The 72,089-nt window shown below is 41.3% G+C and overlaps 3 protein-coding genes across 3 annotated transcripts in view; all 3 read left to right on the top strand.

Moving 5' to 3' along the window:
* The window catches only part of LOC105031654 (olfactory receptor 1-like), a 9,297-nt gene extending 1,045 nt beyond the window's left edge, over positions 1 to 8,252 (top strand). The window contains exons 2-4 of the mRNA XM_013135682.3: positions 1 to 286; positions 5,911 to 6,016; positions 8,146 to 8,252. The exon at positions 1 to 286 is cut by the window's left edge and continues 690 nt beyond it. Coding sequence (XP_012991136.2) covers positions 1 to 286; positions 5,911 to 6,016; positions 8,146 to 8,252 — 499 coding nt within the window. The remainder of the gene's footprint in view (positions 287 to 5,910; positions 6,017 to 8,145) is intronic.
* A 4,681-nt stretch (positions 8,253 to 12,933) lies between these two features.
* On the top strand, positions 12,934 to 13,881 carry LOC105031655 (olfactory receptor 2AT4-like). The gene has a single exon (XM_010906212.2). The coding sequence runs from the start codon at positions 12,934 to 12,936 to the stop codon at positions 13,879 to 13,881; it is 948 nt and encodes a 315-aa protein (XP_010904514.2).
* A 4,420-nt stretch (positions 13,882 to 18,301) lies between these two features.
* Positions 18,302 to 43,173, top strand: LOC117594735 (putative olfactory receptor 10D3). The gene is made up of 5 exons (XM_034293366.1): positions 18,302 to 18,451; positions 18,495 to 18,632; positions 18,817 to 18,933; positions 19,084 to 19,150; positions 42,368 to 43,173. The coding sequence occupies exons 1-5, from the start codon at positions 18,302 to 18,304 to the stop codon at positions 43,171 to 43,173; spliced, it is 1,278 nt and encodes a 425-aa protein (XP_034149257.1).
* The last annotated feature ends 28,916 nt before the right edge of the window (positions 43,174 to 72,089 follow it).

Here is a 72,089-nt window from a genome sequence, read left to right as displayed (position 1 = left end):
AATTATCATTGCAGTGCTTAAGATTGCGAGCACCCAAGGCCGAATCAAAACCCTTTCTACCTGCAGTGGGCAGCTGATCATCATTGCCCTCTATTATATACCAAGATGTCTTTTTTATCTGTTCAGTAGTATAGGCATTACATTCAACACTGATTTACGTATTGTTATTATTATGTTATATAGCCTATTTCCTCCAATGATCAATCCTCTAATATACTGTCTAAGAAATGAGGAAATAAAACAGATATTGGTTAAGAAATATAGGCAAATACAAGTAAACATTCAATAAGAGAAGATGGCAACAAAATAATTGTTTGTCCACTCAAATTGTTTGTAAATGTGTTTTTTATGTTTTTTATCACTGTTCCCTCATTACATAAATCAGAGAGAAAAAGGCACTACTGCCATATTCTTTTTTTCTGGATCCAATTAATATGACCCAAAGCAGGCACCTAACTTCAGTTAGGCTTGATAATTACACTATTAATTAAACCAGGTGTTCCAGTTTATGGTTAATGCATCCAAAATGTGATGTCTGGTGAGGCCTGAGGGGAGATTTAGGAAATTGTTACATACTGTATGTTATTTTTTCTGTTTTGTCATGGTTTTTATATAAACATCATTCAAGTAGTTCCTTCCATTTTTTATTCTGTAATTTTTTTTAAAACGTTTTAATTCCATGTTCATGTGTGCATAATATTGATGTTGATGACTGGGATGAGGTGCACAGTAATGTTTTTCCCCTTCACTTGTAACCCTGATTCCAATTAAATACTTACTTAATCAGGTGTGTGTTCAGGCAAGAACAACATGGACCCATTTGAGGCACCGGTACCAAGACTGGTTTGTGATACTGTTGTCAGGGCTAAAAACACATGGTGACAAGACCTGATAACATGCTCAATAACACTGTTCATTGAATGACGCCCCTACATTAGCATTTGAATGTTGCTAGCATATTTTCAAAGGTGTGACCTATTATTTCATAAATCCAGAGGTGTCATACATCTATTCCCATATTAGTAAAATGCTTTTTACAACAATGCTATCATATTAAGATACAAAGTCCTCTTCCTATCCGGCGCTCCACCTTGCCGGTGTACTTACCACCAGCTGGAGAGTGATGGTAGCAGCGCACCCAGAAGACGTACCTGTTTTCACTCACTCATCAGTCGTGTATATATTGTGTCAATTTGCCATTGCACCTCACAGATTATTGTTTCTGCCACACTGAATGTGAGGTGCTTTTCTTGTAATGCTAAAAGACAAAGGATACATTTCAGGTTTTGAACTGTCATCTCTTGAGTTGGGCTGAACTCGGCTGACAATACTCTGCCCTCATTTAGGGTGGTTGCGGTTGGTAGGTGTCCCTTTAGTTGATGCTTGGCAATGTGGGTGGGTTGATTTCCTGCCTGTTGGGCCCTGTCCGGGCCTTCCCTAGATAGGGCCACAGTGTCACTGGACCCCCATGTCTCAGCCCCAAGGTCTTATGCTGCAATATTATCATGCAGGGGGAGAAGGGGTCAGTTCTCCTTCTCCATTATAAATCCTTGTAGATCTAAGGAATGCATTTTCTAAATTGTCCCTGTCTTCTGCCCTGTTTTAAACTTGAGGTCTTGGCCTACACCTCCGGAGTACCAGGCTTGAAGGGCTCGTTGCTGTCCCTGTCCAGGGTCCTCCTGGTTGTGGTTAGGGTTAGGGTTTGTAAAAGCACTTTGTGACAACTGCTGATGTAAAAAGGGCTTTATAAATACATTTGATTGAGTTTTTTTTTCTTCTCTTAGGACAGCGAGATGGAGCAGGTATGCGTAAGCAGTTCCATGTCGCTGGACGACTTCATTGCTTCAATCACCAAGCGATTGCTATTGATGGGACCAAAATCGCCTGCCGCACCGTTCCCATATCCTGCCCTCTTGGGTAGAGCCAGAGCAAGGGCCAATGGAGCTGTGAATCACCAGACTCCCCGCGAAGTAGAGAGAACGCCAAAGTCTTTTCCTAGACGCAGAGCAGAAAAGGGTTGAGTACGCAGACTAAGCAATTGGGCACAGTAGGTGCTCTGCATTTAAGCAACATTGCCAGCCCTTTCTGTTACCCAATTGTGCTGTCCGGTGGTTCTTTCTCTCACCCCACAACAGCCCTGATTGACTCCGGAGACGCTGGAAGATTCATAGACCGGTCCCTGGTTACTGTGCTACAGTTGCCGTTGTGCCGTTTGAGGACCTCGATGCCCATACAAGCACTGGACGGTCATACTGTGGGGTCCGGCTAGAAAACTCGGGTGATTCACCCTATCACTCTCACCATCAACGGCTGCCATCGAGAGAGACTGTCCACCATACACCCTGTCATCCAGGGCCTTCCGTGGCTCCAACAGCACAACCCCACCATTGCATGGAGCAAGCGGAAAGTTCTGGGATGGTCAACGAGGTGCCTGAAAGCCTGCCTGGCCAGCCCGTGTGGAGCCACATCGGTGGAGAGCCCAGAGGGCGCCCTCCCAGCAAACATCCCACCTGAGTAGGACTGAACTCCATCACAGGGAAATACCGGTACTCGAGTACCTGGTACTTGGGTACCACATTGCTCCAGAGGGCGTGTGGATGGAAGTGCTGAAGGTGGAGGCAGGGAGGTCATGGCCGGTCCAGAAGACTATCAAAGAACTACAGAGCTTCATCAGGTTTGCCAGCTTCTACCAATGGTTCATCCGAGACTTCAGCACAATCACCGTGGCGGAGATGGTGTTCCTCGACCTGAATGGTAGGTTCATAACGGCACCACTTCTAAAACATCCAGACCCCAGATCCAGAAGCCCTTCAAGGTCGAGGTGGATGCATCCGAGGTCGGGGTGAGGGTAGTCCTCTCCCAGCATGGGAACCCCCCCCCCCCTCCGGCTACACCTGCATGACCGGGGGCTGACCTACCCAGAGACATGCCCATCCTACCCTCTTCATGCATCATGGGTCCCGTCTCCTGGGACATTGACACAGACATTCAGAAGGCAGGGAGATGGGACCCAGCACCAGCAACATGCTCCCCGGACAAGACCCTCTATCCCCTGGAGAGCGTGGGGGCGGCTGGTGACCTGGGTGCACACCACCGCTGCTACAGGCCATACGGCCATCAGTCCGACCCTGGAAGTGCTCAGAGCGAAGCATTGGTGGCCTGGAATGGGGAGGACGGTGCAGCACTACGTCATGTTGTGCACCGTGTGCGCACAGTCTAAGGCGCTGCAGGGGCTGGGCGTCCTTCGGAAGGTAAACGATGTGTTGTACACCCTGCAGCACACCCTTCCCTATACCAACATCCACCATCCATGCCTCTCTCCTCAGGTTGGTGGTTCCTGGTCCACTGTGGGGATCCAGCACCGCAGGGGCTGGGGGTCCGGCGTATCAAGTGGAGTCGATCCTTGACTCATGGCTACGGTGGAGCCGTGTCTAGTACCTGGTGGACTGGGTCTGGTACGGCCCTGAGGAATGCAGCTGGGTTCGAGCAGCGGACATCTGTGACCCCTCCCTGACATCTTACTTCCACGCTTGCCGTCCAGATCGGCCTGCTCCTCGACCTTGGGGTCGCCCGGGGCGCAGGCAGGTGGAGGCGTCCGGAGCCGCGCCTAGGAGTGGGGGGTACTGTGACATCTGCTCTGTGTGGCACGGCAGCTACTCTTTCTATCCGGCACTCCACCTTGTCGGTGTACTAACCACCGGCTGGAGAGTGATGGCAGCACTCATTAGTTGTGTATATATTGTGTTCATTTACCATTGTGCCTCACATTAATGTTTCTGCCACACTGAACGTGAGGTGCGCTACTTGTATCGCTAAAAGACAAGAGGATATATGTATAAAGTTTTGAACCGTCATCTCTTGAGTTTTGTTTTTCTTTCCACTGCCACATTTTTACGCACGCTTGGCACTCGCACAGTCACAACAAAACGTGTGTAAAATATATATATATTTTTTTTCAGCGGAAAGCGGGTAGATCTTAGAATTACCTTTGTATAATATGGCTTTTAAAAAGCTGTTTTACCTGATTTCTCTTTATGCCAAGGGACTTTACCTGTTGGCGATAAGAAGTGGTAAGCTCTGGGCAGGTAATAGTTATTACCTGTTCTGGTGACTTTGGGTAGGTCACCATTTGCCATCTGTAGCTTTACCTCCGCAGGTAGTTTCAGAGAACACATGTGGCCTTCACACAGGCCCTGCAGTCATCTCTTTAGGGACATGCATGTAGTCACAGACCAGAAGGTCCCACAAAGCTTAGGGCAGAGATGGGACACTGCTTGCCACTGTGGACTATCCATCTTGTGTCTTTGTATCCAATTACACTGTATACGTCCCTGACACCAGAGGGGTGTACTACGAAGCGAGATAACTGGCTTACCGAGGTAACTTCTGGAGTAATTTGGTGACGTTGCGTGTACCTTCCCAATTAACCCACACTACAAAAGGTGAATACGTTTTACCCGAGGTATGCTGTCAAGGCAACTTACGGTGCATTTCTAAACTGCTCCGAGCAGGTTATCTTCATGGTGAACTTGATGTTACCCAACATTAGCACTGCCCTTCCTACCACAAAAAGGCAGGCACGTTTGGAAGACCCAATTGACATTGTCGCACGGACTGTGAGAGGCTCACTCCGCAGGGGGAGGGTGTTAAGAGGCTGTGTAACTCTAGCTTACCCCGATGATGTTCTCTAATAAAATATATTAATCCTCATCTGCCGGAATTCTGTATATTTGCCAGATTCTAGGGCCAGACGTCTCCAATGCCACTCGCTGAAGTAATGCGCTCATGTTGAACAGTGTGTTGTGCTTTCAAAGTACATGGTTTTGAATGTACATGAGGAACATTTCAATGTACACGCTAGTGGCCTACACATCTACATTGCCATAATGTGCGATCTGAATTATAAATGAATGAATCAGAGGCTATTTCTTTTTTTTTGTGGTCAATTTGAGATCCGTGGCTATAGCCGGACGCCCAGGCTTAACGACGCCAATGGTTATGCTGAACATTTGAGGAAGAATACTGTAGGCTATGCCGTGCAGTTCACTAGATGGTAGCTCTCACTTAACTGCTTGATGCATTTGTTGTGTTCCCTGGCCATTTAAGCGTTTTTAAGATCAAATATGCTTTTTATGCAATCGCAAAAAATTTGCATAGATTACTTTTGATATGCATAGGCTGGGCTAAATACAGAAAAAAAAAATCCCCACAGGATCCCCAAGGGTGATTGGTGCGATTGACTGTATGCATATCCTCCTTACAGCACCCCTGGGAGAACATGATAGGCCTATGTGAATAGGAAGTCATTTCACAGCATTAATGTTTAGGTATTTGATCATTAAATTCATACAGGTAGTCCTACAACTTAGGTGTTTTATGGAGCAGATCTTAAATAACAGTGAGTAATGTGTCAAGTTCAGAGATGTAGCCCATGTGTAGGCCATAACATAATTATCTTAATAGTGTATTTAGATACACTATTTTACTTGTCCTTACATTTCAATTATACTGCAAATAAGTCTGTAAGCCAAAATAGAGAACATACGACAAAAACACTACTCTCATGAATTTACTCTGTTGGCAATAGGCTGCCAACAAGTATTTTTATATAAAAATGTGTTTAAAAAAAATTATATATCCTTTTTATATAAACGTGCATTCCTCTGGGAAAGAAGATGGAGCAAGAGCCATTGTGCAAAAACTCAGCTTGCGTTGCCGAACGTGCCCCTTTTATGCGAACGTGCACAAACGCCAGTAAGTTAACACAAGTCAACTAACAAACATCTAAATCATCTTTGTAGTACCGTTTAACACCACTTTAGGCAGAGTTTGTCAACCCTGACTTTTCTTGAAACCCCAAGTTAAATCTGTGTTGGTTGAACTCCCTTCGTAGTATACCCCTCAGGTATCTCAAATATAACTCAAGTTAACCTTTCCAGCACAAGTTTCAAATGTCCAGTTGTGTCTTCTTCACCTTGGACATTTGGGGCTCGTATGCTGGAGCTGGTGCCGGAATGTGCTGCTTTTGATTCTTGCATATGTGTATGCTGGAGCTTAGTCACATGACTCAGTAATGTCTTATTTTGAGAGTGAGTGGTGGCTCTCTGTTTTCTTGACAACAGATCATACAGGTCACCCAATATTAGGCTATTTAATATGGTATTAATCTATTTAATTATTATTTTGGCATATTTCCCACTGGACATTTTGGCGGTTGATATTTTCATCCGGCAGAATTAACTTGATACCGAAAGCTTTTGCCGGTTAACGTAAACCCTGGTGCACAGTTTTGCTTAGCTGTAGGCCTAGTAATGAGGCCTTGGTGTGCATAATGATGGGAAGTCCTGGGCGATGTGATCAGGAACAGGTGTGCTTAATAGTGGAGTCCATGAATGCGGCACAGTGATAGCGGCTTGATCACCCGTAAATCAGAGGCGTCACTAGGATCACAATACATTCGTGGCTTAGCCCACCCACCCACAGGGTTTTGAATGTACATGTACATGTGGAAAATTTCGAAGTACACGCTAGCGGCCTACACGTCTATATTGTCATAATGCACTATCGGAATTATAGATGAATAGATCAAGGGCTATATTCTTTTGGTCAATTTGAGATCCGGGGCTATTCATATAAGATCCAGGGCTATAGCCTCGGACACCCAGGCCTAACGATGCCATTGCAGTAAATCATCCTTTCCTTTATTTATCAAGCAACTGTACTTTTAGGCATTTGTAAGGCTATTAATGCCGATATCCTTTGATCGTAACAAACTGGTTGACAGTGTCTCTTATTTTACCTTGTACATAATCAAAATGAGACGGAAATGGAAACTAAATTCTAATGGATTAATTTTTTTTATTTAAGTGTTGTGTAATTTTCATTTAGCCTAGTACATTTGTAGGGCCTAATAAACGAATGAAAATATTATTGCCTGTGTTTTTAAGAAATAATCCTTATATGTGGGCTATTCTTTTTTTGAGTGGGACATTTTGTTTGGCAAAGTGGGACAGTATATTATGATTTAAATGAACTAGATGAGAATGTATTAATAAATTCAGGTATACAGTAAATATAAAATCCGTTATTCAGATTGTAAACATGATTTTGAAATCAAAATATTGTCTATTAAAATAATTGTGATGTGGCTCAAATTATTTCGATCAAGAAGTGTAATAATTGCGGCAGCCAGGTGGCCAAAGAGTACCCAGGCAAACACAAATCACTATTAATGTGTGATACCCCCAGGTAAAGGATACCGCTCCCTGTGAATGAACTCAACAATGAGAATGAAGTGTAAAGTTGATGACATAGCTGATCACATGTAGAGCTACAAAATCTGTCTTTACCTCTAAACACAGATATTGCAATCTTATTAATTACATTCCTTTTTTTAGGAGATAAACAAAATATGAAACATATGTCTGAATAATACATTTTATTATTAAAAATAAAAAAAATTATAGAACCATGAAGATGATTGAATTCCTATGTAATTCATCAAAGGTATCACAGTAATTCATTTTTAGTGAAACAAAATGAAAACGATATCCTTGACCAGAGGCGTTGCTAGGATCACAATACATTCCGGGCTTAGCACCCGCCCAACCCCCAGGGAAGACTTCTTTGCCACACATTTTTCATGGATTTGTTGTGATGCTGTGTGTTGTTCTCCCCATCGTGCCGCCCTTGCTCATCCCGGGATGAGTGTAGCAAAAGAAAAAAGGATCAAAACGGAGTGAAAAAAGCACCTATGATAAACATTACAGACTTCTACATGCTTGTTCTCCCCACTGTACATCGGTCGCCAAGGGGGATCAGGTCTCCTGCTCTCCACCGGTCGGCGACACGTCTTTGGCTGTGGGCGCATGCCCGCCTCCGCTCCCTGACTGCGACTCACATTCCGGCCTGTCTGAATGTGGGCACGGACATGTCTCGGGGAGACCTTCATCACGAGTGGCGTCTCCACACAGACATCGTCTCCCTCATCTGGCAGAGGTGTGGGGAAGCCCGGGTGGACCTAGACAGATCACACACTGTCGCCTGTTGTTCTCTCTGTCCCAGACGGATCGCACCCCTCTGGGAGTGGACGCGTTCGCGCACCACACCTGGCCTCGGGGTGTCCTTTACACATTTCCCCTGCAGCGCTGCATAGCGCGTCTGCTGGCTCGGATCAGGGCTTCGGGTCATCCTGGTGGCACCCGATCACCGAGGTGCTGGGCGCTCTCTGTGAACCCCCATTCGAGCCCTAGCTACAGTGTTCTCTTAAGTTGCTCTCCCTGCTAAGCGAGTGAGTGATCTCTGCGCGCTCTCAATGTCTACGGGCTGCCTGGCTATCAGAGAGGTCTTAGGGTCCTGAGACCTAATCCATCCTTTGTACCCAAGGTTATCACCAGCTCTATTCGTGCATTTCTATTTCTGTCTCTGTCATCCCTTGTTCATTCAGTTCTCGGTTCTGCTGCCTGAGATTTCTGAATTTTGCTGGGGAATCTCGTGCTTTGCCTTGATTCTATATTTTCCCTAACAGTACAGAATCCTGTAGCTTGCTTGGTTCATGGGTATTGTCACTGCCTGCCAATACACTTGGTGCGGGTTTGCCTCCTTCTTGGGGCTTTCCTCATATTTCAATCAATCAATCAAATTTATTTATAAAGCCCTTTTTACAACAGCAGTTGTCACAAAGTGCTTTACAGAGACACCCTGCCTTAAACCCCAAGTAGCAAACAACAGTAGTGTTGGATTTCAGTGGCTAGGAAAAACTCCCTGAGAAGGCCAAATTTTAGGAAGAAACCTAGAGAGGACCCAGGCTCAGAGGGGTGTCCAGTCCTCTTCTGGCTGTGCGGGGTGAGATATTAAGAGTCCAATTGGAATAATAAATACATTTCTCTGGGCTAAATCCAGAGTCTATTTGATTCTAGACTAGGTCAAAAGTATGACCAGGTGGACAAGGACAGGGACAGCAATGGGCCCCCCAAACCAGGTACTCCGCAGGTGTGGAGCAGGACCTCATCTCCTCCTAAAATGTAAAACTGAGAAAAGTTAAAAGTGCATTCCTCATATCCCCCTGCACAATAATATAGCAGCGCAACACTTTGGACCTGAGACAGGGGGGTCCGGCAGTATCAAGCCTACTGGTCACCTTCACGCCCCCGGGCCAGGCTACACCTGATTATAAACTGTGCTGTAGAGATGAGTTTTTAATAGACACTTGAAAGTTTGCACTGAGTTTGCATTTCTAACCTTAATTGGCAGATCATTCCACAGTAGTGGAGCTCTATGAGAAAAGGCCCTGCCGCCAGCTGTTTGTTTAGAAAATGTCATGGTGCGGTGAGCAGCAGCGCCACCGTGCCATATTTTCACAAGTTCCCATATTCTCACAAACACATCCCGGACTGTCACATGTTTCCCATCTTCCACACCAGGTCCCAATCTAGCTCGTTTGTATGTGTATATATGTTTCCCCTCTGCTCCCCACATTGTGGATCATTGTTGCTGTCTGTATGCTGGTGAGTGTTGTTTGTGCTACTGTTTGTATGTTAGTTGTTAAGACGCATTGTTGCGCACTTTTATTTTCTTTCAGTAGAGTAGTTATTGTTTTCCGTTCGTGTTCGGTTTGTTGTTTGTTGTTTTAATAAACCAACGAACGTGATCTCTGCCTGCGCCTGGTTCCTCCAACACTACACTGCGACGAGTTGTTACAGAAAATCTAGGTACAATTAAAAGGCCTGCCTCTTGCGATCGTAGGTTACGTGTAGGTATGAATGGCTGGATCTTTTCAGCAAGGTAAGTAGGAGCAAGTCCATGTATTGATTTATAGGTTAAGAGTAAAACCTTAAAATCAGCCCTAACCCTAACAGGCAGCCAGTGTAAGGACGCTAGGACAGGAGTAATGTGTTCACATATTTTTGTTCTAGTTAGGATTCTAGCAGCCGTGTGCAGCACTAATTGAAGTTTATTTATTAATTTGTCTGGATAACCAGAGAGAAGAGCATTGCAGTAATCTAATCTAGATGTAACGAAAGCATGGATTCATTTTTCTGCGTCAGTTTTTGATAGAAAGGTTCTAATTATTTGCAATGTTTCGAAGATGAAAATAAGCAACTCTTGAGACATATTTTATATGTTCTTCAAAGGAGAGATCAGTGTCAAGGGTAACGCCAAGGTTTTTTACAGTTTTTTGGGATACGACCATGCAGCCGTTGAGGTTCACAGTGAGATCTGCTAATGCTCTTTGTTTCTTGGGTCCTAAAACGAGCATTTCTGTTTTCCTTGAGTTTAAGAGCAAGAAATTCTCTGTCATCCACATCCTAATATCTGAAACGCATGCTTCCAAGGTAGCTAATTTAGGGGCTTCTCCATGCTTCATTGAAATATATAACTGTGTGTCATCAGCGTAACAGTGAAAGTTTACATTGTGATTTCGGATTACATCGCCCAGAGGGAGCATATATAGTGAGAACAATAATAGGCCCAGAACCAAGCCTTGAGGAACACCAAAGCATACCTTTGACTTGTCATATAGAATTTTTTTTATCCTAAAGCACCCCTAGTGGGCGGAGCTCCACGACATACAACATTAGTTACGGGAATGTAACTCCAGTTATATGAGTGGAGCGGAGCCCCCTAGACCTGTTGCCCTGCTGTCCCACGGGTTATGCTGAATAAACTCGGGAGGGTGTTCTCTGGGCTCTCAGGTCCTATATAGGGGCAGGCGTGCCCTGATTGGCAGTCGAATCTTGCATAATGAGTTTTCAGTACGGCTGCTGACGAGGCAAGGATAAACCACTAGGAGCTAAAGCCCCTCTAGGGGGCTCCACTCCACTCATATAACCTGAGTTACATTCTCGTAACTAACAGTATTCCTTATTATAAATACTCTGCCTCAGGAATTCAGATCAGCAGCACAACAGTAAACAGAAAAACCTTAATATCAACCTTAGCTTTAAAAGGCCACCAGTGTAGAGAGGAGTAATATATTTTTTCAATGTAGTTAAGATTCGAACAGAGTTCAAGATGGATCTTCAACCTTGTCTATTCTAGGGACCCCCATTCATACCAAGAAGCAATCCAAGGACTCTCATAATATATTGGCGCATACAGTTCACTTGGCGCTGTCCTTTACACAATTTACTGTGGTCAGGGAGTAAAGGACAGGACTTGAATACACCAGTGTCAAGTGTGGTCGATATGTTTTTTCCTGCATTTACCATCAGGCGACCATTTACCAACAGACGACCACCAGGTGACCATCTTTTTTGACAATTTAAGAAACATGAATGGTATTACACTATATTACCAAATGTAAGTGGACACCCGACCATCACACCCATACAAGCTTGTTGGACATCCTATATCAAAACCATTGGACATTAGTATGGAGTTGTCCCCCCTTTCAGCTATTACAGCCGCCACTCTTCTGGGAGGATGGGCCTTCCCCAAACTGTTGCCACAAATTTATACGCACCCTAATGCCTAAAATGTCATTGTATGCTGTAACATTAAGATGACCCTTTACTGGAACTAAGGAGCCTAGCCCAAACCCTGAAACACAGCCCCCAGACCATAATCCCTCTTCCACTAAACTTTACAGCAGGTACTTTACAGTAGGCATTCTGGTAAGTTAGGTTCTTCTGGCATCTGCCACACCCAGATTCATCCATCAGACTGCTAGATAGTGACGTGTGATTCATCACTCCAGAGAACATGTATCCACGTTTCCAGAGTCAAGTGGTGGCCTGCTTTACGCCTCTCCGGTCGACACTTGGCATTGCCTGTGTTGATGTGAGGCTTGCATACAACTGCTTGGCCATGGAAACTGAGTGCTGAGGAGGTCTGATGTTGCTTCCAGAGACAGTTTGGAACTCTGTGGTGAGTGATGGAAAAGATGATTGGCATTTTTTACACATTACACACTTCAGCAACCTATGCGCTTCAGCAGTGGTCTACCACTTTGGGGCTGGGTTGTTTTTGCTCCTAGATGGCTCAACTTCACAATAGTACTAATAACTGACTGAGCCAGATATAATAGGGCAGAATTTCACAAGTTGACTTATGGCAAAGGTAGCATCCTATGACAGTGCCACATTTAAACTTACTGAGCTCTTCAGTGCGACCCATTTTAGGGAGAGTTCATGGCTGTCTGCTGGATTCTATGGACCTCTGAGCAACGGGTATGACTGAAACACCTGAACTCAATTATTAGTAAGGGTGTCCACATACTTTTGGCTATATAGTGTATCAAAGACTATTGAGGATATAAACACAAGTCATGTTTCTGAGCTTTGTGATGAGCTTCAAGGGCACCATTGTGTTGAACGCTGAACTGTAGTCAATGAACAGCATAATCACATATGGATTTCTCCTGTCAAGGTGTGCAAGAAAAACAGAATTTGCATCATCTGTTGATCATCTTTCGATGCTATGCAAATATTAACCTGTTTGTTCATTTATTTCCCTTGTGGATTTAGCTTCTGCAGAACCTGTCAATGTGATTGGTGATGATTTGGTCACTACATACATAAATTGAGAGCATACAAGTCATTAGAGGAGAGCTTCTCAAGAACTGTTTTCATACTTACACACATATACTACATCCATTTTAAATCAAGGTAAGGACACTTTTTTTAAGCTAACATTAGATTAGTGTCTTCTACAAATTGTAACACCATGAATAATTAGCGACAGTGATACTTAGTTAAACATCTCGTCCAACATCTTATTTTATATGACTGCTTTTAAACTGCCTTATGGTTTTGTTTTTTAACTCAAATTCTACACTGCACTATATGAACTATGTTAGGTTGTCTTTTATGTAACTAAAATCTAAAAATGTAAGACTACTGTAGTTTGTAATGGTGGATAATTTACAATAATCAAAATAATATGTACTTTCTTTAACAACTTTGTTGGTTCCGAAAAGAAGTCCACATCACCATGTCTGCGGGGAATGAGAGTTTTGTAACTGAGTTTTTCATCATTGGTTTTCCTGGACTTCAGCCAGATTTCTACAACCTTGTTTCAGCTGTGTTATTCATTGTTTATTGTTGCACTGTAGTGGGAAATTCCATTGTTCTTATCTTGTTTGCAATTCATAACATTCTTCATAAACCTATGTATTTTATATATTTGAATCTGGTTGTGTCTGACCTAATCCTCAGTACCACCACCTTACCAAAGATAATTGTCCGGTATTGGTTTCAGGCAGGATTAACTTATTTCTTTAGCTGTTTTTTGCAAATGTACTTAGTGCACTATTGTGCAACTGTAACTAGCTTTATTCTGTTAATAATGGCTTTGGACAGATATGTGGCAATCTGTTACCCACTCAGATATCCAATGATTATCAAAAACTCCACAGTTCACATATTTAATTGCACTGCATGGGTGCTTGCACACCCTCCCTGCATTTCTATTGTAATTAAGGCATATCCGCTTCCTTACTGTGCCTCAAACATAGTACTGCATTTGTATTGTGATCATATTGCTGTGACAACCCTTGCGTGCATTGAATGGATCCAATATAGTTTGCCTTTTTTTGTCTTTGCCATGGTGATATTTCTTGTACCTCTTGCCTTCATAGTATTCTCTTACTGTTCAATTATCGTTGCAGTTCTTAAGATTGCGACTACCCAAGGGCGCTTCAAAACCCTTTCTACCTGCAGTGGGCAGCTGATCATCATTGCCCTCTATTATATACCAAGATGTGTAATTTACCTGCTCATCAATATAGGTATTACATTCAACACTGATGTACATATCAGTATTACAATGTTGTATAGCCTGGTCCCTCCTATGATCAATCCTTTAATATACTGTCTAAGAACTAAGGAAATAAAACAAATATTGATTAAGCAATTCAAAAGAAAACAAGTGCATGTTTAATAATAGTGGATAGGAAAAATAAGGAATGTACTGTACCTGATGTTCTGAGGCATGTGTTCTGCTTAATTAAATGATTTGTGTGCATATGTAACATTTTAAATATGATGTTTTATATATCTAACAATAGGGGAAAATACAGCACAAAAAATTAAGAGACCACTGCACCTTTTTCTTTTTGAGTGAGGAACAGAAGCATTCAATTTGTCTCTTAATTTTAACCCTTCTTTTCCTCACTCAAAACCTTCCTCTTTAACTTTTTTGGGAAGGAAAGAATAAGGTGCAGTGGTCTCTTAATGTTTTCTGGAGCTGTAGATATTTACATATAAAAGGTGTTTAACTACTGAACTGCATATCTATCCTAGTAGATAGGGAAAAGCTGAAGGACTAAATCTACTGGTTTCTACTGCTATATATTAATTACAATTTCAATCCTTCATTTGTCAGGGACCATGCACACCAATAATTTTATAAAGTTAAGATAAGATGTACTTTATTGTCATTTTCCATGTGTTTCGGAAAATTTCAGTGGCTTTTTAATGCCTTCAGACAATGTGATGAATTGCAAAAGTAACTAAAACTTTTGCACAAACATTCCACTGACATTGCAGTTACCTTGTAAACCTGTTTACAGCATGTTGTTCACATTGTGTTTACGTTATACAGCATCAATAAAATTACTGAATATACATTATGTATTCATTAATATAAATAAAATAAATAATACATGGCAAATCTCAAATTTCCCTCATTATTATTTACAAACAAACAATACCCACAGATAGTATAACAATTCTTGACATTAATAAACAATCCTGTCTATGAGTCCAACTCATTAGTTATGTTAACACAAAAAAAAACCATACATTTTGGCAAATCAATTGACAATATTCACATAGAAAACAAAAATATGTGTGGATTCGGGTGAGTTCAATTCCATCAAATGTTTGGGAATTTTTATTATATTGAACAATGTGTTAACGCTTGTACTTCTGTTTGACACTAAGCACCAAGTTATAGCACCAACCAATGTTGGTTTGCCAATTCTAATTAATGCTATTGTGTGGGAAATCTGCATTGGATACTGTTTCTTGTTTATATTATCATCCCATCAATATGTGTTTTTGTTTCACTTTATGCACAAGTGGACTGCATTGGTTTACTCTTTGCTGTGGTTTACATGTTGCCGTGGACAACTGTTTCAGCCTAATTAACCATTACCTTTGGTTCACATCATCCTGCGTGAGATAGATTCTTTTTTTTGCGAGATTCTGTGATTGAGTGTGAGAATTAGCATTAGAAGTAGAAAAAGAGGGGGTGCAGAAATGATGCTAATAATGACAGTATTGACCATTGACTTGGTTGACATTAATGACTGATCTGCACAAATAAATAGTAGTATCGGCTGTTTTGGTGAACATAGCCATGTGCACGCACTACCACAGCATTTTGCTGCAACAAGTTTTGAGGAGCCTGCACAATGCGCATATTATTCTCGTTCAGTAGTGCAAGGCAGTTCTACATCGTGAAGCTTTGCCCATAGGGGCTTCGTTCCTATTGGTTTACCCCTCTGCCAATAGGCAGGCACTGAAAATTTAAATATGCAAATCTCACCTCTCATGGCCTTCTGCCCCATGGCTATAAAAGAGGTCGTCATACTCTGTTCTGTCTCCCTTCTTAAGTTTTTAGTATGCAATCGGTGATTTCTACAAAGCCAAAGATGGCTTCACCTACTTCAGCTGCTGGAGCGCCTTCTTCTAGCGCGGCACCCCGGCCGCCGACTTCAGTGTCGGCCTGCAGATGTAGCGAGCTGGACCCGACGATGGACACACACACACTATACTGTGCGTGTCTGGGACCGCTGCATGCTCGCGATGGTGCCATCGAGGAGCCTGTGTGCACCACCTGCGCCGTCCTCCCTTTGCAGGTGAGGATGGACAGGCTGGCGTAATTTGCCGAGGAGTTCCCCCTCGCCGACGTCCTCTCTCTCCTCTCTGATGAGGACTCCTTTCAGGAGTTGGGGTCTGAGGCTGAGGGGACCGGTCTGGTTTTGGCTCCGCCCCGCCTCGGGAATTGTTCTCCCCTGCTCGGCTGAGCGGATGCGGAGTTGTTCCAGCTCTTCCTCTTCGGAGGAGGAGGTCGTGCCCTCAAGTACAGGAGTGTTGACCCCCCCAGCAGTGAAGGAAGACTTCTTCGCTGCCATCTCCGCTGCTGCCCGGCGCCTGCGCATTTCTATGCCGGTGCCCGCGCCGAAGAAGGGGGAAGACCTCTTCGAGGCCGTCCATTGGACGCGGACCCACCGTCCGATGCCGATGGTGGCGCCGGAGTTCCCTCCCTGCAGAAGTACGCGGAGGAGGCGTGGGGGTCCCTTTCATGACCCGGGGGACAGTGAAGTCTCACATCCCCTTCACCACGGTTGGGGGCCGGTTGGAGACACTGAGCAGGGGCATCCCGCCCTTGGAAACTACTCTGGCGTCTTCCCTGGTTCCAGGCCTGAGGACTTGGACCGACAAGCGCCCAGCCCTGCCGTCTGTAAGGGGCCGTGTCTCTGCCAGCCTACGCGGAGAAGCAGTACGCCCTCTCCGTGCAGTCTCTCGCGGCCTGCAACAACGTGGGCCTTCTTGCAGCAGCTGTGGCCAGGATGACTGAGGGTCGCACCTCGTTGTCCCCGGCTGAGGTGAGCGAGGTGGCTTGAGCTTTGGCGGCCATCTTGAAGCTCACACAGGCCAACTCCCGCTCGGCTGGTCGGGTGATGGCGACGTCAGTCGTGCAGGATCGACACCTGTGGTTGGCGCTGACATCCCTGAAGGAGCCAGAGAAGGTTCCATTCCTGAACGCCCTCTTTGGCACTGCGGTCACTGAGGCCCTGGTGAGCCAAAAGAAGGACAGGGAGGAGTGGCTCCATTTGGGTCCCCTCTTGCCGGTCCCTTCCTCCTCCGCTGCGTCCGCTGCCCCTCCTGAAGTTTCGCGGAGGCCTGGAGGTTGGCTGGGTCGCCGGACGCAGCATCACCGTGCCAGGTCTGCAGGCGCGTATGAGCCGGACGCTGCACGTCCAGCACAGGGTGGGGTGAGGGAACGTTCAAGAAACGGCGTACCTGACTCTTTGGGGGGGAGTGTTCCTCGGACGCTTCCCCACGCTGTGTGCGTTTGGTGGGGAGCTCCTCTGTGTTGGTAAATAAAGTGTTTGTGTTCACCTTATTTACCTGTGAGTGAGCCTTCATTGCAGGTGGCTGTTGTAGGCTTAGGTATGGTTAGTGAGTTAGTGAGCTGTTGTAGACCTAGGTACCGGTGGTGCCTGACTCCATAAGTTTGTGGCTTCCCTCCCTGCCGCCTCTGAGGGGGCCAGGGCAGTTTTATGTTGGGCGGAGCAGAGTTTTCTGCCCGCCCCACTGAGGTGTCAGATGGGCTGTGCTCGGCTACGCCATCTGCTGTAACCGGTGGGGAGACGGACGGGTCGGCCCAGGTGGCGCATGCGTCTTCCTCTCCCTTTCGTGTTGGCCCTGCCTTGGACGGGTTGGCTGTTCGCGGACAGCCCCCTGCGCGGCGGTTGGGGCTGAGGACGTGTACAATCAGTGGCTGGCCACAGCTCCCCAGCTGCGTGCTCGCCCGCTCTCTCTGTTCTACTCAGAGTGGTGTCAGCTATGCACTCTGCCGGGATGGCTAGACAAAACACTGAGGAAGGGGTACGCGCTGCAGTTCCACTGCCAGCCTCCCCCATTCTCGGGGGTCGTAGAGACCATCATGGCGTCTCCTTTGAAGGTCGCTGCCTTGCAAGGGGAGATTGCGGACCTTCTGTAAAAGGAGGTGTCTCTAGTCCCGTTGGGGCAGAGGGAGAAGGGGCTGTACTCCCATTACTTCCTGGTGCCCAAGAAGACGGGGGGCATGAGGCCAATTCTAGACCTCCGCATTTTTAACAAATGTGTGTCAAAGAGGCCGTTTCGCATGCTCACACCCAAGGCATTTTTGCATCAGCATCGACTTAAAGGACGCCTACTTCCATGTTCCTATACTGCCACGCCACAGGAAGTTCCTGCAATTTGCATTTCAGGGCCGGACATATGAGTACACGCAGATCCGTTCGGGTACTGGTTGAACCCCCACACTTTCACCAAGTCTGGGGGTCAGGGTTCTGGCCTACCTGAACGACCTTTTGGTTCTGGGACACTCGGCGGAACAGGTTCCGGTTGGTGACTCAGCTAACTCGCCTGGGCTTTGCGGTGAACTGGAAGAAGAGTGCTCCTCAGCCCAGTCAACTGGTGGTATTTCTGGGACTCCAGCTATCCACAGTGTCTATGAGGGCTCGAGTGTCAGAGGTGCGGAGAGAGGCCACTCTGCAGGCCTTGGCCCATGTCCAGCCGTTACGCACGGTGTCGTACGTCCAGCCGTTACGCACGGTGTCGTGGTCCCGCTGGGCATGCTACACATGAGAGGCCTTCAACGCTGGTTCACCCGCCTCCGTCTGGATCCGGTGAGCCACCGGCGGCGGCTGGTCGAGGTCCCGAGCTCTCTGGAGTTGGACCTGGCGTTCTGGAGAGACCCGCGCACTCTGTTGTGTGGGATTCCCATGGGCAGGGTGTCGGTTTGAGTCCCTGTCTTTACGGACGCATCCCTGACAGGCTGGGGTGACGTGTCAGTCGCGTTCAGTCAGAGGTGTGCGTCCCCCTTCGGAGCGCCACATCAACTGGCTGGAGTTGGACACGATCAGACGCATGTTGCTGCACTTTGCACCGACCCTGAGGGATCGGGACGTGTTGGTGTGATCAGACTACCGCACAGCGGTCGCTTACGTGAACAGGCAAGGCGGGCTCAGGTCTCTGCCCCTCCACCTGTTGTGCAGATTTGGGAATGGGCGCACGTGCACCTCAGGTCTCTGAGGGCCCTTCACATTCCCAGAGAGCTCAATGTGGGCGCTTGCTGTCCACTTGCTGTCCCTGGGAGGTCCCCAGGATGACGAGTGGCGTCTTCATCCGACATTGTGGCGGAGGTCTGGAGACGCTTCGGGAAGGCACAGGTGGATCTGTTCGCATCCCGGGAGGTCGCGCACTGCCCCCTGTGGTATTCTCTTTGAGCGCAGGACAGGCCCCCGTTGGGTGTGGACGCGTTGGCTCAAGGGCATGTGCGATCTCAGCGTATCATGAGGGGTTCAATGGAGTGTCTGTGTTTAGTCATCCCTTGGTGAAACGGTTTCTGGCGGTGGCCCGGCAGACGTTGCCGCAGTGGGATTTGGCTTTGGTTCTGGAGGCGCTGTGTGATGCGCCGTTTGAACAGATTGGTCAGATAGCGTTGAAGATGCTGTCCTTTAAAACTGCACTTTTGTTGGCTCTGACCTCTGCTAAGAGGGTCAGTGACCTTTGTGCGCTGCCGACGCAGCCTGGCTGTCTCGCCATCAACGGCAATGGTAGCAGGGCTGTGTTGCTCCCTAACCCGGCCTTTCTTCCCAAGGTGATCAAGGTGTCATTTCGTTCCATGAAGATGGTGTTGTGGCGTTTTTGCATCATCTGTCTCACTGGTTGTGTGAGGCGATTGATCTGGCCTACAAGTCACGTGGCACTCCTGCACCTAGGGGGATTGGGGCCCACTCCACGCATGGGGTCGCGGCCTCGGCTGCTCTGTTTAGGGGCGTGGGGGTGGAGGACATGCTGCTGCTGTGTCTTGGGGGACGCCGTTGCCTTCTGTCCGGTTTTACTTGCGTGACATGGCTGCAGGCACGTTGGCTTACTCTGTGCTGAGTGTGGCTGAGTCAGGGGTTTAAGTTGGGTCCGTTGAGCTACTGAGACGGTGCATTTGACATGGGTCCGTCCGTTGCTCCGGTGTGCCTGTGCGGTTTTGTGTATGATGCTCGCATTGTATGTGTTTGAGCATCTACTTGTGCGCCAAGTCCGGGTCTCTGCGTGTTCTCTGGGCTGGCCTCGGACGCTCCGATTCAGTCAAGGATGATTGAGGAGGTACCGGTTGGGTTGGTGCCATGAGTTAATTCGTTTGGGGCTGTTGTCAGTGCGCAAACATATGTGCTTGGTGTACCAGCGAAACTACCAGCGAAACATTGCAGCAAAAATTATGGTAGGATACTCCTGGCAACACTCCATATTGAGTGTTGCCACGTGGGATGTGTTACTTAATTGGGCAAGATTTTATGGGCTTGGGCGGGTCGATTTTTCTCTGGAGTCTGTGGCGGAACAGTTTACGGTCAATGAAATCTGGCAATCTTGCATACCAGACCACATGGGTCCAGACACGAGTGAAGTTGGAAAAACAAGTGGATCCTAGTTTTCTTTTACACTCAAGCATGTAAAAATATTCCATTTAAATGTAATAACCTCAAACTACATCTAATTTGCTACATCTTCTTTTTACTTTTCAGGTGACTTCTAGTAGCTTAGAATTACAGATTTGTTTTTAAAGAGAGATCGCGAGACAAACGAAGATGACTGGTGAAAAGACAGTAAGATTAGCGTATGTACTATCACCAAAATCATCAGGCTATATATGCAATATATATAGTAAAAAAATATATATAATTAACATATTTATGTCACTAACAATGTAAAATATATGAATGTGAAGATGCTGGATCAACAACAGCAGCAGAGCCTAGCACTGATGAAGGAAGTCGATGGAGATAAACAATGTGGCGTCAATGCAAGGATGGTGAAAAAATTACTTCACAAAGCTGTAATAAATACAGCTCTGTTTCGTTTTTTATGCAAGTTTATATTAACAAGAACATAGCATAACAAAAATCAACAACAATATTATTGACTGAGATTCATTATAAAGCAGATGAGTGATTGCATATTTTTGTTATGCTAAAAATAGCTTTTTAAATAACATGTTAATTGTTCTAGGTTATGTTAAGAATAAATATATTGCTTGCATATTTTGGTTATAATTAGGGAGGACATTGTAGTGTGCATTAGCTGCTCAAGTGGACATTATAACATTATAATAGTTGTCTTTTTCAAGTGTGCTGCTACGTTATATGTAGTATTTCACAGAGGGGTGTCTGGTAGAGCGTGGTACCACCTTTGCCTAATTTTGAGCCTGGAAAACCCCTGTATGTATGTATGTATGTACTAACACACACACACACATATATATATTTATATACACACACACATTTTACAATCGTAATCTCATTGCAATGACAGTGACACTACGAGCTACGTTCCTAAAACTCCCATGAGCACCATGCAGTGTTTGAATATGTTCCATTTGTTTGAATATGTTCCATAATTTCCCAACAACAATATGGTGGCTAGTGAAAATGCTGAGTGGCTAGTAACTTTGGAAAACCACTAGCCACATTGGCTGGTGAGCGCTGGTTATAATGCAATGTCAAATCATTCACCCAAACTCTGTTTATATGTTGTGCCTGCTCTTGTTTGTAGAACAACACTTCACCAATATGTCCAGAACACCTATAAACAACAGAAGAACGTGTGTGTGTGTGCTTAATGTGTGTTCATTGACGATGAAGGAATAAAGACCTTAAGGAATAACCATCCCCCTTGTTCTTACCGTATACTCTGTATAGGAGCAGATACAATTCCGAACCAGGTTTAGTAACTCGGGGGAGGGCATTAATTATCAACTGCTCAAACAGGTGAGGGCATAGCCACCTGTTTTTACAAAAGTCCTGCAAGGAAGTACTTACATGATCAGTTTGTAACTATAGCAAATTATTTAACGTTTTGAGTGTACAGTATCATTTAAGTTGCTATGCTTTTAAAAGTGGATTCTGGGATTTTGTGCCACTGGTTGTCAAGGTAAAAAGAAGTCCCGTGAAATAGGTGTACTATAACCTGTACACTTAGTGTGACAATGAAAGAAAACAGATGCCGATTCCGTCTCCCATTAAGACTCCATTGGTTGGAGAACAATAAAAATACATAACATAGGCTAACTATTATCTGTAAAACCCGTACACATGACATTTAAGCATTTAAACATTTAATCTGTTCACACAATTAATATTATGACAAATCTAACCCCATAATTTCCCATCACTAGTTTTAGAATAAAAACTATTTTAATTTGTACGTGTACAGTTGAGATACACACATGTTTTTCATGTATTTGTAAATCTTTGTTTGTTATTTGAATGTGTTTTTTTTTTGTTCACAGATCGCACATTTACGTACAGATTGTCAATCTGCTGATACAGATTTCAAATTTTAACACGGATTGTCAATGTGTTTGTCAGTGTGTTCACATGGATTGTCACTCTCTTCATACAGATAATACATTTATGCATGGATTGTTTATCTGTTCAGACAAATAATATTGAGACAAATATTACCCCATAGGAAATGAAGGCTTTCTGAAGGACTAAAGGCTTTCGTCAATTAGGGCAGAGAAAATGGTTCATTGTCTTGAGGCTTTTGAACTCGGTGGTTAGACGTGTGCTTTCTGAAGGGGAATGATAGCATTTTTCAAATGTGCATCCATTCTATTGTTTTGTATTATTAAGGCAAGAGTGTGATTAGATACACGAAATAACACAAATTATTTAGACAACAATAAACAGTGTGACCTAGATTCGATTTCACTCCACAACAAGTTAATGATTGAGAGTCTACAATACTACCAATTGGGCCATTGCTGGAGTTGCAATGTTAACAACTTTTTAAAATAAATTACTAAATTAGGTGATCAGTAGAGGTAAGTGTTTGAAAATCTCAGGTACCAAACAACCATAGTAAGCCAGCATTTTAAAAGAGGCATTGGAAAAAGCAGGTGATTAAATAAGGTTTCGGACACCATAAATCACATTGTATTACATGCCTCGATCTGAGAATTGTGTTCCTGATTCACAATAATTGAAAAACCTTTACATCCTTGGTATTATTGAGGCCGCTAAAGACAGAATATTAACATAACGTATACGAAAATAAATAAGTACATTTCAATCTAAACAAAAACAGACAATTTAAAAGAAAAAATGCTTTGTCATTATGATATGTACATTAAACATGCACACTGCTCAGAAAAATTAAGGGAGCACTTAAACCACACTTCAGGTCTTGATGAACGAAATATATTAATGATCAAAATCTTTATTATTGTGTAATTTGTTTGGAACAAAATTACGTAACAACGGTCAATGGAAGCCAAAATCACCAACCGATTGAGGGTTAGATTCAAATTCACACCGAAAATGAAAGTAAATATTTGAAATCACATGCTGTTCCAACTTGCGTGAATTTCATCACGGCAACTTGTAATGTGACTCAGTAGTGTTAATGGCCCCCATGTGCCTGGATGCACTACGGACAACGTCTGGGCATGCTCCTGATGAGACGGTGGATGATGTCCTGGAGGATCTCCTCCCAGACTTGAATCAGGGCATCAGTGAGCTCCTAGTCATTGGCGCTACTTGGTGACATTGGATTCATCGATACATAATGTCCCAGAGGTTCTCCAATGGATTCAGGTCTGGAGAATGTAAGGGCCAGTCAATGGCATCGATGCTACTTGGTAGCAGGAACACTCTGGCTACATGAGGCGATGCATTGTTCTGCATAAGGAGGAACCCAGGGCCCACTGCACCAGCGTAATGTCTGACGATGGTCTGAGAATTTCATCCTGGTACCTAACAGTAGTCAGGGTACCATTGGCTAGCTTGTGGAGGTCTGTGCAACCCTCCAAGGATGTGCCTTCCCAGACCATCACTGACTCACCGCCAAATTAGTAATGCTGGATGATGTTGCTGGCAGCATTACATTTAATACTGCGTTTCCAGACTCTTTCACATCTGTGACATTGGATTCATCGATACATAATGTCCCAGAGGTTCTCCAATGGATTCAGGTCTGGAGAATGTAAGGGCCAGTCAATGGCATCAATGCTACTTGGTAGCAGGAACACTCTGGCTACATGAGGCGATGCATTGTCCTGCATAAGGAGGAACCCAGGGCCTCACAGCAACTGTGAGGAGAACAGGGCGCCAATGGCGGACCTGCCAATTCTGGTATTCTCTGGCAAATGCCAATCAAGCTGCACAGTGCTGGGCTGTGAGCACAAGTCCTACTAGAGGACATCAGGCCCTCATGCCACCATCATGGAGTCTGTTCCTGACAGTTTGGTCAGAAACATGTACACCAGTAGCTTGCTGGATGTCATTTTGTAGGTCTCTCACAGTGCTCCTCCTGTTCCCCCTCGCACAAAGGAGCAGACACCAGTCCTGCTGCTGGGTTGATGCCCTTCTATGGCCCTGTCCAGCTCTCCTCCTGGTATCTCTCTCATGTTCTTGAGACTGTACCTGGAGACACAGCAAACAATCTTGTGAGGGCATGTACGGATGTGCCATCCTTGAAGGAGCTAGACTACCTGTGCAAACTGATTGGGCTGCAGGTACCGTCTCATGCTACGAGTAGTGACAAGAACACTAGCAAAATGAAAAACTAGAGAAGAATCAGTCAGGAAGGATAAGGAGAGAGCCATCTGTAGCCATCACCTGCAAAACCATTCCCTTTTTGGGGGTTGTCTTGCTTTTACCTCTCCAGTGAAAGTGACCTGTTGTCATTTGCACCAAAATAGGTGACACTGATTCCCATTTGCTTATGCTTCCTAACTGGACAGATAGATATCCCTGAAGTTTAATTGACTTGGTATTATATTGTGATGATTACGTGTTACTTAAATTTTTTTGAGCAGTGTAGATGTCACTGTGTGAAGGCATGGAATGTTTATGAAATTGCACATTGCTCTGTCCCTCAAAGAAAGGAGGAACAGCTAGAGTGAACTCTGTTCAAGGTATTTGAACAACAGTGTTTTTTTGTCTTTTAAGCTGTTTTCCAGCACTTTGGATTCTAAACTATACACTGCCTATGGAGTTAAGGTGCACACTGTCAGCTTTAATTTGACGGTATATTCAATCACATCAAATGAACCATTTAGGAGTTAACAGCATCTTAATCTTAACTACATTGTCTTCATGAAAGTTTGACTGACATTCTGCCGTGTTCTTGCAACACTCACAGAAGTTCATCAATAGTGTATTTACTTCTTGTAGGCAACCCTGTTTTTCAAAAACATACAGCAAATTAGGTCTTGAAGGATTACTAGCTAATTAGAGTCTCTCATTCATTATATTCCCTTGTGGGTGATTAGTGAAGTGTGCGTGTGGTCCTATTGTGCTGTTACGCCTTCACACAGTGTCATGTACATGTCTAATGTGCATTTCATAATGACTAAGCATTTTTTTCTTCTGAATTGTCTGTTTTTGTTTAGATTGAATGTACTTATTGTAATGGTGTGTGGTCTATGACGGCCTTAACAGCATTCAACACCTTATGCTAGGCACCTGGAATGTTAAATAATAAGATTACATATTTGGTTATAAACAATGGTGCAGAGTACTTAATATCATTCTGTATGAAATGAAAACAATAACTACATCCTCTTTCCATTAGTTTCCTGATTTGACCTTCATCTGCCCTTTCCCATTAGAAGATATCATAATGTCAAACATTCTTGTTCCAAGCCTTTAATTGCAGTCACTTGGGAAGTTACCTTTTAATTAAATTATTAATGATTGAGCCCTATGGGGTCGTTTATTAGATTGCCTGTGGTTCCTATGAGATTTAAAAAATATAACTAATTCATTAGACCAAGTAGGACTTTCACTTTGTTGCCTTGGGATCAGATCATTTATTTTTCCATTTATCCTTAGCACTGCACGGTCAATGAAAATGGTGACTCATTTGTTTCCCCACTGTTCTATTCTTAATGTCTCTGTACATTTAAACATACAGATTCCTGAAAACACATAAAATAAAATAAAAACATTTAGGAGGAAGGAATGTGCCCATAGATTTCTTAGAGTATTTATTTGCCCTTCAATAGACACTAATTAAAGGATGCCTCAGTTCAACCAATTGCAGATAAAGGAAAATTGCACTGCAAATAAAAGTGTTGTTTAAAGATATGTATAACATTTTGTATTTAAACTGCAAAGACGTAAAGCAAAACATTTCCAAATCTACACGAAGTCCTTTTATGCAGCATTAGTTGTGTTGCTAGGCCTGTTCATCTTTTTGGAGGAGCCCCGGGTATTTTTATCCAATTCCAAAAGATTGAAGATCTTTGCTTGTTTTAAAAACTAACAGCTGAAATGGTGCTAAAAAATCTGCGCAGTGAAAGACCATTGCTGTGGTTGTGCAATTATTATGTCGTGACTTGGTTGTGTCTTGTAATTTGTAATCCTATTTGTAATCCTAGTGTACCCCTAGAACACAGCACACTATATGGAGTATAATGACACTAGTTTCAAACAAATGTGTTTTTCGAATTGGTATTGTATGTTAGGCCTGTCCTTTTGATTTCTCTGCAATTTTATCCAAACATTTCTGTCTGGCAGGTTGTGGTAGGGATGTGTTCTCTGATTTGAGATATATTTTTTTTATTAAGCTGTTAGATTTGCTTGAATGCTTTGGGCCGTTGTCTTGTTGGCAGAGTCATTTATTGGGATTTTATTATTTTGGTGGTAGGCAGTGTTGGGTTTTTGCCAAACATATAGGTTTAAATTGTGACCAGGGATGTACATTTTAGACTCAACTGGACTTCTAGAAACCTTCAGGTTTGTCCAGGTGGCCATTTTTTTTTGGAAGGGGGGGGGGGGGTCATGTTAAATGCACTTCATTTGTAAATGATATACCTCGAAGTGAACTGTTTTTGAGATGGTTGTATAGCCTTCCCCCACACTTCCCTCTTCCTAATGTCCTCTGAGGTCTTTCCTCTCAGCATGTTGTATTTTGCATTCACCTGTATGGGTAACACCAAACTAACCGGGACGGGTATTCATGAAACATTTTATCTTACTACTAGTGTTGCATTTCCACTGGTGCTTTACCCCGGCACCAAGTGAGAGCCGGGCTACTCGGCCTGTAGAAGGATGTGTAATGTTGCCATTTTGAAATAAAGATACAAATAAAATAAAAATGTGGGCCAAGTGTCACTGATTAAACATGAAACCAAGAATGATTTACTGACTACACAAGATATGTTCAGCTAATTATCAGCCTCTTACATATCTTTTTTTTTATTTAACACATGAATACACAACATCAAAATAAACAAATGAAGGTTTGTACAGTAAGTGCAGTTGCAGCACCTGTATATTTAACTAAGATGATGATGAAAGCCCCTTACACAAGTTTCTAAACTCTTAGGATTTTCGACATGTCGTTTGATCAGTTTCTATCGGAAGTAATCAACTGAATGTTTTTATAGCTGAAACTCCAAAATTAAAATAACATCTCATAACTTAAAATCGAAAAAATACAGGTGCTGGTCATAAAATTAGAATATCATCAAAAAGTTGATTTATTTCCGTAATTCCATTCAAAAAGTGAAACTTGTATATTATATTAATTCATTACACACAGACTGATATATTTAAAATGTTTATTTCTTTTAATTGTGATGATTATAACTGACAACTAATGAAAATCCCAAATTCAGTATCTCAGAAAATTTGCATATTACTTAATACCAATACAAAAAAAAGTTTTTTTTAGAAATGTTGGCCAACCGAAAAGTATGAACATGAAGAGTATGAGCATGTACAGCACTCAATACTTAGTTGGGGCTCCTTTTACCCGATTTACTGCAGCAATGCGGTATGGCATGGAGTCGATCAGTCTGTGGCATTGCTCAGGTGTTATGAGAGCCCAGTTTGCTCTGATAGTGGCCTTCAGCTCTTCTGCATTGTTGGGTCTGGCATATGATTTTCTATAGGGTTAAGGTCAGGCAAGTTTGCTGGCCCGTTAAGAACAGGGATACCATGGTCCTTAAACCAGATACTGGTAGCTTTGGCACTGTGTGCAGGTGCCAAGTCCTGTTGGACAATGAAATCTGCATCTCCATAAAATTGGTCAGCAGCAGGAAGCATGAAGTGCTCTAAAACTTTCTGGTAGACGGCTGCGTTGACCTTGGACTTCAGAAAACACAGTGGACCAACACCAGCAGATGACATGGCACCCCAAACCCTCACTGACTGTGGAAACTTTACACTGGACTTCAAGCAACGTGGATTCTGTGCCTCTCCTCGCTTCCTCCAGACTCTGGGACCTTGATTTCCAAAGGAAATGCAAAATGTACTTTCATCAGAGAACATAACTCAGCAGCTTTCCAGTCCTTTTTGTCTTTAGCCCAGGCGAGACACTTCTGACGCTGTGTCTTGTTCAAGAGTGGCTTGACACAAGGACTGCGACTGCTGAAACCCATGTCTTGCATAAGTCTGAGCGTGGTGGTTCTTGAATCACTGACTCCAGCTGCAGTCCACTCTTTGTGAATCTCCCCCACATTTTTGAATGGGTTTTGTTTCACAATCCTCTCCCATTGTGCGGTTATCCCTATTGCTTGTACACTTTTTTTTTACCACATCTTTTCCTTCCCTTCGCCTCTCTATTAATGTGTTTGGACACAGAGCTCTGTGAACAGCCAGCCTCTTTAGCTATGACCTTTTGTATCTTGCCCGCCTTGTGTAAGGGGTCAATGGTCGTCTTTTGGACAGCTGTCAAATCAGCTGTCTTCCCCATGATTGTGTTGCCTACAGAACTAGACTGAGAGACCATTTAAAGGCTTTTGCAGGTGTTTTGGTTTAATTAACTGATTAGAGTGTGGCACCAGGTGTCTTCAATATTGAACCTTTTCACAATATTCAAATGTTCATTAGTTGTCAGTTATAATCATCAGCATTAAAAGAAATAAACACTTGAAATATATCAGTCTGTGTGGAATGAATGTATAAATTATACAAGTTTCACTTTTTGAATGCAATTACTGAAATAAATACACTTTTTGATGATATTCAAATTTTATGACCAGCACCTGTAATGTTGTTTTTATAGCTGACAACCCCAAATTTTCCTCCTTCTCCGAAGTTATTAAATAATCAGATATAGATTTCAGCGCAAGTGCATTCAAGTTATTCACCGAGCTCTTGGCCTGATCCAGGATTTCTGCAAGAAGTTGCTACTTAAAGTAAGAATTCTATAAAAAACGAAACATTATTTCACGTACGCTTCATTTGTTGTTCTGAAAATTTTAATTACAGATTCTGACGAGGCGTAGAAAAAAGGGTAGCATTTGCTTACGGTAAGAATATTATTAATCGTTCTGTAAAAAAAATAAAATATATATACAAAAAGCATTTTGTGTCCCATTTTTTAAATTCTCGCTTTCTTGGTTTAATTACAGATTCTGATGAGGCGTACCAAGATTTATCCCAAGTCCTCCTGGTCTCTGCCCAGAATAAAAACAGTAAAACTGTTTCTCTGTAAAATTGCCAACGACCAACCCTGGATTGTTTTCTACCAAGTGCTCAAGCTGTAAGAAATGGTATTATCTTAAACGTTATATTGTAAAACTTACTACACATTTTTCTAATTAGGTCAATTTAATCCTTTCAGACAACGTAGATATATCAGGCTCTGAAGATACGCAAGAAGACAGTGTTGAACAACTTGCCCCGCATCCTCCAGACCAAGATGATTTGAGGCAAGTTATCTTGACGAGCGCAATTTATTGAATCCTGGTATTAGTGATTTAGATGGTCTAAACATGGCTATTGAACTTCAGAGAGCAGTGGGCTTGGCATTCTTGGGAGTTCCCTACATCTGTTGGTCATGTCATACCGGCTTTATGCGATTAAGAGGGCACTCCTGTCAGTATAACTGTTCAGTAGGCATTGATGCGGACTGCCCGTATCAACCCATGTTATATTCAATATTGGAATGAAGAGAAGCCCTTTAGAAAAAAAAATAAAAGATGTCTTTGAAACCCGACAGAATGACTCAACATGTTTACACATACCTGTATTTGGGTCTAGCATGACTTTCAAGGGTGAAAAGTGGTCGACTAAGGGACAGAATTGTGCACTGAGGAGAATCTCAATTACATTGGACCTTACCCCGGTCCTGAAATGCGTGGTGCTGATCAAATGACAGTCAAAGAGAGAGAGATGTTTATGACATGGTATGAGACAGTCCGGCATGAGACCTTTTCATAGAGATGGAAATGTATTGTGACAATGATGTGGCTATCTTGCTTGAAGGTTGAGTTCATAAAGGAAGTAATCAAGGACGCAGGTGTTGATCCCTTGAGTTGTATAACTATTGCATCGGCTTGTATAAAAACCTATCATACTCATTCAATGACCAAGTAATCTATAGCCATTCTCATCCGGGGATAAGTTGAAAGCGAACAGGGTATAGCCAGATGCGTAATTTCTCTCAACGGGCAAAGACAGATCTTCTAAATGTCCCCCCCCAGCAAGCAACACGCCAGTGGCCCACTAGCGTTTTGCCGCTGCAGACACACGCCAGTGGCTCACTAGCGTTCTGCCGCTGCGGCCACAGAGCGTTTCTGCCAGTGGGCTGCCGGTGGCAGTCGTTTTTTTTTTTTAATAGCGCGCATCGCAGTCGGCCACCGGTGGGCCGCTTTCATGACAATGCCTTCTAACAAAACCCTGATCAGCGGCTCACCAGCGGCTAGTTGCTTTTATGAAATAAACCCAGCGGGATGACTCACGCCCCAATATTAGGTTTTATTTATAATAATCCTTTATAATAATTTTGGTCATATCACAAATGACACTGAACTGAATTAAATCTAAACAATTTATTTCAAATAGTGCAAGATGCATACAAAAAAAACATGCATTATACAGCAAGCAAGCATACAAAACAAACATGTGCAAATTAATTGAAATAAAAAATTTACAAAATCAAACAGTGCTACAAAACTGGTCCGGTAACAGTAAAATTACAGTATTTGAATGTGAAAGTACAAAATAAACATAATACAATACAAAATAAACAAGGGCTAGAATGGCAGTAATAACATAAGTATGACCTAGTAACAATCAATAGTTATTGAATATCAGATACATCAGTGCAATAAGCTTATGAATGGTGGCATAACACTACAACTACAGTCAGAATTAAGAACATTCACACAGAGCTATAAATATATTGAGGATAATGCAATCATATATAACACTGTACATAGCAGCGGTAAAAATAAATAAGAAATAGGCTACAGTACTGGAGCTTAGCAGCAATATTGGTTGTGCTGGAGATGTCATTCATATTCACGGCAGGTCCCTTGTACCGCCGCGACATCTCCCACCTGCACCTTTCTGGTACCCTGGGGACCTGGTTCTGGACAGCCTCATCAGTGGCATCCCGGTTGGAAAGATTCTTCCTTATGGCGCCTGTAATACAGTAATCAGATATTGTACTTAAATGGTCTGACTTGATTTTGAGAATTGCATGACATTCAAGACATGCAATGTCAAGCCGAGGGCACAGCTGCCTCTACAGTTAGGTAAAAACAAGACTATAGTTGCGCTAGCATGTTTGTTTCATGAAGACAACATGCTAGCGCAACTATAGTCTTGTTTTTACCTGATTGTAGAGACAGCTGTGCCCTCAGCTTGACATTCTCTTCAGTCAGACGTTTATCAGAAGCTAAAAAGCACAATGAAATGTCAATAGCTTAATAGCGAAATAAACAAAACTGCCATATACATGTAATTTTAGAAAGGCTGTACAGTATTGCATTTCACGTTCAGGCAATTTCATTAAGACAAGATGCTAGCGTAACTATAGTCTTGTTTTTACCTGATTGTAGAGCCAGCTGTGCCCTCAGCTTGACCTTCACTTCAGTCAGCCGCTTGATCTCCAAATGTTCTGAAAGTAAAGACAGACAGTTAATTATTCAGTCCTAAATATCTGGTTATTTTACAATCAGAACTCAAATCGCAGTGTCCACCAAAATGTTCATTCTTACCTTCATGTGCAGAGCTAAAACTTCCCCCTATCTCTGCCTTCTTGCCCTACAAAATTTGTTGAAATGACAAATAAAATTGGAAGCAACATGCTTTAATAACAATTTAAGCATCTGGGTTAAGTGAATGAACCCACACTTACCTATGTAGCTATCCCCTACATGGTGGTGTGGAGTACCTCTGTGGTGCCTTGGAGTACTGTGCTTGCTCCATCCTAAAAATAAACATAAAAAAGTTGGTGAACAGTGTTGAAGTCTAACACTTCCCCGAGATGGTTTGTTGGAAAGAAGGATAACACACCAGGAGTCAGGTCAATTACCATACCGCATATTCCAAAAAGCTTTTTGAGACAAGTGTCGCCGCACAATGTCTAAGGATCAACATTCAACAGATCATTTTATACTTCTACTACGCCCAAAAGAGTCGTTAAATTCACAAAACAAGTGTGCTATTGGTCCAGTTCCAGTTCTATTCCTTGTAAGGATAAACGCAAACATCTTCTTGTCTCCTCCTGGTTTCTGTCTGGCCTGTCAGACTATGTGTGTGTGTCTCTAACCTGTGTCCTGTTTCTCAAAAGACAGACATACTAAATCTTTCTCTCCCCGGCAACTGCTTAAACAGGGTTTCCTATTCTCCTACTTGCTCCTTCAGATTCAGCTCATATTACAAACATTTAATATTTTGTTTCATTGGTTACAACAGCTTATAACAGTTCACTAACTTATACAATCAATACATCTACATTGGTTACAACAGCTTACAACAGTTCACTAACTCATACAATCACTACATCTACAACAGGTAAATATGGTGAAACCAAGTAAACATTGCAGCAATTACGAGATCAACATGTAATTCACATACCTGGCGTGGAACTGCTGCCACAAAGTCATCCTCTTCCGGGAACAAAACTACAGAAAACTTAATCACCTGAAAGCAATGTTTAGAAAATAAGTTTAAAAACCAGCAGCATAAGACACACACAGGCTAGCTAAGAACAATGTGGATACACAGATACCTCAGTAACGGTATGAGTTAGTCTATCAGGCTAGCTAAGAACAATGTGGATACACAGATACCTCAGTAACGGTATGAGCTAGTCTATCAGGCTAGCTAAGAACAATGTGGATACACAGATACCTCAGTAACGGTATGAGCTAGTCTATCAGGCTAGCTAAGAACAATGTGGATACACAGATACCTCAGTAACGGTATGAGCTAGTCTATCAGGCTAGCTAAGAACAATGTGGATACACAGATACCTCAGTAACGGTATGAGCTAGTCTATCAGGCTAGCTAAGAACAATGTGGATACACAGATACCTCAGTAACGGTATGAGCTAGTCTATCAGGCTAGCTAAGAACAATGTGGATACACAGATACCTCAGTAACGGTATGAGTTAGTCTATCAGGCTAGCTAAGAACAATGTGGATACACAGATACCTCAGTAACGGTATGAGCTAGTCTATCAGGCTAGCTAAGAACAATGTGGATACACAGATACCTCAGTAACGGTATGAGCTAGTCTATCTAATTTTACTGCCCAGAGTAACTATCCACATTGTGGATAACGTTACACAAAGAAACACGATTCAGCCAACGTTAGGTATCATTTGATAAAGGTTACAAGGAGTAAGCACATATTATAAAATTCTCTCTTGTTGATACCCTAGGAAACACGATTTAGACAAGTTAGCTAACGATGTTACCATCCCTGTTCAACTGTTGATATGCGAAGAAGCACAAAACATCAGAATAAACAAGGGTTACTGTAGGTATTTAATCTCAGGACAACGCTGTTTTTTTCAAGCACAGTTGCTCTAACTTTTTTTCCCACCAATGGTTTAGAACAGCACTTCTCTAAGTCCGGACTCCGGTCCGGATCCGGACCCGGAGGGAATTCAATCCGGACCCGCCTCTATTTCGTATTTCAACCATAGACTGTAAAAAAATATGGATGTAGTGTCCGTGACGTCACCCTTAGGTTTGTGAAGAGCAGTTTTGAAGCCTAAAGTGGGCGGAGCCAACCGTCGCCATTTTGGCAGCGCGTCAACGCACGTCACTCCCGGATAAACAGAAATGGGCAAAGACGCGGAATGAGCTCAGCGAGGAGCCTGGATGCTGAAACCTAGCTTGACGTGAACGAGTTTGCTCAGGCTAAGTTAATGCTATATGCTACTGGCCTCCCACTAAGTGACTAACAGCTGACTTCAAGTAAAGCCAAAAGTTTAAGTTCATGTTTTTGCCCTTCGAAATACTATTAAGACATAGCTAAAAGTGAGACTGTGTATCGTGATTCTGTATTTTTCTGCTAGTTAAAGTGTATTAACTTACAGTATTGCTGTGAGCTTGTGTTTCATGCACAAACATGTCATATCAGCCAGCGCGGCATTGCACATCAAGTTTATAGAGCTTTATTCAGTCCATTTTAAGATTTTATTTTGGCTGCCTCTCAACTCGGTCAAACCATATTTATTACTTAAGAAGTTCAAGTAAATGCGCTAGAAATCCGTGCTCATTCAGGTGTGCATTAGTTTATTGCATGGACGGAAAGCACTGACACCTCCAGGAATTTGCATCTGACGGTACATAAGCATATCTAACGTTAGTCTGTTCAGTGAGAGCAACGGTACCGCAGAACAAGTGTACAGCCTCTATATCTATAGACGTTTAACACGTTTTTAAAGCTGGAATCTCCACACAAAAGCAACAAAATTGTCAGACATTCATGAGTGCATGTTCACAGAGGAAAAACAGCCCTGGTTCTCTTGATACTCGACAACGACGGAATGCGAAGGTATAATGCGTGTATTAAATTGCATGAAATAATCCAGAAAAAAAAGCAAGAACACGGCCGATATGTCCAGTTCAACATCTGGAATTAGCTGAGGAAGAAACGTGACAGCTGGCTAACAGCAGACAAACAGCTAGTGAGAGCGTGTGAGAGACCAACAGCAGCGGCAATCCACCTGTCAGTCAACGGAGTGGACCACGCCCTTACTTATGCAGAAATTTAAATATTAATCAACTAAACGGATGAGTTGTAAAAAAAAACGTTCATAAAATTAATGTTATACATGTTTATTAAAAACACATTTTGTAATTGTCAATAGTTCCGGACCTTTGTCATTGATGAAAAACCTTTGAATGTAGACTTTGAGAACCCCTGGTTTAGAACTTGTGTTCAGCTACCAGTAACTTGACTAAATAATTCGAATGTTAATAGATTATTGCAAACAGTAATTGTTTAATACAAAACAGTCATTACGTTCTTACTTAGTAACCTAACAACACTTAACGCTAGTTATTAATAATAGAACAGAACTCACCATAGATGTAGGTAACTCGGCGTTCAAAATTTTCGGTCTGATGTCCAAAAAATCCTTGATCTTCGTTTGTTTCGGGAGTTCATCAAATTGTAGTAAAACAATGTGATAATCCACATGTTGTATTGTCCAATTCAAAGCATATAGCTTATACACTTTGAACAAGAGTTGACGAAAGAACCAAGTCGCTAAAATGAATGTTCTAGTTTGCACGGTACAACAGCGTGGAATCCAAATGGCGTCAAGATGCCCACATGGTCTTGCCTCACACATGCGCAATTCGTTACTATAGCGCCATCTACTGACACGGTGTTTAAACATGAAGCATTTAAGTCGAGGCTATAGACGAGTTAAGCTGGTACCATGAAGTGAAAAATGACCATTAGTTCGTGAAAATATTATGGTAAGCAATGGCGAGATGTGTTTACTGTACATGTCTACACAAAGGTCCTTTACACAAGCAATAGTGCAATAGTCAAAGTCTATTTTACAACCAATGTTGACCAAAATTCTCTACACTAAGATTTAACAATATTAAAATAAATCAAATAATCAGTACAAGAATAAAAGGGGTGCAATAGCATCTCTGCTGGAAGAAAATGGCAACACAAGCAGATACAGCAGACTAAAGGGCACGCCCTCTTTTCAGCGGCTAGCAGCCAGCTTAACGCAGTCGGGCCGCTGGTGGAAAGCCGCCTGAGATGCAAATTAGCTTATGCAAATTGAGATCAGGAGAAAAGCGGCAAAAGCTGGCGGCCCGCTGGCTGTAAGAAATTATAGCCGCAGGCGGACCGCCAGCAGGAAAACGACGGCGGCGATTGCTTACTGGACTATAGCCAGGTATAGATTATAAAATTCTCGTAAGCATAGACCGTTGTTGAAATTCGGTTGGAAGGCCTTAGTGGGAATTTGCTGTCCGTCCTGACAGAGGGCAACATACTCTGCGTTGAAATTATGGAAATTGAATGCTTTTTTAATCAAAACTGCCGGTGCAGAAACTTTTTTTCACAAACAGCGAGGCACTCAGCACTTTTAAGCTAAAATCTCAGTTGGCTGCAGGCATCATACAAAATTAATCTTTTGCTCTTGAAAACTTTTTAAATTCTTAAATCAACGGTATTTAGGAGTAAGCGCTCTTGAGAGAAAATCTTGTGATGTATTTCTCCCAAAAGTTCCACCCTTTGGGAATTTCTAGTGTAACCGGATCGAGCTGTCAACCGTCTATTTGTAGCCGGTGGAACGGCTGCAGGGTCAACAGACTCCATACCGCCTCCTGTATCTTTGTTAAACAAGCCAGCTGCAAATTGCTTATTTAGTGTGTCCACAGAGTAATTTAGTAAACATTCCATTATTGCCCTGTAGGGGTAGGTAGAGCTGCTTTGACTGATGAGTCGATCTCCTAATGTCACATCCACTTGTAAAAAGATGGTAGCCAGAAGATAATTAATGAGAGCCACCTTGGCATCCGCTGGAATATTACCGCCATCTTTCTTGGTCACTTTGATGTTGACGCTTAGCAGAGAGTTATTCAGGTCCAAGTATTGCTCACCGTGACTGTGGATAAATAATTCTATAGGGCTGTTCTCTGTAAGGGACGAGATCGGCATGATCTCAACATAATGTGCACTATCTAAAGAAAATTGAGTTGAGATCCGTTTTTATTGCTTCAGCTGACATTCTATGTAAAAGAGGCATATTTTAGAAAATACTTTCAACTATTCCTTTTGCTGACCTCCTGCCTTTGCACCACTTCTGACTTACTGATTTTGTTTTAACCGCCGACCTTGGCTTTTTAGGGGGAGGCATCCGCACACCAGGGGGTCTCTTTTTAGGGTGAGGCATCCGCACACCAGGGGGTCTCTTTTTCGGGGGAGGCATCCGCACACCAGGGCGTCTCTTTTTAGGGGGAGCCATCCGCACACCAGGGGGTCTCTTTTTAGGGGGTGGCATCTGCACACCAGGGCGTCTCTTTTTAGGGGGAGCCATCCGCACACCAGGGCGTCTCTTTTTAGTTTGACGAACCAGCATCATGAGTCCACAGGAACCTCTTTGTTGTTCAGGATCTGATGCTTTACGTTTACTCATAACGTTCAATATAACTTCACCCACAATATTTTTCGCCACATTTATCAGATGTGGCTTAGCTATATTAAAGCCTCTCTTCATTAGTGGTAAAAGCATTCTGAACAGATTACGAAATATACCTCCAACCCCTGAACCATACATAGTAGGGGAGCCATAATAACCAGGGAGTCCATTCCCTACTTGATCAACATAATAAGACATGTACCGGTTAGGGTCAAGTTGCAGATTGTGTAACATCTTTAAATATGTAAAGAAGACTGTACCGGTCTATAATGGAGTTTAACAATCACTTTACCCCAATCGAACACTATATTTTATTCTGATCTGTCTTAATCTCAATCTGTATGTTTTCAATATACTTCTTGGTTATAGGTACATAGTGTGGCCGTGTTAAATTAATTGTGATAATATCTCCATCTGTTCCCTCTATATGAACTGTCTGTAGGAGTGGCACAAAACTGTCTCTGACCCTTTGAAAATGTATAATATCAGTGTACACAAACATGTTATAAAATCCTGCATGTATGTCTTCAAATTATTTTTTGTTTCCGGCCATTTCCAGTCTGAACGCATCCCTAAACTGTAGGCTAAACTGCCTCAAGTCTTGATAGCTGACTTGGTTTCCTCACTCATAATTTCTACTCGCTTTGGAATATTGTCATTACCTAAAAACACATTCTTAATCATTTAATGCCTGTTTCATCCCACAGACAACCGCTTCTATGTTTTTATAGTAACCGGCTTCAGGGGGTCTAGATGGCTTCAGGGGGTTTAGAATCTATTTTATAGAAAAACTCAAAGTAATTTTCCAGGATATTTGTCAAGCTATGCGGGTATATAATCTCCACAAGACCTACCTCCCAGCTCCCCTGTAGCTCTATCGGTTTGGCAAAATCTGTTGTGAAATTAGAACTTTTGTTGTTTGGATATATTTCGGCTGAGGAATTGCTGGGCAGAGTCATATTTCTTATCAAAAACTCCTCGCAACTATGAGACCCGCAGAATATAGCCTTTTTTTTAATTTTGCCTTTTTTTTATGAAGTGGAAACCAACTGTAAAGATTTGTACAACTGTAAAAGATGTTCTCGGATGTTACTTGTAACGGTGTCATACGTATGCTCTTGTGATAACTGTTGTTATAACTTTTTACCAGGTCTTGAATCACTTCGACATAACGCAGTGTGTTATGCGCTGTAAAATATCGCCACATCCTTTCCTTCAAAGTGCTTTTATAATGTTTAATAACAGAAGCTTTGAAATCTGAACCCGTAGCAAAATTTATAATATTGTGCTCGTTCATTAATTTTTTTAATGTACGATTAAAGAACTCCTTTACAGAGTCCATTTGGACTTTCTTGGGAATTCCACTCTGTTTCAAAATAGATGCAAAAGCCTTAGTCACTTCAGCCCCGCTCTTATTTTTTAACACTCTCACAAAAGCTACTTGTGAGAAAATGTCTATTACTGTTAACATGTAGCGATTTTTATCAGCAAAAGCTTGCATATCATACGAGCTGGCCTGGAATTGGGATAAACGATTAGTGGTAAACACCCTATTTCGCGGGAAGGTTTTTCTCACTGGCTTGTGGAGAGTATAAGCGTCCTCGCCGGACAGCCAATCAATTACAGGTCCATCACTTATACTACTTCCTGTTTCTTGCGCAATAGCTCTCTGATGTCGCTCCTTTCCTCCAAAAGACCCAGGGTGCATTAGCTGCTCCATCCTCCTAATTCTCGTTATTATGGTTATTCCAAAAGTATGCATCAAACACTTATAGAAAAGGTTTAGGAGAATGTATTCACAATATCAATCAATAATTTACATGCTTACAATATCAATCTAGAGTTTAAAATCAGTTTTCTCGGTTACATAATAATTAATGACTTTTAATACTTTGATTACATTTACAGGCTTATGGCTCTGTATTTTTAAAACACACACATCAATTATATATGAATACAAACAAATTAGATGATGCACATTACATGTCATCAGTGGTTCAAAATTCAGATTTTCTTTTTTTTTTACATCTAATGATATCAAGTTTAACCATTTTTGAGTCATATGGACACTATCCATGATTTCCTCCATTCGTTGCACACGTTCAACATTAACAAACGTTTGGGATGTGTAGATTGAAGAATAATTTACTTTCCTTTCAATAATTTAGTAAGGTCATCTTCTCTGATAAGCAACATTTTCAGCTTTGCCCAACACCTGGTCATCTAATGGTTAGACGGAGACCTGGAGAGGCCTACAAGCCACAGTGAAATTTGGTGGAGGATCGGTGATGATCTGGGGTATGCTTCAGCAAGGCTGAAATCTGGCAGATTTTTGTGAAGGATGCATGAATCAAACCAATTACAAGGTTATCCTGGAAGAACACCTGCTTTCCTCTGCTCTGACAATGTTCCCCAGATCTGAGAATTTGTTTTTCCAGCAGGACAATGCTCCATGCCACACAGCCAATCTCCAGACCTGAACCCCATTGAAAACCTATGAAATTTGATCAAGAAGAAGATGGATGGTCACAAGCCATCAAACAAAGCTGAGCTACTTGAATTTTTTTGTGCCAGGAGTGGCATAAATTCACCCAACAGCAGTGTGACAGACTGATGGAGAGCATGCCAAGACACATGAAAGCTGTGATAAAAAATCAGGGTTATTCCACCAAATATAGGTTTTTAAACTCATCATATGTTAAAGTATTTTGTTGTTGAAAAATGAATATGGATGTGTTTTCTTTGCATAATTTGAGGTCTGAAAACAATGCATATTGTTTTGGTTATTTTGACCAGTTGTTATTTTCTACAAATAAATACTCTAAATGACAATATATTTATAATGGAATTTGGGAGTAATGTTGTCAGTAGTGTATAGAATAAAACCAAACTGTTCATTTTACTCAAACACATACCTATGAATAGTAAAACCAGAGAAACAGATAATTTTGCAGTGGTCTCTTAATGTTTTCCAGAGCTGTATATTGCGGCTACTTCTGGTGTTTTTTCAAAGGACGCATCTGTGCATGCTTTTTGGGGTATTATTGACCACAACCCTTGCGCAAATAAAAGGGTTATTAGAGGATTTTCCACAATTATCTCGTCTTTCAACTTGACGAAAAAGTCAGTAATCGTCACCCATATTTACAGTTACTGTATCAATGTCATTCATGAATGAAAGAAAAACTAACATTGTTGTGCCATAAAATTAAATAGCTTTGGCAGTGTAAAGTTAATCTTCAGACTTGCTAGCAATTGCTCAATTCTTATGACTATTCCAAGTAGTAAGCTGATACTTGTAGGCCTATTACTGGCTAATAATTTGTTTAGACCGCCAGTGGCAAAAGCCATACTATTCATATATGCTATTTGTGGTGGAGGTAAACTTCATATGAAACATTAGTCAGTTTAACACAATGTTTAACCTTTTAAATTCAAAAGTATCTGTAATCTGACTACAATATTTTTGTATTTAGATTACAGTTACTGTTTGTCTGTAATCTGTTATTCCCCAACTCAGGCGGTGTGATCACACGTGTCAAAGGGTTAATTTTATCTTGCCAAATATTCTAACTTGGCATGATGTTGATGTGGAACAAAATGATCAGTTGAATTGTTCACGTTATAGGTCACATTAAAGGTGTAAAATGTTTTGACATTATTTTTCTTTGTCTCATTCTTTTACATCACAAGACCCTGGCTTTTTAACAGGGATGTGTAGACTTTTTATATCCATTGTACATGCTTACAACATTTGTGCTCAATAGTTTGCATACTCTTGGAGAATTTGTAAATATGTACCATTTGTAAAGAAAACATGAGTGAGCAGGCAAAACACATGTCTTATTTCTTATGGGATTCACATTCAACAGTAGGTCATCACAGAATGTCAACTTGGCTGTGCTTAGACTCATTGTCGGGCTGGAAAGTCCAAGAGCGTCCCATACACAGCTTTCATGCAGAAAAATGCAAATTGTCTGCCAGTATTTTCTGCTAACATGCTGCATTCATCTTGCCAGCAATTTTCACATGATTCCCCATGCCTTTAGATCTCACCCCCCCCCCCCCCCCAAAACATCAGTGAGCCACCACAATTCTTCACTGTGGGGATGGTATTTTGTTGACTATAAGCCTTGTTGACCCCTCTCCAAATATAGTGCTTATGGTTGTGACCATATGGTTGTGCCAGAAGCTGTGAGGCATGTCAAGGTGTTGTCATGCATATTGTAACCAAGCTTTTTTGTGGCATTGGTGCAGTAAAGGCTTATTCCTGGCAACTCGACCATGCAGCAAATTTTTGTTGAAGTATCGTCGTATTATGCTCTTTCAAGGGTATGTATACTTTTGCTCTGGGCCATTTTGGAGATTTCTGTTATCATTAGGAGTCAAACAACTTTATAAATGGCATAAGAAATGGCTTCATAGTATCACTATGCTTAAATAAAATACATTATAAAAGTAATATTTTCAAAATCAATGCTATAATTTCACAATTTCTGCCAGGGTATGCAAAAACAGTAGGTACTTCACCATCATTTGCGAAGTACATACTAGTAGTATGTAGTAGGCTATTAGCTCACCATCTTTAGTTGTCTCTTTCTAATTTAACCTTTTGAATGTAGTGTAGCATCCCTGTTAAACCTGTTGTTTGTTTGGATGTTAGCTAATATAGGGAACTAATTTCAAGATCCGTGGAGTTTTGACTAATTGGTTTAACAATGCAGAGGTTTCTCTACACACATATCACAGCACCCGCTTTTTAAATACTGTAATGGTTAAAGACAGGGTTGTCAACATTCATCCCTTCTAATTGCAGGCTGGAAAAACTAGGCTTGCCTGGTTCCTTGTTTGCGTAGTTGTATAATGATATTGCTGACGTCTGATTCTTTAATTGGCTCTCAACAGTGTCAGATCAGGGATAAATTTAGAGACATCTAATGCCAGTCTGGTGAGGGTGAAACAAACAGTAGAGACTAGAAGCTTGGCACAAAAGGCAGGCCAGGTAAGTAATACATAGAGAACTGTACAAAGCATTAGGACATTTTCATTCTTCATTAGAAATTCTGCAAAACCCTATTGATACATTTTTATCAGTATACTAACTATTGTCTTTTTTTACAGGAACATGGAGCTAAACAAAACAACACAATATACAGTAACCGAATTCCTCATTACAGGATTGGATGATATCCGACACCCAAAGCTAGTTGGAACAGCCATTCTATTCATCCTCCTTCTCATTCTTTTGGGATGCATAGCCAACATTTGTATCATAGCTCATAACAAGCCTCTGCATACCCCCATGTATTTTTTCATTTGTTTGCTGGCAATGGTAGACATAGTCTATACCAGTGGTATCAGTGTTACAATGCTTAATGTGCTCCTCGGTGAGGAACGAAGAGTGCCTTATGGGCCCTGCATGTTGCAGTGCTTTCTATTTCATTTGGGTAGCTCTATGGAGCCCTTTACTATTGCTCTGATGGCTTATGATCGCCTTATCGCAATTGTACACCCTCTTCGATATTTGACTATCTTAACTAACACCAATGTATTCTTACTTATTATAGCCACTTGGGGAGTAGGCTGCTTATTTTCTGGTTTTTATACTGGCTTTCTGAACAGTCTACCCTACTGCACCTCAAATAAACTACCATACAGCTTTTGTGAATATGCAGCCTTAGTTAGAGCAGCATGTGTGGATCCTGCATATTATTTTACAATAGCCTCTACTTTGGTGACTTCTATATTATGTGTTAATTTTGGCCTGATCTTTTTCTCATACATGAAGATAGTTTATGAAGTGCTGAAAATGTCCTCCGAAGACAGGAGGAAGGTGTATAGCACCTGTGTATCTCACATAATAGTGGTGGTTTGCTTCTTTATTCCCAAGGTGTTGCTTGTTTTCGTCACCAGGTTTGGTTTGGTTCTCACTCTCACTCAAAGAAATGGACTTATTATTGGCTCTACCCTGGGGCCCTCTCTTGTCAACCCATTTGTGTATTGTCTCAAAACCAAGGAAATCCGAGGCCGTTTGAAAAATATCTTCAGTAGATGTAAAATTACACCAAATATAAATCTGTAAATGTATCAAAGAAAAGAATCACCAACACAGTGTCCAGTTTTTCTTAATTTGTTATGTTTGTTCACAAATTAATCAAACCTGGATTGGCATGACTGGTAGGAATATATGTGTAAAGCTGAAATGAGGAAGTTGTATAATGGATTGTTTATCACTGTGTTATGTTTGAATATCCTTTGATCACCATGCTGCTTTTTTAATAGCAGTGATGTAAAGTGTAAATTTAACATCATACTGATCAAACATGAACATTCTAGATGTTTTGATGTCTTTCCATGTACATTCAATGTAAATTAGAATATTATTTTATATGTACCATTCATAGGCATATTACAGTCACATTGTCTAATATTCAATATTTCTACCCATATTGTTCATATTCCCCATCCTATTGTTCTTAAAATTGTTGCTAGTGTACATTATGTATACCAATCAGCCATAACATTATGACCACCTGCCTAATATTGCTTAGGTCCCCCTTCTGCCACCAAAACAGCCCTAACCTGTCGAGGCATGGACTCCACTAGAGACCTCTGAAGGTGTGCTGTGGTATCTGGCACCAAGACGATAGCAGCAGATCCTTTAAGTCCTGTAAGTTGCGAGTTGGGGCCTCCATGGATCTGACCTGTTTGTCCAGCACATCCCACGATGATCAATTGGATTGAGATCTGGGGAATCTAGAGGCCAGGGCAACACCTTGAACTAGTTGTTGTGTTTCTCAAACGATTCCTGAACCATTTTTGCTTTGTGTCAGGGTGCATTATTCTGCTGAAAGAGGCCAATGATATCAGGGAATACCGTTGCCATGAAAGGGTGCACATGGTCTGCCGCTGGCAAACTGCTTTTCCTTCCTTGGACCACTTTTGATAGGTACTATCAACAGCTGACCGGGAACACCCCACAATGCCTGAAGTTTTGGAGATGCTCTGACCCAGTCATCTAGCCATCACAATTTGGCCCTTGTCAAAGTCGCTCAGATCCATACACTTTTTCCTGCTTTTAACACCTCAACTTTGAGGACAGAATGTTCACTTGCTGCCTAATACATCCCACCCACTGACAGGTGCCATGATAACAAGATTATCATTGATATTCACTTCACCTTTCAGTGGTAACAATGTTATGGCTGATCGGTGTATATTATTTCTAGAATTGCTATATCTATAATAATCTATACTTTTACCCATATTGTTCATTTTCCTCAACCTACTCTATTTTAAAATTGCTGCTCGTTTACACTGTTACATGTATATTTACATTTTATATTGTTACATGTATATCATTGCTATATTTTTACTTTATATATTTCTTAATTGTTATTACGTAGATGTATGCTATGTCACAAGAATTTCCTTGTCCAGTATGGTGCTGTGTTATTCATTGCATTTGATAAATAAACTTAGAACTTTGAACATTTACGTGTAACTTCAAAATATTTTACATAAGACTACTTAATCTCTACCCTAGACAAAGGTAAGAATCGGCCAAAAAAAATAAGTTGTTTTAGTTAAATTATGCTATACCCACAATTTCAGCCATGTAAATTGTTTTCGTCACCAGTTTTGGTTTGGTTCTCACTCTCACTCAAAGAAATTGACTTATTATTGGCTCTACCTTGGGGCCCTCTCTTGTAAATCCATTTGTGTATTGTCTCAAAACCAAAGAAATCCGAAAGCATTTGAAAAATATCTTCAGGAGTTATGAAATTACACCAAATATGTAAAGAAATGAACCCAAGAGTATGTCCTCCACCTTGAGCGAAATCTTTAGTCAACATTGGTATTTATTTAATCACACCATATATACATAATCAATTTCAAATATGGGATTTCGGGCATGAATCCCCAGTAGGGTGTCAACGTTTGGACAATTCTTTTTATGTTGATTAATTTCACGTTTAGTCAGAAGTTAATCAAAAACAGACTTATATGACTGGTCAGGAATTTGATTTTTGAAATATATTTTTTGCTTTTTGAAATTGTATTGTTAATGTAAAGAAAAAGAATGGTATACATGCAAGATTTACATTTAACTAAACAAGAATGTGGGAGGGATGGGGAACAGGTGTCACTTGTCATGGGAGAAGAGATAAGAGAAAGCAGGAAATGCATCAATGGTCTTCAATGATGACAAACGTATGCCAAGCCAGAACATGCAAAGTAAAATATGTTTTTGCTCTGAGTTGAGCTAAATCCTCATTTTGTTAGGTGGACCATGCCACAGGCCCTATTTGTGAATAAAGCACATATTTTTGGTTCCCTTTTCTTACCACAATCATTGTCTTTTTCCGTAATGAGTAAACATGTAGATAAGCTCAAAATGTAGAGAAAGTGAATGGGTCTGAATGCTTTCTGAACATACTATATTGTATTGTACTAAAAGGGCCATTTCACCCCAGAGGACCAGAGATTTCTACTGTAGGTTATTAAGAATTTTTTCACACATAATTGACAACTAGATGTGAGGGAATGTGATGTGTTTGTTAATCGACATGCTCTATTTCGTCAGAAGGTGTATTTAGGACTGAAAAATTAATATAATCATTTTTTCTTCAAATTTGCAAAACCACTTAAAATAATATATTTATTGAATTCATTATTTAATTAAATAAATGTTTATTTTCTTTGTTCCTCCATACAATTTGAATGCATTTTATTTAAATAATTTAACAGAATACTTATGTGGTGCCAATCATTTTAACACTTACATTTTTGCAATCTCTTTTTAATGTTCTCCAAGCTGAAGTATTAGAATAAAAGCATAAATGTTCTCAAGTCAAAGTCTTTTTTATTTGTCAAGCGCACCGGATAATATGCCTCATCCTTAATAATGAAATTCTTGTTACAAGGCATGTGACATCAACGTAGTAATTTAGAAATAGATAATGCAAAAAAATTCCAGGAAATACAAAATGTACATAATAATAGGGACTGGAAACAATTTCAAATAACGTAGAAATAGGAATGGATAGTATGAATAACAATCTTACCTATTATAAATATACATGTTGTAGTGCCTATAAATTGATATATTAAATATGCTTATGTACATGAATGTACATAGAAAGTGAACAGCACATATGAAGTGTACATGAGATTAATAGATCAGTTGCTGGTTGAAAACATGTACATTTTTACCCACAAGAGCCTGCACAATGACCTACTGAAGCTGCAGAAGAAGCTAAGGAACTATGACATCCTCGCATGATGCACCATCACAGCCCAGGTAAGCACACTTTATTTGGCAAATGGTATTCCTCAAGATTTATTTTATTGTTGAACAAACACAATGATCTCAGTCAATCCAAAATATAATTGAACCTCAAACTTGATTGTTTAACAAAGAATTTTTTTTTTGATCTTTCTCAGGGGAATACATAAGTGTGCACAATTATTAGGCAACAATCAGTGGGCAGATTTATTAAACAACTAAATTACAAAAATAATTACTCCAACTCACTTGTTTATTCTTAATTATTAGAGTAAGTGCAACAAATAAGTAACAAAATGAAAATTAAATAACATTTCTGGCCTTTTAACAATATTCAGTGAACCATATAGCCACCCATCTTTTTAATTACTGCCATGAGCCTTCCATCCATGCAGTCTGTCAGTTTCTTGATCTGTTCATGATCAACTTTCGCTGGAACAGCAACCACAGCCTCCCAAATGCTGTTCAGAGAGGTGTAATGTCTTCCCTGACTGTAAATCTCATGTTTGAGAAGGGTTTACAAGTTCTCAATAGGATTTAAGTCAGGTAAGGAAGGGGGCCAGGTCCTTATTTGGGCATCTTTGAGGTCCTTGCTTGCTAGCCAAGCAATGGAGTACTTGGATGCATGTGATGGAGCATTGTCCTACATAAAGAACATGGCCTTCTTGAATGCCGAGGACTTCTTCCTGTACCACTGCTTGAAGTATCTTCCAGAAACTGGCAGTAGGTATGGGGGTTGGGTTTCAGTCCATCTTTAACCCGAAAAGGTCCAACTACCTCATCCTTAATGATAGCAGCCCATACCAGTACCCCTCCTCCACTTTGCTGGTGCCTGATTCGAAGTGGCACCTGTTATCGAAATGTTGAACTAAGTTACATTTGAGAAATGTCTGTCTTTTCATTGGCTGTTTATGTTTGTAAGCGTTTGACGCGTCTCTCTTATTTGCAAATAAATAATAAAACTGTTAAATTGTGCCAAGAGAATTTTGTCTCTGTTCTTACTCCTTTATGAGTGTCGATTGATGGAATCGCCATCACAAGCCCTGTGTCCATTAGTGATGGCCACAGGCCCATCCATCTGGTCCATCAAGAGTATTTCTTTGCCCGATCTCTACGCTTTAACGTATGAATCTTATTCAGTGGTGTTCTTTTTTCAGCCTTCTTCACCTTGACCTTGACACCTTGTCAAGTGCTCCTATGGTGGCACTGGAGGATAATGGGTTCCTGGTAGCTTCACGTTTAATTATTCTCAAGTCTTTTGCAGTTATTTTCGTCTTTTCTTCTCCATGTGTTTTTTGCACCCCAGTTGACTATTCGCAAACAGCTCAATAGTTTAGCTATTTCAAGAGTGTTGCATCCGCCTGAAAAGCATTTTACAATTCATGACTTTTCAGCATCAGTAAAAACCAAAACTTTTTTGGCCCATTTTACCTGACATCTTGAAACAGCCTCATAATTACTGTGTGCACACCTTGTTATCAGGTGTAATTCACCGTTGTCACACCCTCATTACACAAATACATATCACCTGAAAATAATTCAATCCAATGAGCATTCAAGTTTATATGGTTTGGAGTTGGAAAATCTGCATAGAAATAATAATACGGACAGAATACTCTTGCCTAATAATTGTGCATGCAGTGTATGATACGCCAGGGTAACAGGACAAGCATTAACACAGACAGGGGAACAATTACTGGCAGAGAATAAACATGTAATCTGGTCCTGTTTCTGTTCATGCTGAATTTATGTTGAATGATTATTGTCTTGCATATGTAGCCCACTGTAGGACTTGCAAATACATACAAGTTGGTTGTACAGCAATTCATTTTTGGTAATATGTTGGTTTTATTTTCTATTTGCGATTGCAACAACTCCAAAGTTGGTTCAGGAGAGTTGAATATCAAGACTTCTTTGGCATTCCACATCTCAAATAGCCATTCTATTACTTTTGAAGTTGTAGCAATTCAGGATGCTTGATGCCATACCAACTGATATCAGTCTACTTGTCTTCTCCCCTCCCTAGGTCTAAGATATTTCCCAGTTTGTCTAGCATTGCCTCAACTCGTCTTTCCCCATCTCACCTCCTGCTGGTTTCTTCTCTTACTCCATCGCTGTTTCTGTTTGCTATTTCTGCTGGCCAGCTAGCCACCGGCTACAAACACTCCTAATTCCTCATGAGCCTTTATTGCATGTTCCTCACCCGTTTCTGTTTTAATCACATACATTGTTCATGCCTTCTTATGTCTTTGATTCCTGATTCTCAAGGCCTTGGAAATGAAGCGTACTTGCAAAAACTGTAAAGTGTCTTTTTAAATTGTTCCTGTTCTGACTTCACCTAATAGGTTAAAGGCCTAATGGATTTAATGTGCAGAAAAATTGAGGTTTAAAAATGTGTTTTGTGTATGCAATTAACATTTTTATGACAGTATTCTTGAGATAAATGTATTATAGGGTACATTTAGTATTGCTGTAATAGCAATTACTATTTGCACATTTGAAGGACTTCTTTTATTAATAGCACAACCTTTTCATGTCTGTCCTTAGAATATGTACAAATAATTGCAAATTGTAATTGGATTAAGAGACCACTGCACCTTTTTCTTTCCTTTCCAAAAAAGTTGAAAAGGAAGGTTTTGAGTGAAGAACAATTAAATTAAGTTAAAATTAAGAGACCACTGCAAATTGAACGCTTCCTTTTCAACTTTTTGGGAAGGAAAGAACAAGGTCTCTTAATTTTTGTATGTATGTTAAATATACTGGCCAGTGTATAGGTAATAATATAACGTGGGTAGTTAAGAAAATATATTCTGACTTTATCATCTTTATAAAGTCGGGTAACTGTTTTGAAAGTATTCTGTCATTTTAATTTAAATTTTGAACAGATATAAACGTAATTCACTCAGAAATGGTCATTAGTTTGTCACATTAAAATAAGGTATATTTCAATCATTATAAATGGTTATAACCCATTTGGAAATGGTTAAGGGTGTGTCACTTTATAATAAGGTATCCTTTCAGCAGTTAAAACCGACTATAACCCATCTGTATATAGTTATCAGTGCGTCACTTTATAATAAGGTATTCTTTCTTCAGTTATAACTGGTTATAACCCATTTTTTAGGTGTCTTTAAAATATGTTATCATTGAAGCAGTTATAACAGATTGTAAATAATTTACAGATGGTCATTTCCCCTCTGTGCAAAGCATCTACCATACATGATGCCTTAGGAAACATTAAAAACTACAGCCATCCAGGCTATGGTCTGTTCACACTGCTGCTGTCAGACCCTACCGGAGCATCAGGGCATGCACTTCCAGACTCACATTTTTTTTTTGTCCCTTTGCCATAAAGCTTTTGAGCCAGCGATTCTGATCTATGATCATATTGATCACATGAATATTCCAAATGCTCTGATGACTTTCTATGTACATTCAATTAAGATTAGCATAAATGATTGTACCATGCATAGGCTAATTACACTTATATTTATAATATTAAATATTTCTATCCATATTTTCCATATACCCCATTCTACACTCTGGATTTGCTGCTAGTTTACATTATGTATATTTTTCGTATATCTTTGCTTTATATACATTTGGGCAAAAAATTTGCATACCCTTGCAGAATTGGTAATATATGTACCATTTGTGAAGAAAACATGAGTGAGAAACATGAGTGAGCAGGCAAAACACGTCTTTTATATATTATGGGATTCACATTAATCTGTAGGTCATAACAGAATGGCACAATCATAAAACAAAACATGGCAACAAAGAAAACATTTACTGACCCCTGTTCAAAAGGTTGCGTACCCTTAGTTCTTAAAACTGTGTATTGCCCCCTTAAGCATCAATGAGAGTGTGCAGTCTTTTGTAATAGATGTCTATGAGGCAGGTGGTATAGTTGCCCATTCGTCTTGACAGAATACCTTCAGGTCATGCAGGTCAAGTCTTTGGTCGTCTTGCATGAACCAAAAGCAATGCCAACATTTATTTCTTAATGTCTACTGCGTAGATGTCATGTGTGATGTCAAGAACTTCATTGTTCAGAATGATACTCTGTTATTCAGTATGTTTGATAAATAAAAGCCTTTGACTGTGATTTTACAATAAATAAAAAATGAGAAAAGATGAGGATGGAACAACAAATGAGATGATTGAAGACCAAAGGTATGTACAGATACAATTCACATTAGTGCACACAATAAATATAGATATTTGAAAAAAAAAAAAATTTGAGATATGAATAATATAGTGAAGGGTAACAAAATAATATGATTGCATAATGTCTGTTGTAAATTTGGGCAAAGACACACACGTCGTACCCAAAAGTGGGGAAATAACAGCAAAGAACTGCACTTTTCAACTGCAAACATTCACAACCAGGTACATAATGATTCACCATAGAATCAGTTGTACATGCTTTATAAACAATTAATAACTGAGATAAAATATTTGCTCACTATTTGGTAAGTACTGTAAATGGTGTATTTCACATTAACAAATGTTTAAAAAACCATTAATAGCGTCATTATAAAGCCTTTATTAACCCTTTACAGAGGGCACCTTAATATAAAATCTTACCCAATATTTGTTGTCCACAAACAGAGAATCAACCATGTACCCTTACACACTGAACCAGTCAACCCCTATTCAAATGTTATGTCTCTACACTGTTTTCACCAGTCAGCATGCAGTTGTATAATGAGAATCATGACGTCAGATACTTTAAGTGGCTGCCTATTAGTTGACAGTAGACAACAACAGGGACAAACATAGAATAAATACAAGAACATCTGAAACTAGAGGCTGGCATGTGAAGCTGGCCAGGCAAGTATTATACAGACATATGCAAAGCCTTAGCATAATTTGTCAGTGGTACATGGCTGGGATATTCATGTATCTATTTGGTGATGTTAGCCTAGACTGGCTGAAGAACATAAAAACAGTTTGGCTCACGCATTAGAAATTCTGTAAACCTTAATTTTTTTCAGTTTTATATTGTATTATATCTGTATATATATTTATCAGTATACTAACTATTGTATTTTACAGGAACATGGAGCTAAACAAAACAACTCGGTACCCAGTAACAGAATTCCTCATCACTGGATTGGATAATGTGCAACACCAGAAGCTTGTTGGAACAGCCATTCTATTCATCCTCCTTCTCATTCTTTTGGGATGCATAGCCAACATTTGTATCATAGCTCATAACAAGCCTCTGCATACCCCCATGTATTTTTTCATTTGTTTGCTGGCAATGGTAGACATAGTCTATACCAGTGGTATTAGTGTTACAATGCTTAATGTGCTCCTCGGTGAGGAGCGAAGAGTGCCTTATGGGCCCTGCATGTTGCAGTGCTTTCTATTTAATTTAGGTAGTTCTATGGAGCCCTTTACTATTGCTCTGATGGCTTATGATCGCCTTATCGCAATTGTACACCCTCTTCGATATTTGACTATATTAAATAAGACAAATGTATGTGTACTTATTATAGCCACTTGGGCAGCAGGCTGCTTATTTGCTGGTTTGTTTACTGGCATTCTGAACAATCTGCCCTACTGCACCTCAAATCAACTATCATACAGCTTTTGTGAATATGCAGCCTTAGTTAGAGCAGCATGTGTGGATCCTGCATATTATTTTACACTCATTTCTACTGTGGGCACTTCTATATTATGGGTTAATTTTGGCCTGATCTTTTTCTCATACATGAAGATAGTTTATGAAGTGCTGAAAATGTCCTCCAAAGACAGGAGGAAAATGTTTAGCACCTGTCTCTCTCACATAATAGTTGTAGTTTGTTTCTTTATTCCCAAGGTGCTGCTTGTTTTCGTCACCAGGTTTGGTTTGGTTCTCACTCTCACTCAAAGAAATGGACTTATTATTGGCTCTACCCTGGGGCCCTCTCTGGTCAACCCATTTGTGTATTGTCTTAAAACCAAGGAAATCCGAAGGCGTTTGAAAAATATCTTCAGTAGATGTAAAATTACACCAAATATATAACTGTAAATGTATCAAAGAAAAGTCTTGCATGTCATCTAATCTGAGCACAAACTTCAGTTACTGATATTTATGTAATCCCACCATACTTCAGGTTTTAACCATGAATCACCAACATGATGTCCAGTTTTTGTTTAATTTGTTATGTTAGTTCACAAATTAATCAAACCTGGATTGGTATGACTGGTCGTTATTATTATTGTAAAATATGTGTAAAGCTGAAATTAAGAAGTTGTATAATGGATTGTTTATCACAGTGTTATGTTTGAATAGCCTTTGATCACCATGCTGCTTTTTAATAGCAGTGATGTGAAGTGTAAACTCAACATCATACTGATCAAACATGAACATTCCAGATGCTTTGATGTCTTTCAATGTACATTTTATGTAAATTAGAATATTATTTTGTATGTACCATCCATAAGCATATTACAGTCATATTGTATAATATACAATATTTCTACCCATATTGTTCATATTCCCCATCCTATTGTGCTTAAAATTGCTGCTAGTGTACATTATGTATACCAATCAGCCATAACATTATGACCACCTGCCTAATATTGCTTAGGTCCCCCTTCTGCCGCCAAAACAGCCCTAACCTGTCGAGGCATGGACTCCACTAGAGACCTCTGAAGGTGTGCTGTGGTATCTGGCACCAAGACGATAGCAGCAGATCCTTTAAGTCCTGTAAGTTGCGAGATGGGGCCTCCATGGATCGGACCTGTTTGTCCAGCACATCCCACGATGATCAATTGGATTGAGATCTGGGGAATCTAGAGGCCAGGGCAACACCTTGAACTAGTTGTTGTGTTTCTCAAACCATTTTGAAGATGCTCTGACCCAGTCATCTAGCCATCACAATTTGGCCCTTGTCAAAGTCGCTCAGATCCATACACTTTTTCCTGCTTTTAACACCTCAACTTTGAGGACAGAATGTTCACTTGCTGCCTAATACATCCCACCCACTGACAGGTGCCATGATAACAAGATTATCATTGTTATTCACTTCACCTGTCAGTGGTAACAATGTTATGGCTGATCGGTGTATATTATTTCTAGAATTGCTATATCTATAATAATCTATACTTTTACCCATATTGTTCATTTTCCCAAACCTACTTTTTTTTAAATGCTGCTCGTTTATATTGTTACATGTATAGTATTGCTATATTTTTGCTTTATATATTTCTTAATTGTTATTACGTAGATGTGTGCTATGTCACAAGAATTTCCTTGTGCAGTATGATGCTGTGTTATTCATTGCATTTGATACATAAACTTTGAACATTTACGTGTAACTTCAAAATATTTTACATAAGACTACTTAATCTCTACCCTAGACAAAAGTAAGAATCGGCCAGCCCCCTGAGCCTGGATACCGTCTACCTTTTCTTTTATGTTTTTAGGCATTTCTCTTTTTTCCTAGCCACTATTCTTTGATATCTTAGTGTTTGCTCCTTGGGGTCTTGGTATCTGTATAAGCCCTTAGTGAAAACTGCTTATGTAAAGAACTTTATAAAATACAATGAATTGATTGATTGACAACTGTGACTACTATGACCCTTCTACCTATCTACTTTACTATGTGTCTCAAACTAAGAAGCCAATACAATACATATATTTAAAACTGAAAAATAAGTTGTTTTAGTTCAATTATGCTATACCTACAATTTCAGCCATGCAAATTCAGCATGACATTGTTCTACAAAGCTTAAAGTGCTCATTAATGGTGCTGTCTCACTGATCACATATGTCTCTCAGATGCTGAGGAATTGAGCAGCACAGACCTGAAATTTGACACATAATTCCATCGTTGTAATGAACACTCGGACCAAGGAATGAGGTTCCAATTGCGGAACGCAACCGTCGTGTTTATTATTACGGAACAGAAGGGCTGAGGCAAGAATCACAACGAGAAGGACGGGCAGGATTTCGGTAACCAGTTGATAATTCGAGAAGGCGACGATACAGGTACGGGCAGGCTTGGCAGAATAATCCACGGGGCAGGTAGGCAGGTCAGAAGGCAGGCTACTAGACACGGAAAACAGACGGGAACAGTGCAAGGGGCAAGAACAACAACAGGTACATAAGTAGTTCGCTCAGTCGCTATGCAAAGGCTTGGCACGTCCACAACAAACAATACCTCATAACCCAGTGGTGGTGGAGGACTGGCTTAAATAGGAGGAGATAATGAGAAGCAGGTGTCAGTATTCTGGTGATTGTGACCTTGACTGGGAGCTGCGTTCAGGTCCACTACGCCGTGAGGGCGCAGTGGTGCTGGTGCGTTGCGAGGACCTAACAATCGTAACCTTGTTCTATATACAGTCATTTTAAAATGGTTTGTCGTAGAAACAGATCAGAAAGTGATTTCCGCACAGGAATATCTCAATTATTATTTTCACAGACAAGATATACATAGAGACCGCTTATAGCGATCACGGTTATAGCAATCAACTGCTTATATGTATCAAAACGCAAGGAATCGTTCCTATACAAATACTGTTTAAATCATTTGCTTATTGTGATCATGTTGCCCACTTATACTGTTTATTTTGGGGTTTTTCATACATTTCATCATATTTTTTACCTGCCATTATAGGCCTATTGGTGTAAGCTGTCTGCATCCAGTTGGCTACCTACTCATTGAAATCATGACGGGGAAAATAAAGTAATTTTTGCTCAGTTATAAACATTGTCTCCTGAAAAATTATGACAAGCTGCCCAAAATGAGCCAAAGAGATGCTGCAGGTGTTCCTCGGACTACCTTGTGTGGTGTACTCAAAAACGAGATACGGTCATGTCTAGTGATGGAGAAAGAAAATAATTGTGCAAAGGAAAAGCACCTGTGGTGCAAGCTGCCCTCGTCAGCTGGATTGATAATGCTCAGTCACGTAATGTCGCCTTCAGCGGGCCCTTGGTGAGGGAAAAGGCAGAAGAATTATCAGGGAGCCTGGGAGAGGACAATTACCAAGTGTCCATAGGCTGGTTTGAGCGATTTAAAAATAGAGAGAACACTGTGTTTAAGAAGCTGCACGAGGAGGCTGCTGAGGCAGACAGTGTCACGCAATGAATTACTTGAGACTCAGTAGGGACAGATGAGACAAGAATACACAGAGGAAAACATTTGGAATTCCGATGAGAGGGGAATTTATTTGAACACTACCTGAAGGGACCCTGACCTTTAAATCTGACAATAAGGTAAGGATCACAACTCGTTTCACCTGTTATGCTGCTGGGGACTGCTGCGGCCAACTTTCCGTCATTGGCAAAAGTCAGAACACATGCTGCTTCAAAAATGTTTGTACACTGTCTGTCCGTTACGCAGCCTATGCTTCTGCATGGATGACCAGGAATCTCTTTGTGGAGTGGTTGAAGGAGTGGGATGGCAAACTGGGCCAAGAAAGGAAGAATATTCTGCTGCTTGTGGACAGCTGTACAGCACATGATGTGAAAAACACGACACTGAAAAACATCCAAGTTGAGTTCCTGCCAAAGAACACAACCCCCCTTCTCCAGCCCTGTGACCAGGGAATCATCAGAACAGCTCAAGCTTATTTTCGCAAGGATATGGCCCGGACTGCATTGCACCAAATTGATGAGGTGAGCAGAGATACTGCAACAGTCATCACCAACAAAATCTGCCTTCTGTACCAGGAGGTCTGGTCACGTCACCACAGGAGGAACCGGAAAATGTTGATCCACCTCCCGAGATGAGCACCGAGGAGTTTGAGCAGTGGATCCCAACTGAAGACAGCACCCCTGAATTGGAGCCTGTTACTGATGAGGACATCATCGCGGAGGTGAGAGTGCGCTTTGGTATGGGTACTGTTAAGAATTTTACGTGTACCAGAATTTCTGAAGAAGGCCGAGGATCCGGTCCAAATTGAAATTTAGCACAATGATTTATTAATATGAATTGATAAGTCAAAATACATGAAATACACTGCAGTGGTCAAATATTTGCTTAACCCTCGAGCTTCCACAAAATATTCGCGCCGAACAAAGATCGAACATTGGTTTTAATACTCCCGCCACAGGGGCGGTTACTTTTCACTCTCGTGAGTAAAACCCATCCTTATTGGTTCTTTGTTGACATGGTGACATGTTGGACGAATCCAATCCAATGAAGACGGACATGCTCTAACTCTCGGTCATAGATCAACAGGTTCTTTGCATACAGGTGTGAAATCTTAACCAGGTTACAGTAATTTACATTCTATTGTCCTAACCTAGACTATAACATCAGGGGGCTGGAGACAGAAGGTCTCTTTGTGCTGTATAGGGGGCAGTTTCATTTGTATGTTAATTGTGGGGTTTTAATCATGTCTCTCTATCAGAGCCAGGTGTAAAGTCTGAGTGAGTGTGGCTGAGTGTAATTTAAGGAGTTCTAAACTTTATGGTTATTGTATTCAATCATATTTCCCTAACCTGGCTGCAGCATACAATTTAATAAAACAAAAACATAAGAATACATGGTTATTAAATCAGCATTACAAGATGGCGGCATGTATGGTCTGATGTGTGTGTTTGTCCTCCTACCTATACTCATTTGATTGCCTTTATGCACATATATGGACATATATAAGGAGTACATTATTTTATTTTTTTGCAGATTCTATGATTGAGCTCTTTGGTTTTTTAGATGAAATAATTTTTATTGGATTATGGACTACTTTGCTGCAGAAAAGCTTCCATCTCCAGGCTCTACTTGGATCCTGAGGCCTTGTTAGCCTACAGGCCCTAGCAGTCTAGCTACCATCTCTAGGCTCCAGGCCCTAGCAGCCCAGCTACCATCTCCAGGCTCTGCCTGAATACTGATGCCCTCCTAGCCTCTCAAGACCCTTGCAGCCCAGCTTCCATCTTCAGGCTCTACTTGGATACTGAGGCTCTGTTAGCCTCTCCAGGCCTTAGCAGCCCAGCTACCATCTTTAGGCTCCAGGCCCTAGTAGCCTAGCTACCATCTTCCTTCTCTAACCCAGCTCCAGCCCAGCTATCATCTCTAGGCTCTAGGCCCTAGTAGCCCAGTTGCTATCTTCAGGCTTTATTTGGATCCAGAGGCTTTGTTAGGCTCTACAGGCCCGAGCAGCCCAGCTACTATCTCTAGACTCTAGGCTCTAGCAGCCTAGCTACGTGAGTAGTTAGTGTAGGGTATATTGTGTCAGAATGGTGATTTATGGCCCTAGGGGGCGGGACTTCCATATTGATGTGACAGGTGGGCGGGACATCCGGTTTGTAGGGTGGGACTTCCGTTATGACGTATGTTAGGGTGGGACTTCCGGTATGACGTATGTTAGGGTGGGACTTCCGGTATGACGTATGTTAGGGCGGGACTTCCGGTATGACGTATGTTAGGGTGGGACTTCAGGAGTGACGTATGCATGTCCGGTGACTTTGTGATTTATGATTACATTGATGTGTCAGTGTTTGATGTTTTACAATGTCTGATTAGCAAACCAGACTAGTGTTATAACAGGTGGGCTATGTTTGATGATTAACAAATGGGGCTTAGGGTTCCGGAATGTTAAATTCCCAGGCAGTAAATAAGTGTTGTGTCAGCGGTAAGTTGTTTGGTGTACAGCAAATGGTGTTCGTCAAATATAAAACCCTGGTGTTTTATCTTCTGACAAGTGTTGCAACAGCTGGCATACAAATGGTGTTTGCTAACCTTTCATGTTATATGGGTTGACTGGCGTGGTATGTGTATTTAAACCACGCTGACATCGGGGTTGGTCATTCAGTCTTGCCTGAGCGAACTTACCTACACATTACAAAACATGGAGGATTGTGCTGCTATCAATGTTTTGGGTGAAACACCGGTGAAAGCTAACAGCTTAAACGCAGCACAGCGATTTGGTAAGAAATTGCTAATGGACCGCAGAGATGCAATCAACATGCCAGCCCCGAAGAAACCGATGCAGAGTTTAACCCGAATCCATCAATTACACCCGGATATGGTGGCACAGGAGTGGAAATTGGACGATGGTCGGATCGGGGGATACATCTTCAACCCAGAGCAACCAGAGGTTGCATTTTATGAATTACCCGAAGGCCAAGTGTTTAAGGCTGGTGTGACTGATCAAATGGTTTTTAATGCCAGTTTATGGGCAACCTTTCGAAAAGTGTTTTATTTGGGGCCAAAACAAGGCCCACATAATACAGTAGATGTACTGTTTAAAGTTGTCGAGGGGCTGAAAGAGTATGACTCTGTCAGATTGGAGTTATTTCCGTAAAATATCAGCGGATTAGTTTGTGACTGCGGACTGATCGACCGACCTAAGACCCCCGAAGCCCCGCCTTAAGCCAACACCTTCATCAGCACAGCATAAAAACCGACAGACCGCCGGTGACATTCAAGCAGTCGGAAGATTTTACGAAACATGTCTCAAGATTACAACCAAGCGGTGATTGAAGAACCCAAGGCTGAGGACTGGCTGTGTGACGCCTGGGATGACAACGCTGAAGCCTTCTACGGAACCCCTGACCCAGACAGCTCGATTCCACCGGCATACCCAACAAGAAACTACCATTGGATTGACAGGGTTGGTGATCAACTAGGTCCTCTTAACCTGTCATACCTTTCAAATGCTAACAAGAGTTATCACAAAATGGACAAACAACTTGCACCAAAAATTGTAAAGATCATCAAAGCAACAATGGGTATGATTCTGGAAAACGTTGTTGGGGCTATTCTACACAAAGCATGCATCGGATGCGAAGTGGACCACCCGAGCCAGACAAGACATTCATGTCTCGAACCGCCTGAATATTTTTTTGAGGCCCATTATGATGACATTGTGGCGACAGTTTTAACACCGCGACTGAAACATGTGTTGGTCAAGGCTTTGAACGCATCTGGTTTTCACACACTGATGACTGATGTTCACGAGGCCGCTGAGAACTTTCTGCACGAGCTCAAGTTGGAGCCGAACATCACACAGAGACTGAGTGAGAACAGGGATGAGTACATGGACAAATTTAATGAGGATGTTGTATGCGACGCAGCGGGGTCATGGTATGATGAAAGCAAAGAGTCTGTTGTCTAAGGCCAGGGTAGCTTCAGTTCTCATGTTAACATGTATATAAACAAAGACTATGAGAAATCTGAATGTTTGTGTAACTTTTCTGAATATATTGGTTGTGTAATTTCAAAAACTCAAATAAAACATTGTTAAACATGTATTAATTCTCATTATTGCTCGAACACTCTACGATGTCTGAACAGGTTATGAAAAGTATTTACTATGACCCGGCAAACCCTGGTGCTTATGTGGGTAGAGAGGGTTTGAAAAGAGCATACTTGGAAAAAACCGGGGAGATCCTCAAAAATGGTGAGGCCGATGACTGGCTGCTCGCCCAGGATGCATACACGCTACACAGGCCTGTAGCTATACATTTTAAAAGAAATAGAGTTATTGTTCATGATATAAATTCACAATTTCAGCTGGATTTGGTTGACATGAGTGCTTACAGCGTGGAAAACAATAACATGAAATTTATGTTAACATGCATAGATGTATTAAGCAAATACGCATGGATTCGCATGCTGAGAAATAAAAGCGCTATAGAGGTAAAGCGAGCATTTGAAGACATGTTAAAAGAAGGAAGAACACCACAAAAAGTCCAAACGGACAAGGGGAAGGAGTTTTTTAATTCACATTTTGAAATGTTGATGAAGAAGTACAACATAAAACATTTTGCTACAGGAAATGATGTCAAAGCGAGTATCGTTGAGAGGTTTAATAAAACAATTAAATCACGAATGTGGAGGTATCTGACAGCAGCCAACACCCACCGCTATGTCGAGGTTATTCAAGATTTAGTTCGTGGGTACAACCATAGCTACCATCGGTCTATTAAGATGAAGCCTGCTGACGTTTGTGAAGAAAATGTTAGATTAGTTCTCAAGAACCTGTATGGCACAACATTAACGAGAAATGGTAATCAAAGCTACAAGTTCCAGGTTGGGGATACAGTGAGACTCTCAAAGCTGAGAGGTGCGTTTACAAAAGGCTATGAAAAAGGGTACACAGATGAATATTTTACAATAACAGAATGCATTCCTCGGGTACCTCCTGTATATAGAATAAAAGATTACGATGGTGATGTGATAGTTGGGACCTTTTATGAACAGGAATTGCTGAAAATAATCGTGGCCAAGGATAAAACTTTTAAAGTGGAAGCAGTTTTGAATGAGAAAGTACAGAAAGGGAGGAAAATGTGTCTTGTGAAGTGGCTAGGTTGGCCTGAGAAATTCAACAGTTGGATACCATCGGAACAAGTGGTTGACCTAGAAACTGGATAAAACTCCAGGATTTACAGGATCACGTCATTTACATTGACTGCGATCAGCATGGGTGACGGTGGCTTCTACATAACGCTGCCCAGTAACTCATCGAGACATGTCTATCCAAGCAACACAAGTTCGTGCTATACCACTAAATTTGCCAAAGGTATAGATTTGAAAGGCGATTGGGAAGTATCTTTGATAGAGTTCCAATACCCGCATACGTGGAATACTTTTACACGGGGCGAAAACGCATTTGAACTACTTGACTTGAAAAACGACAAAACTTGGAAATATGCACTCGACACCGGTTATTACAGCAGCATATTAAAACTAGTGATAGAGCTCAACAGTCATATAAAAACACATGGTTTATCGGTGGGGTACGATGAATTTAAAAATAGAGTGTTTCTAAAAGGTGAGCCCCAGTTTAGTTTGAAATTTAGTGCAAAACTGGAACAGATATTGGGGTTAAAACCAGGCGAGCGGTGGTCTGCCACATGGTACGGAACATACCCCACAGATATTCTGGCGGGGTTTAACACCCTATACATCTACACAGATATAATTGATTATCAATGTGTTGGTGACAGTCATGTCCCACTGCTGCGAACTGTACATATTACAGGGAGAAAGAATGAAGTTGTCACAGTGACGTACGACAAGCCACACTACGTACCTCTTAGTAAGAGACAATTTGATGAGATCTGTATTGAAGTAAAATCTGATCAAAACCAGCTGGTTTCATTTGTAGTGGGGAAGGTGATTGCAAAATTACACTTCAGACCCGTCAAACAATCTTTTAGAGTTTAAGATGCAGCCGCAGAAGCTCTATGATGATCCTCAAAGGTATGTTGAATACTACACAACACAGGCCGGTAACGGTTTACCAGGGTATCATGGTAGCTCAGCAATGTATGGGGCCGGTCTAGGGGGCCTTTTCCGAGGGCTTTTCCGGATGGCAATACCTTTGTTGAAGCGCGGGTTCTCCATAGCAAAACCACATCTGAAGAGTGCGGCTAGGAATATAGTCGGCGATGTTGTCAACAGTGTTATGTCACGACAAACAAAACAGCAGGATGGTTCTGGATTAATGGTTATGTCTCGAGGTGTTAGAAAGAGACCACCTGGTAGGCGGAGCCTACCCAAGAGTAAAAAACGCAAGAATGAGACAAAAACAAGAGCCAAGGTTAAAAGAGGACATACACCCCGGAGGACGCTCAAAGGGAACACGACAAATCTGATTAAGAATATATTTTAGAGAGATGGCACTCCTACACCGTATGTCTGGCGAATGTATGAAGACAGAGTTGGATTTATTCACAGTTCCATTCACACAGACATCTATCGAGAAAAATACATACGTTGAAATACCGACCCTATCAGCAATATCTGACGCAGCCCCTCTGGAGTTCTTTATTGCCGGGAATGGTGAAGACTACGTTGATCTAAACAATACTTTGCTGTACCTACGTGTAAAAGTCACTAAACCGGACGGAACCAATATTGATGCCGGAGCCCGTGTTGGGGTTATCAACTATCCGATAGCCACCCTATTTTCACAAGTGGATGTTTCCTTGGGTGATCGTTTAATTAGCCAGAGTAGCAACACATACCCCTACAGAGCCGTTATAGAGAGCATTCTGAATTATGGATGTGATACATTAAAGACACAGTTTTCAGCTGGGTTGTTTTACAAGGATGCCGCAGGTCACATGGATGTTACGGACCCTGCAGGCGAGAACGATGGACTTACGAAAAGGGCAGCCTATTCGGTGGATAGCACAACATTTGAAATGATCGGCCCTGTTCATAGCGATATCTTCTTTCAAGAGAAACTTATGTTAAACGGCGTTGACATAAAGGTTAGGATGGTGCGCGGTAAAGATGAGTTCTGCCTTATGGGGGTCGGGGATGTGCGTTATCGTTTGCATATACTATCCGCATCACTATTTGTCAAGAAAGTGTCTGTTTCGCCAGCCGTGAAACTTGGACACGCTCAAGCGCTACTCTCAACCAATGCCAAGTACCCAATTGAAAGAGTGTGTATGAAGACATTTAGTTTACCGACTGGGGGTCGTGTTTGTAACCAGGAAAACCTATTTTTAGGACCTCTGCCAAAATGTATTGTAATCGGATTGGTGGACAATGACAGTTTTACCGGAAGTTACACAAAGAATCCATTTAATTTCAAACATTATAATTTGGAGTTTATGGCTATGTATGTGGATGGTCAGCAATTTCCTAGCAAACCATTCCAACCAAATTACACAACAGGGTCAGCAGTGCGTGAATTTTACCAATTGGCCTTAGCTTCAGGAAAACACCTAAAGGACCAAGCCTTGGCTATTGACAGGTCGGACTTCTTACACGGCTATGCCCTTTATGCATTCAACTGCGCGCCAGACGAGGAATGTGGTCAGCACATATCCTTGATCAAGTCAGGGAATGTACGACTTGAGATGAGGTTCAGACAACCACTACCCCACACAATTAATTTAGTTGTTTATTCAATCTTTGACTCCATTATCGAAGTGTCAAACCGGCGACAAGTCATGGTTGACTACTATTAGGAGAACTGTGTGGAAATGAATACCGCAGAGTTGACCAGTGTGGTGAACCAATTTTCATCTAGGACCCATTTCTATGGTGTGCTGGCAAGTGACCAACTACCTAGGGTGCCTGTCCGAGATGTTGCATCAACGATGATTGTTAATACACACCCAAGCAATCAACCTGGGGAGCACTGGCTGGCTATTTACATAACGGATGATGGCATTGGAAGGTTTTATGACAGTTTTGGAAACCCCCCGGATTTTACATATTTTCCCAAGTCAATCAAGGCCTTTCTGAAAACCTGTGAGAATGTGGAATACAGTTCAAAACAAGTACAGGACCTGATTTCAACCACGTGTGGACAGCATTTTGTTCTTTCTCTTTCTAATGACAAAAGGTCTGAGTTATAATGATTTTATGTCTTTTTATGCTGATGATTTACGAGAAAATGATGCCCTAGTCTCAAAGTTTGTAGCTAAGATGTACCAGAGTAAGCGTGATAAGCAAATGTTTAATTGCATGCAACATGCTCAATCTTGTGAAACGTTTAATTTGTGCCATGGTTGTTGAAGAAATAGAAAAGCCAATCACGTGTATGTCACTTTATTATTAAAAAATAAAAACATTTGTAAAACCACATCAATGTTTACATATTATTTTTCATACAACATTTATTCAAGATAAAACAAACATACAATGTATCACAAATAAATTGAAAACACATTAAAATGGAAGCCATTTTGCGGGGTCCGTGGTATGAGGTTCAAAGAAAGCTTTGGTTGTTTGAAAACCAGTTGCTGGTGGTGTGGCTAAATCATCCATTGTGTCACCAGACTTTTGTTTATACAAATTGATTTTACGTCTTACATGCGCATTTGGAATAGTTGTAAAAGGCATGTTGAGACATGCCATGGCCTCTAAAAACACACCCCACCCCAACGGTCTTCTATCGTCAGCAATTTTATTGGTAGCTGTCACGCTTTTAACAAGATCCAATATGTGCGAGCCCTTGATTATCTCTCCTTTGAAAACAAATTCACCATTTGAATTCCATGAAGTCAAATCTTTAGACCTGTGCATTCTATTAAGAATATATTCAATATTCTTTCTACGCTTCACAGGCACATTATCCAAAATTTCATCAACAAGGTCAACATTTCGGTCAACAGTTTGCTTATTCTCAGTCACGTTTACTACAGCAGACCCGGTCTCAGACCCGGGTAGACTTAAAGTCAGGGTGTTTGTATCAAGCTCACCCTGGCGCACAACAGTCAAAAATCTTTGTAAAATGGCAGAGTATCTTTTAGCTTTCTCATGTAAATCCATATCAGGCTTCAACAGTATATTGCGAATCGATGAGTCCAAATCATTCTCAACAGATTGTCTTACATCGGTGGTAGTCGTTTTGGATTCCCGCAGTTTTTCCAACTGATGTTGTGGCACCAGAAACATTTTCTGAGCATGCTCCATGTTGTTTAACCCTGTCTCGATGCAATTAGACTGGTTAAGAATGGAACTGCAACGCTTAGTAACGGCAGTAGAAAACCTCCAGATTGGTTGATGGTTTTTCTTTTCCGTGCAACTGAAGTGTTCTTTCTAGACATGTATATAATTTTGGCTTTTTGTCTCTTTACTTTTCGGAGCTGCGAATCGGTTAAGGGTATATTACCGCGCCTTAGATTAAGCGCTATTTCACAGAGTGATAGAATGAGGTCGGTGGATGCTGATTCTAAAATAACTTTTCGTTGACTTGCCGGGGCCTTAAATATCATTTTCAAAAGTGGTAAATTTCTACGAATGCGTTTAGACATGATCAAACTTTCTTAGGAACGTACACGACAGGCCAATCCCCTGAAAATAACCCTGTTCTCAGACGGTAGTCTTCTGGTGTTGTAGCTTTAAAGTCAATAAGTAAATAACCAAAAGGAGGATGTGTTGCATCTTAAAAACTCTCCATGAAGAATCGAGAAAGACCGGGGTATATCTGTCTGCCTAAAATACTAATCTGCTGATTGTCGCGGGGGTTTTTAAACAAGATGAGGTAGTTTGTGTTCAAGTTAATAGTTCTACTAGATTTGCCTTTAACAAACATGTTTTGGACGAGGTAAATTGCACTCAGGTTACGGTGGTGTGAATATTGTGTGAAAACTCTCTCCATCTCCAAACTCTCTGATGCACTTTTCATTAAATCGTCAATGATTAAAAGGTTGTTTTTCTGAATCGGTAGCAGATTGTCATCACACAGCGATGTTGGTAGACCTTCTATAAAATGTATCTCCCTTACTTTCAACAGTTCGTCATACAGCGGTTGCCAACATGAATAAACCCAGACGATATTTTGAATTTCTTTGGAGAATACAACCTCTGCATTATCCAACAACATCTTCACAAAATATGTTTTACCAGAGTTACTGGGGCCACTAATGACACAGCTGAACGGGTGTTGTAGTCACGGGTCAAAACCGCTATCCATCCTAGACTGTGGTTTAGTACCCATAAGGCCTTGTGCTGTAATCAGGGAGCAGTACACGCTTGTTGTACACAACTCTGAAACGCTTAGACACTACTCGGTTTTTCAACGTGAATGTTCTTTTATCTCTAACAATTGTGTCTGCATTAGCAAGGACATGATCATCATCACCGCCCTTACCCCGTACAAAGTTGTCAACCAGTCGTGTCAGCGTCTCCAAATTAACAATGGTTGTGTTGTAGCTGTTGAGCGTAATGCCTTTTGCTTTGAGACAGGTCAGACCTTTAACGGTTTTGTAACCATATGTCTTTGGCCCACCACTAACAAATTGAGCTATGCTGTCACCATCCGGTAACTCATCGGTCAAGTCACCCAAGAACGGGCCCAGTGGGGGGACCCAATCCCCATGGCGTGTGACAAAGATCACGGAATCAGTGTCTGTGTAGAGTACACGTCTATCCAACTTTTCCAAGAGTGAATACAACTCGAGTCTAGCATAAGCTGTTGTGAACGCGGCAATAAATATGTTGCCGTTACGTGGTTTGATTGGTGTCTGTTTTGTGTAACGCCACTGTACCATCGCAACAGTGTCTGAGATGAATGAGAAATAACCAACATCTATTTCACTGGAAAAAAGGTAGTGGCTAAACTCCTCCGGATCTGTAATTAACATTGTGTTCATAAGGTTAGTCCGCTCACCCATCTTACCCCAAAGACTATTCATTGCCAATTTAGCTAAAGATCGCCTAGCACTGTTTACAACAATGTTTTCCTTGTCAAGCTGCACACCCTCCTTTTCATGATATTCACGGATATACCGGTCTTTAGCCTCATCGTCAACCACAGATGGTGGGAAGCCACTAGCTTCCTGCTTGTGCTTCAGGAATGTTCTCATGTAATCTGCAAAAAGATCATCTGATGTCCTGGTGAAATCCCAGACTTCAAATATTTCCACAATGCGATAACCTTTCTCAACAGCTTTAACCAGCTCAATAGAAACCCAGGTACCGGTTAAAGATCTTTCTGAATCAGTGTGTGAACAATCAGTTACCTGGTTTTCAGACTCTGCACATAATCTACACAATGGAAAGAACAGCTTACCGCCAACCCTGTGTGGTAAAACGGGGTGATAAAGGCCTTTCGGTGGACACACTGTAGCCTTAACAATACCAAAGTAAGTGTCTAGGGGTTTGAAATCTCGAAAGATTATGTCTGGATGCCCAATCGGATAAGTCTTTGTCTTGTTGCAGAATGGGTAAAGACTACAGACATCGTTATACTGAATAGTCTCCCCTTCTCGAGCCGTAAACTTCAGATGAATCGCATTAGTACGACCACCAAAAAGAGCATCCCGAGGGTCAAGGCGCTCTGGAGAACCAAAGGTCTTCAAGAAAGCTTTGACATCTGCGGATGTGTTTTTAAGCCGGTTCCACTCACACTCCCATATGTATTGAACATGTACGTTGTGTTGTTCTTTCAAAGCCTCTAGCTTTGTCAACCATTGCTGGTGCATCAACCCATACTGAATCTTTGTCATTGGATTGATGCTGGTTGAACAATGACACTTTGGGTGACCGTGCCAGAAACAACCTAGAAATTCATAGACCGTGCTAAAACCATCACGTTCAGCATATCCATCAACGTAGTAGGCACCGATTTTCACTTCACCCCTGTTCAGGGCGTGCTGTATCGATATATTCTTATCGGAGGCCACATATTCAAGCCACTGGATTGAGCTGTTTGAGAATGTCTTCTGACAACGGTTGTAGTTGTCTGAGGGGACCAATGCAATGGTGTCCTTGGTGAGGAATCTGTTGCAAAAGACTTTCATGCAAGCCGAAGCAATCGTAATTGACCGGAATGGGTCAACACCACCACACTCCAGGAACTCGAGTCTGTAGCGCATACAACCCTCTCTCAAGATGACCACATCATTCACGCAGTAAGCCTTTATTTCATCCTGCATGACAAAGGGGTCTGCGGAAACAGTTGCATACCATTGCAAAAACTCATCTTTTTCTTTAGCCATCATGGTATTCACGCCATAGTAATGCGGTTCCGGATGGGGACCAACATAGTTCTCATTCTCCTTGATGTTAAATTTGTAAGGAAAGTAGCCTTTTTTCGAATCCTTAAAACCCATAGCACGTGGCAAGGCTGACAGCTTCATAGGTAGAAAGCAATGACTATCAATGTATCTCTGATTGAATGTGCTGTCTGTAAAAATCATGAGCTTGCTACCATTAGCAATAAGTGTCGTGCCAATACCATTGTTAGCAAGGTACTGCATCAAGATGTAACCATCGAAACCTTTAGAGTTGTGTGCTATAAATGTGTAGTCATTATATTTCGGTTGCCTAAACTTTTGAAAAAAAGCAGTGACACAACCTTCTCCGGCTGAACACCACATCTTGTTATCAAAGCTTATTGCACACACAAAATTTGCAGTGTGTACACCATTCACCGGATTGGCAATAGTCTCAAAATCATAAAATATGTAGCGTTCACTGGGGTCCTCGGGCTTGGAGGGTTTTATAAAACACTGATGATTCATTTCAAAAGCCAGATCCACATTACAATTGGGGCACATGTTAGCAATGCACCGGTGTGCTTTATAGTGGGTAATACTGACATTGTAATAGCGACCACAATCGACACAGTATTTCTTCTGGTCACACCTGCTAACCCAACGATCCACACTTTTGTGGTGCTTCAAACGTTTATGCTGGCTATAACAAAAATCTGAATAACATATCCTTTTACAGTCAGGGCACTGCTTTGTGTTACGGGGTTGGGTATGACAATCTTCATGAAGACAGACACTACAGCTATGTTTACAACCATGATCACCACGTGTGTTGAAACCGGTATAGCACCAGTCACAAACATAAGACACACCCAGAAAACCCTTCAGATTCATGATACCGTAGAAATGGTTATCGTGTATGTACATAAAGACAGTTCTAGGGTGGGTTTCCTTGCTGTTTTGAAACTTGGTAAAGTGACCATCCTGTGTTCGGTGAAAGACAACAATTTTACACCCTGTAATTTCTTCAAACCGAACAATATCTGTGAATGACACACATTCATCTAACGCTAAACCAGCCCCCTTATGTAGCTCACGACCACTAACCAGGGCCTCGGGATATGTGTACTGGGGGTTCAACATACCCATCAAACAAACAGAAAAACACGTAGAATCATTATTCACAGCCACATATAAATGTCTTCTTTTTTTATTGATAATCTGATCTATCAACAATGTTTGAGCTTTACGTCGTGGGGCACCACCCTCACGGTTTTTGACAATTTGTACCACCAGTTCTAGTGATTCATCAATCATAAGCTCCGTATTACTCTGCATAACACTTTCAAGTAAATTACCAAACGTGCGTTCATTATATTCATCCGCTCTCATGGTCACATGTACGGGATCTATCAGAGATTCACCAATCAACTCAATCTGTAGACGATCACCGGGCCCTTGTACAAAGTCTGAGGCTCTAACAATCAAAGTATCCAAGCCTGCCATAATACTTGTGTAGAATGTGCCAAAATCACCAACTTCACCAGTATTTTGTAAATTTATCAACTGTCGTAATTCAACATTGTCAAACGCATTACGCTGTATAACTCTAACATCGCCATCACTGCACTGAGTTTGCATCAGAGAGCTCGAAGAAGTGTCAACTAGATCGTGTGAAAAATGGGGGCTACTAAGCTCGGTTAACAAGCCTTGTATCTGAGGATTATTGTGCGCATCGCTGTGTAACAAAGTAGCGGTTGGTTCATTTGTATTTTGGGGTATGGTCGATTGATTATTTGTAGAGGTTGTTGGCTGTTCCGTGTCTGGACTGTCGTTAGCATTATCTTTCGCCATTTCTCTGGTTTAACATGTAAATAACAATCCACTTTTCAGATTTAAATATTCTAACTCAAACACACATTTACATACAGCGCAGTTTTGAAGAGTTGGCTGTATTACCTTCAGCTTTCAAGCCTGAAAGAAAACAAAAATCCCCTCACGCTGTGCAGCCACAAGGAAGGGTATCCGTAACTGACCCCATTGTGGTAATGTACTTTGTATCATCACCCGGCTGTCCTCAATCTGTTGGAATATAGAATGTTGTACCAAGGGTCAGTATGCATAGTCATAATTGTAAATAACACTTTAGAACAAGACTAAAATGTCTGTAAATAATTAAACTTACACAAAGTATCTGCTCAGGTTGTGTAAGATCACAGTCTGGCCACCCAGTCCAACTGACGCAGATGCCGGTCACTTGAACTAAATACAAATAGGATTAACAAGCGTATACAGGTAATTAAAGCTGATTAACAATAATGTCAAAAGTCTACTTACCAAGATTTGGAGGTCCAAAAATGTGTTTACCAAACACGGTCGGTGTTCAAATCCGCTCAACCTAAACCGGAGATTTAAACAGGCAACATGAAAGACAGCTAAAAATGAATGGATTGCGCAATCGTAAAATTGATTTACAAATTCTTAAAAAGTTGCATCACAATTCAAATAAATTACTTCAAATAAAATAACTTGTACTTACAACAGAAACGATATACACCCCGCTTGAACCACCAGCTGTCTTTTGCGGATGCTGCGGGGTTTAATTACTGTCTTCACATCGCAGCCGGGGCTCCTCCAGCAAGTCACGCCTCTTAACTTTGTCATTGGTTACATGTCATCGTTCTTCACGTTAGATTCAAATTGTGTTAGAACTATACATGCTGCAATGATACAAATTCAGGATAAAACTTAACTATTTAGTTCAGATTTTTGTAGCCACTTGGCAACCAAATATATTGCTATATCACGTCTGGTAGAACAGCCGTTCTCGTTAATTTTCGCGGCTCAGCCGTGACACACGTCATATAATTGTATATATTAACGATAAACTCATCTGCTTACATATAAACGCTTGCTATTGTCACCATATCGATATTATTCTGTTCAACATTTAACAAACACAGGACCATAATGCAGCAATACAAAATCAGATTTCACGAGTTGTTCATTAAGAGAATGCACCACATCTTCACCCCGGAAGTGACAGCATAACCCCATACGAACACAAATACTATAGTATTTTTTTTTAACCAACGTTTGCCTATTATTAAACATTTCTACCAATGTGTAGAAAACAATCTTGCGTTGATCTCTGTTGTACAATTTCAAAAGACGCCTTTACGAATGTTTTAATTACCTGAAATAACCTATCCTTACCTGTCAACGATTCCCCGTTGTTCATGCAAATTTATACGCGACCTTGCTGGTAACTTTGTAACGTTTTGCCATATAATGCAACTTAGAAGTTAATGCTGACTTAACAATTTTCATTACAAAACTCAACATTGCTCATACATACACTTGTTTTTATTTATAACAATATTTTAAAAACCCCCAACCACGACACAATCTACCTTTGCGCAATGTGTGGTTGGCCCTGGGCCATGGATGCTCCTTCAAAATAAAAGCATTGCTCATGCGATGTTAATTTGCTGTAATTCTGTTTTGGACTACAAACAGTGTGACACGGGATGGTTTCTAACCTGCATATACTACAGTTTGTATTAGTGGTTATTTAGGGACCATTACTACTGGGCAGATATAACCTTGAAGCCCATCTCTTGTTAAAATGAATGTTGGGCTGAAAACTATCCGAACTCGTAAGTCCCGTCCCACCCCCTTCTTTATATCTTACAGAAAAACATGTCTCTCACGTGTAACTCTGTGTTTGTGGAAAAACACCATGTTACAACTACATTGTAAAACATGGAAGTTTACATCTGTACCACAAGGCATTGGAACCCTGGCCCCCCTTTTGTTTAACACCAAACACCATACCGCTGACACAACACTTATTTTCTGCCTGGGAATTTAACATTCCGGAACCCTAAACCCCATTTGTTAATCATCAAACATAGCCCACCTGTTATAACACTAGTCTGGTTTGCTCATCAGGCGTTGTAAAACATCAAACACTGACACATCAATGTAATCATAAATCACAAAGTCACCGGACATGCATACGTCACTCCTGAAGTCCCACCCTAACATACGTCATACCGGAAGTCCCACCCTAACATACGTCATACAGGAAGTCCCACCCATGCAAACCGGATGTCCCGCCCACCTGTCACATCAATATGGAAGTCCCGCCCCCTAGGGCCATAAATCACCATTCTGACACAATATACCCTACACTAACTACTTACGTGGATACTGAGGCCCTGTCAGCTCCTCCTAACATCTTCTGCTAACATTTTCTGCTAACATGGCTCTTCTCCTAATGCTGCTTTGTTCATTGTTTGTGCAGAATCTAAGATCAAATGATTTATACTGGGTGAGTACATCTTGCAACATT

Source organism: Esox lucius, chromosome 1, assembly GCF_011004845.1.
Source record: "Esox lucius isolate fEsoLuc1 chromosome 1, fEsoLuc1.pri, whole genome shotgun sequence".
Classification (NCBI taxonomy): Eukaryota; Metazoa; Chordata; class Actinopteri; order Esociformes; family Esocidae; genus Esox; species Esox lucius.
The sequence above is the reverse complement of the archived record's forward strand: the minus strand, read 5'-3'. Positions and strand labels throughout refer to the sequence as shown.

Excerpts from the sequence above, each read along its gene's own strand:
- LOC105031655 (XM_010906212.2), top strand. The coding sequence starts at position 12,934 with ATGTCTGCGGGGAATGAGAGTTTTGTAACTGAGTTTTTCATCATTGGT.
- LOC117594735 (XM_034293366.1), top strand. The coding sequence starts at position 18,302 with ATGAGAGGCCTTCAACGCTGGTTCACCCGCCTCCGTCTGGATCCGGTG. Across the intron at positions 18,452-18,494 it reads GTGGGATTCCCATGGGCAGG|GCTGGGGTGACGTGTCAGTC; the intron begins GTGTCGGTTTGA and ends CATCCCTGACAG. Across the intron at positions 19,151-42,367 it reads TGCGCCGTTTGAACAGATTG|CTCATAACAAGCCTCTGCAT; the intron begins GTCAGATAGCGT and ends TTTGTATCATAG.